General features: G+C 37.9%; 1 protein-coding gene across 2 annotated transcripts; it reads left to right on the forward strand.

The window, feature by feature from the left end:
• Positions 1–21,760: 21,760 nt before the first annotated feature.
• On the forward strand, positions 21,761–60,524 carry LOC108717407 (nesprin-1-like). Of its 2 annotated transcripts, XM_041564429.1 has the most exons (17): positions 21,761–21,861; positions 24,187–24,345; positions 24,432–24,598; positions 30,507–30,669; positions 32,053–32,240; positions 33,531–33,681; positions 36,060–36,242; positions 36,426–36,563; positions 37,815–38,006; positions 39,163–39,493; positions 40,901–41,040; positions 41,534–41,660; positions 42,817–43,028; positions 46,497–46,709; positions 47,868–47,960; positions 50,226–50,284; positions 60,163–60,524. In XM_041564429.1, the coding sequence occupies exons 2-17, from the start codon at positions 24,280–24,282 to the stop codon at positions 60,413–60,415; spliced, it is 2,676 nt and encodes an 891-aa protein (XP_041420363.1). In that variant the 5' UTR covers positions 21,761–21,861; positions 24,187–24,279; the 3' UTR covers positions 60,416–60,524. The 2 variants fall into 2 exon arrangements, with proteins under 2 accessions (XP_041420363.1, XP_041420364.1); XM_041564430.1 differs by lacking the exons at positions 21,761–21,861; positions 24,187–24,345; positions 24,432–24,598; positions 30,507–30,669 and adding an exon at positions 30,676–30,844.
• Positions 60,525–72,089: the final 11,565 nt, after the last annotated feature.

Below are 72,089 nucleotides of genomic sequence, written 5' to 3' on the forward strand. Positions count from 1 at the left end.
GCCTTATCAAAGGATGAACTTTCACCCATAGCTAGAATCTCAGCCATAAAGCAGGACAGAACAGCTGCTTACAATGGTAATCTGTGCCACTGGGACATAATGCTCTGTTTAACAGATAACTAGAATCTCAGTCGTAAAGTAGGGCAGGACTTCTGCTTATAAACTACAACTCCCATCACTCCTAGAGTTAGAGCTAAGCAAGTAGTAAATTCAAAAACACGAACAAAAAAGAAAAGAAAAAACAATTGCTTATAGTTTCAGAATATGAATGTCTATTCAAGTTCATTTAAAGTGAGCCACCCCTTTAAGACTTATTGTGATACTTTAGGAGCAGGATTTGCCAACATGAAAATTCCAAAAATATTGCAGAACAAGTAAAGAGGAGTACAGATTAATGTGGTGAGTAGTCTTGGTGCAGCAGACACAGTTAGCAACTTTTCCACTTTCTAGTCACTAGTGCATACTCACAAAGTCACCCACACGGTAATGTGCACATTTTTATACACAGAAACAAACAGATAAAAGGTAAGAACACATGGGACACGACCAAAAATACGTTCACATTGATGATGATGGGAATGTATATATCCAAACCAGCTAAATCACTTAACCATGCAAAAATGTTTCCTTCTGTACTGCCAGCATGGAACCTAGGATCTGTTAGGGCACATGCCATGGGTGAAATATTGCAAAGGACAATTGTTTAAAATGTCTTCCCTTTCAGGGAATACTCACAGAATATTAAAATTAAAGCAATGTGGAGTAGCAAGATGCTCAGACTGGCATCTTAATTCCATATGCAGTTTTAACACCCCAAATGCTGGTACTTAAATGCAGAAAAGAGATAGCATTTCATTTATAGGTTCTTAATGGCACACATACATTACCTGTGAGAAGAATAACCACATGGCAACACTAGTCATTAACATACCTCCCAACATTTTGGAAATAATGAGACTTGATAGTGCACACCGTTAACCATGCTAACACCCGGGTGCCCGCAAGAAAAATGTATAGAATATGCAGGAACATTGAGCCAAATAAATATTTTTTGTTTCAACTCTCTCTCTCTCTCTCTCTCTCTCTCTCTATAAATATATATTTATATATAAGGGAAAGTTGTGCTCACTATTTTTTAAAACCATTAGGCGGGGTTGCAATGAGGCTGTGACCACAAAATACATATATATAAATACAAGAGTTCCTCTGCACTCAACCCATTATCAATATATTTAAGACAGATTTTGTGCATACTGCTACTGAAAAATGCCTTACCCTTTAAACAAAACAGGGATTGTTTGTCCATATATTGCAATAAATCTAAGCTGGCCAACTACGTCAAAGTCATCCCATATCTGGCCAGTCCTACACTCAATTTTCATCTGATTCATTAAGAATTCTATTGCTTCATTATACATTATACAAAGGGACTACGTTTTACCTGCAACTTACTAGCTGCTTTCAAAGTAAAACTCCAAAACAGGGGCTGCCCTTTATTAGACACCAATGGGATCACCTGACTATAGCTGGGTGGGCTCATGCTCAGTGGGCTCTGAGCAGCTGTTGAGAAGCTAAGCTTATGGGTTGTTACTAATTATTAAGCAGAATATGAGGTTGGAGACTGTTGTGTTGGGCTCAGAGAAATCTTCCAGCTAAGGGGGGCCCAGTAATGTCACAAAAGTTATGCAATTTGTGTAACTTCTGCAATAACTGCTGACTTGCCTAGAAAAAACTTACATACGGAATATACATTAAGCGAAGTGTGACAGGCAAATTCCCCTGACCACCAATGAATTAAAAAGCTTAAGGTAAGAACTACTTATTATAGACTTTATATCGATTTATATTGGGATCTATTTATGAAATTATACGATTGTCTACAACATGAACTTTTTCGCAGGGGCACGACTTATTAGGCCCCACAGCAACATCATCGTGCCCCTACAAGTATACAATTAACTTATGCAAAAACATACATTACTTTCAAAGAAACTCAAGCAATAACAGTCAGAGCAGTGGCAGAAGCAGGGTGATTCCACTGAACTGATTGACTAATTAATGATCAGAACTGCAGCTCCTCTTTACTTTCTCATCTTCCCTATACACTGGCCGACATCGGGCATCAGCAAATGAAATTTTCATACCTGCAACCTGACTCCAGAACTGACCAATTTCATAGTACATGGATATGCATGCTGAAATGCATTCATTACGTCTCACTACTTTGCCTGTGGAAAAATGAGACAGGAAGTACCATATAAACAGCAGATAAGTATTTAAGCCAAGTAGACATATACCGTATATACCTGAGTATAAGCCGAATTTTTCAGCATCCAAAATGAGCTGAAAAAGTCTACCTCGGCTTATCCTCGGCTTATACTCGGGTCAGCGGTACCCGAGTAGCTGAGATTGCAGTCACTTTTAATCATTCCTATACCAACAGTTCACTTGGGGAGAGATTGCAATATCCCACAATGCCCTCTGTTGGTTATATGAAAGAATAACAGTGCGCCCTCTGTTGGTTATATGAAAGAATAACAGTGACTGCAATATCACACAGCGCCATCTGTTGGTTATATGAAAGAATAACAGTGACTGCAATATCACACAGCGCCATCTGTTGGTTGTATGAAAGAATAACAGTGCGCCCTCTGTTGGTTATATGAAAGATTAACAGTGACTGCAATATCACACAGCGCCATCTGTTGGTTGTATGAAAGAATAACAGTGCGCCCTCTGTTGGTTATATTAAAGAATAACAGTGACTGCAATATCACACAGCACCCTCTGTTGGTTATATGAAAGAATAACAGTGACTGCAATATCACACAGCGCCATCTGTTGGTTATATGGAAGAATAACAGTGACTGCAATATCACACAGTGCCCTCTGTTGGTTATATGAAAGATTAACAGTGACTGCAATATCACACAGCACCCTCTGTTGGTTATATGAAAGAATAACAGTGCCTGCAATATCACACAGCGCCCTCTGTTGGTTATACGAAAGATTAACAGTGATGGCAATATCACACAGCACCCTCTGCACATGGTAGTGGGACAGTGGGACAATGCACACAGTAATCCGTTTGGCAATTCTCTGTCACCATCAACTTTGCAAAGAAGTCCAGTTGATCGCTGGGGGGTTGCTTTGGCAGAATGTGCGCTGCTGGGAGACAGGGCTGTAGTTGTGTCTAGGCTTATACTAGAGTCAATAAGTTTTCCCAGTTTTCGTAGGTAAAATTAGGTACCTCGGCTTATACTCGGGTCGGGTTATACTCGAGTATATACGGTACCTCAGATTTCAACAAATTTTGGATCGGGTCTGGCTAGGCAAGGCGAAAAGAAAAGTGAAAGGATGCAAATGTGCAATGCATTCATAATGTAAAGTAGTGAGGTGCAACAGGCAGCCCCCTCTATGCTCAGGTTTTAAAGTATCCATTTTAATTGCTCCATTTAGCTACAGGTTTTAATGTATTTAAATAAAAAATGTAATTTTATTGTGTGCCCACTAGATGGCACCAAAACCTTTTCTGTATAAATAACCCAGCTGTGGCTATTGATCTTTTAACCTATGACTAAGGGATAACTCCCGAAACGCGTAAGGTTTTTTCCAGCAGGACCTCCAATAAAACCCACCTTACAGAAGTGCCGTCTGTTCTTTGGATTTTTGGTGTATATACAGTGGGGACACTGTCTGACAGAGCACCTGTGTTGTGAGGGGAGAGCGGTGAGTTGTTTGCGGTCCTCTTTTTTTCCTCTTCTTTATGCTCAGCTGTAGCCCAAATACTAAAGGACCCAGGGCTGGGTGCCCCAGGTAACCCGTTCATACGTGAGCGTAAGCACGCAGATGAGCAAATGCATGTGTGCAATGAGCGCAAACAGGCACACATCTGCACGCTTTGACATTAGAAAGCGGAACTCGCTCAGCTAGACTAGAGGTAAGCAACAGGACAGGTACATGCCTTGTGCCCCCCAAGCTTTGCACCCTAGGTACGTGCCTCTTCTGTCTACCCCTAGTTCTGGCCCTGAAAGGACCCACCAAGAGGACTTTGCTTTTCTAGTGTTGAACATTTCTGCCATAAAAAAAGCAGCAGCGGGTTCATATATTGTAATTTATTTGAGGAGACATCATATCTTGGCATATGGCTGCAAAATCTCAACTTCTTCAAATCCACTCTATGGGGCTGCTGCTAGGAATGCAATTGTTTCTGGAAAACACCTGGTATCTATCTCCTGTATTTATAACATTAACATAATGTCAGGTTTTTACCAGCCAGGTGGCAGCCATAGTTCCAACATAGCCAGAGAACAGAACACATGTAGGATACTGGGAGAAATCACAATGGGTCCCACCACCCCTCCAGGCCCATCAGATTAGGTGGAAGGATGGCATTGGCAGGTGGGAGACAGCAGGAAGAGCCCTTGGGGCTCATTTATTAACGCAGCGCAGCGCTAAAAAGAGCGCAGTGGCCTGACATTTGCCCAGCGCATGCGAGTATTTAATAATGTAGCGCACGATACCTTAACAGTGCGATTTGTGCGCTAATGTAGACACAGACAGGTGCGACGTGTGAAACTGCGTATCAGCTGTCGCAGTGCTTATAATAAATTGTGCGCACAGGAAGATACCGCAAAGGTAAGGATTAGTTGTGCTCATGTATGAATGCGCTGCTTTAATTAGTTGCGTCACATATTGCGCATATTGCGTTCACTTAGACGCATCTGCATTTGTTTCTGTGCTAATATTTGTTTGGTTGCAAAGGTGTTTAGCCTACCTGATACCCTTAAAGGAACCTTGGTCAATATAAACATGTTGGGTGGAAGGCATGGTTAATATGCACTTTACAGGGGTTGTTCATCTTTGAGTTAACTTTGAGTTAACAAACATCCCCACCAACAGCAGCACCATTGTATTTGCCAGAACCCAGTTTAATATACTAGCGCAGCTGGGCAGGAATGCGCATTTTGAAGAGCGTTACTATTACGCCACGAAGAGGCAGTCGTAAAAATTGTGGTGCTGTTGCCCGGGTGCAGTTTTGCACATATACAGACGCAAATCTGCGACGGCCGCAGTGCAAGCGCATTGTAGCCACGCCCACAGCCACGCCCCTAACAACCACAGCATCGTTTGCGACATAAATGCCCAATCTTTTGCGCAATGCGCATAAACAAAACCATCGCAAAAGCTCTGTGTTATGCGCAATATCACGCAAATATATTAGCGATCATGCTTGTGATGGCGCAGACAACCTTTTGCGTCCACTTATGCGCTGCGCTGCTTTAATAAATGAGCCCCCTTGAGGTTAATGTAAGTTAGCTCAAACTACCATAAACCAATACAGTGTGTAAAGTTTGGTGTTGCCAGAAAATGTGCAGAGTTTTAGACAAATCTGGTGATGTATCTGACTAGTCCTATTATGGGAAGGACTCTCAGGTCCTACTTATTGGTCCATGTCCTCCAACACTACTCTTCTTTTTTCATTATAATAGAGCCCTTAAAGTATTACTGCCACGGGAAAACATGTTTTCTTGGACGCCAGCATCCGTTTTTAATGAGATTGCGCCGGCGTCCAAAAAACGGACGCTGGCTTCCATTTTTTTTTGACGCTGGCAAATTTTCGCTGGCAAATGTTCTCACCGGTTTTGTGAATTTATTCGAATTGCGCAAATTCGCCCATCACTATTGATTGCGGATTTGTTTGAATTAAAACATTTGAAACCTTTAAATCCTGTTTTACTTTCTGTCTCTCAGGTGGAGAAAATGTTTATTTAAGAATTCTTCTTATAACTTCAGTACTGACGTTAAACCCATCAGCCAGCCTGGGCACAGTCCACTCTTCAGGGAACTCTTGCTTCAAATACCTAAAATAAACAGCAAAAACATGTACCACATACCCAGTGCTGAAATGTATATAACGGTCCTTGCTATAAGGACTCACCAACCTTTCAATTTTCTCTTTACTAGACGAAATAACAAAAACCATTTATGCTTCTAAAATTAAAATAGGCAAATGTTTAGAAAAAGCCCTTTTCATTGAGCACATTTTACAGAAAGGGGTGTATTCTGCCCCTTATGCATTGAAAAATACTGATGCCCAAAAGCTACTAGAAGTGCAACCCAAAGGGTTCCATGCAATTTTGTAAAATGCGATTTAGAAGCATGTTAAATATGCCTTGTGTACCAGTAATCTAAGTTTTATTCCATGAGTTGCATTTTAAGCTTCTGATAGGTACAAAAAGTATAATCACATAGCATGTTTATTAAAGAACACATTTCCAAAAAAACAATAAATGTTCATTCAAAAGGGTGATGTCAGGCCAGGTATTTTGTCACCAATACAACATTGCCTTTGGTGTGGATGACAAAGCACTGTAAAATATCTCTGCATTATAGAATATGGGGATCACTATGTTCACAACAGTCATGTAATCACACACAAATTCTGATTTGCGGGCAACAAAATCCCCTCTCTAACATTGCCAAAGAGCATGACCCTTTATAAAAAGATGCATTATACCTGATCTGTTTTATAGCATTCCATGAGAGTCTTCTCTCTGGTGGACCATGAGGTTCCATTTGCCTTTTCATTCGCTGGAAAAGAATTGTTTTCTGCTGATTTTTAAGTTTGCTGAGGAAGTAGGGAAAAAACAACATTCATTAGTCGGCAAGTACAGTAATTCCAAAGGCCCAATACTCAGCTAAAACTACTGGGCAACTTAGTGCAAAATTTATAAATCAAATGCAAACCCTAGATTTCTTGCAAGGCATAATCATTTCATATAATCTGGTCTATGAACATGTATATTCTTCAAGGAAAACACTTTTCCTAGTCACTCTCACTCTACCACAATATATATATATATATATATATATACTGTATATATATATATATATATATATATATATATATATATATATATATATATATAAAACTTTCACAAAAGAGCCGCACTCTCAGGGCTTAAAAGATTATAGATAGCTTTAATGCAGGTTACAGACTAACGTTTCGGCCCAACGAGGCCTTTCTCAAAGTGCTGACATAATATTAAAACGAGCCTTATATCTATGTACTGGCGGGAAAAACAGCAGTCACAAATATGACATGAGAACTAAGCGACTGCCTATTGAACACATCACATTAAGTACATAAATATTAAAAACCATGACATTAAAATGTATACATAAATCAATCTGTGGTGTTATCACTTCACACACTTCAGCTTACTCAGATACTTGATTATCAAAAAAAGAGTTAAAAACAAATCATTAAGTAACAATATGTAGTTGATTGTTAACCTAAATGAACATAATATGTTTCAAATGTTACTAATGTGACTTCCTTTGAATATGATATTATAGGCCTCCCTGTCCATGTCCTAGCTCCTATTCAATTCGTTATATACACCCCAATAAAACTATTGATGCTAATATCACCAGCTATTAGGCTCCAACACTGCATTCTAAAGTTATATGCCTTATGGTATCACATTATCCACGTACCTTGATGTTGCTGAACTACACATACAATGCTGTTATAAAATTACATATTTAATATATAAGCTACTGTTAGTATTTAAACTTACTGTGAGGCTGCAGTGTCATATTATACTCCTGTATGCGAATGTGTTAAGATCCTGTGTGTTAACGATACATCAGGTGAATGTTAACCCTTTAAAACCCGAACTTGTTTTCACAATATCCCTACATTAAATATATTCTGCAAAATAAATAACATCCCCAGTATTAATAGGTGCAAAATCATCCCCAAATAATGCTGTGTGTATATCCCCACACATAGTGTCCACTCTCCGTAGAATACTAAATGTCCCATAAAGTGTAAACCCTCCACTGTAGTTACCACTTATCCCCACATGTGTTACTACCACATTATGATAATCCATACATTATTGAGATAAAATAAAATAGACAAGCATTAAACATTGTGTTCGACTACATCTTCAAAGGTGGTGTAGTATCCTGACTCTCCCTTCTAGTAAACCAAATAGTGCTATCATTACACCCACACCGATGCCAATACCAATGTCACTCTGCAGTGTCCCTGAGGTAACATCACGATCATCACTCGACAGGAGTCAATGTTGATCTCACCTTGTCCAACAAGGGATGCAGCCACAGAGAGTGCGGCTCTTTTGTGAAAGCTTTGGATGAATTATGGATTCTGCACCCAGGCAAAGTAACTTTATTTTTCGAGAGTGCCGGCACTTTGGTGGACTATATATATATATATATATATATATATATATATATATATATATTTATATATTGGCAAACGCTAGCACTCTAATCCAATCTTGAATTCGCTGTGAGTGCTGGGTCAAAGCTTTAGCATATAGGAATTAAACAGGGACCCGCACTCCAATGTTACGTGAAGAAAATTTAGTTTTTATTCAAACTTGTGCATCCAACGTTTCGGTCCATGCCTGGGCCTTTATGAAGGATAAATTACAAGTGTTGGTGGTGCATATTTATACACATAGCCCATCCCAAAAAAGGCGCTTAGTTATGACGTCATACATGTGAATCACATCTCATTAGAATAATTAGCTTAGTGAGCATATTAAAAAAATTGTGACACGTAATTAGCATTCTCACCACAAGATGCCACTACCGAGTGGAGTAAGTGAAAATTCATAAAACAGTCCATTTGCTGAGTTTTCTTCCATGTATACCCTGCAAATGCATACAAAGTATTTGTTGTAGTGTTAACAGAAGCGACAGATACACAATAAAGGCATTTTACCATAAACAATGTGTCATTTTCTCACTAACGACATTTCAATACATATGTAACTTTGTTGCCTTTTCTGTCTACTTATATTTTCAACTTATATTTTTAACTTACATTTGCACATCATGAAAACAAGTTGGTTTTATTTTTAATTCAAAAAGCAGCTCAACACCAGTTGGCCATTTAAAGGAACAGTAACACCAAAAAATTTAAGTGTTTTAAAGTAATGAAAATATCATGTACTGTTGCCCTGCACTGGTAAAACTGATCTTTTTGCTTCAGAAACACTACTATAGTTCATATAAACAAGCTGCTGTGGAGCAATGGCGGAATTTGAAAAACGGCTAAATGGCACAGGTTAACTACTGGATAACAGATAACACCATTAAACAGACAGAGCTTATCTGCTATCTGCTGTGTAACTTGAGCCTTTTCTCCTTTGAATGGCTGCCCCCATTGCTATACAGCAGCTCATTAATATAAACAATAGTAGTGTTTCTTAAGCAAACACAGCAGTTTTACTAGTGCAGGGCAACACTGCATTATATTTTCATTGCTTTAAAACATTTTTATTTTTTGACGTTACTGTTCCTTTAACCCTTTCGGTGCCACACAGTCCAACTCATAGGTCCAATAGGCTTCCCTCTGGAGTAAGGCCTTATCAAAATCACCTCCCCGTATTCTCTCTGGAACATGCTCAATTGGCATGCATCTGAACGCTGCAGGGCTATGTTTAGCCTCTGCCCAATGCCTTGCCACCAATTGCTGTGCTATATCTTGTTTCCTGCCCTTTTCTTTATTCTTATCAACCCTGTCGGGGTCTAATGCAGCCCTTATACTGGCTCTATGCATCCGGATTCTCTCTTTGAGTTGACGTATCGTCTTCCCGCAATATAGAAGACCGCAAGGGCATATTATGATATAGACTACCATCGTGGTGGTACATGTCATGCGATGCTTTATCGCATATTTTTTACCAGTGTGGGGGTGAGTGAAACTTCCTCCCAAAATCAGACTGCTGCACATTATGCAACCAGTGCATTTAAACACGCCTGGACGCGGCGTTAAAAAATGCTGTCGCTGGAGCTCAGTGTATTTAGTTACCGGGTCAGCAGAGCTCAAATTCTCTTTCAGACTCCAGCCTCTTTTGTAACTAAATTTGGGTCTTCTGGGGAGCTTTTTAGTCAGCACCCCATCACTTTGTACCAAAGGCCAGTGTTTCTATGCACACTTACGCCTATAGTTAGCCGCTACATCATACTGACTGACATAATACATATCGTCAGTATGTTTCTTATCAATCACCTCATCTGTTCGCTCCAGCAGCATTTCCTCCCTATCAAGATCTAGGGCCCATTGCATTGTGTCTTGTATCAATTTAGGTGGATATCCCCTCACTAGGAATTTCTTAGACATCACCATTAAATCATCTTTTCTTTTTTGCCAATTGCTGTCTATACGAACCACCCTGAGCATCTGAGACTTCGGTAAGGAGTCCAATAGGTGTCTAGGGTGATTACTATGGTAGTGTAGGATGGTGTTTCTATCTGTGGGCTTGACAAAAATACATGAATTCAACTTGCTACCTTCTTTGTATATTTTAACATCAAGAAATTCAATACTGTCCCTATGATATTTTAAGGTAAATCTGACTGGACTGTTTTCACTGTTTAATCGTGCGATAAATTTTTCCAAGTCCTCTGTCGTACCTAACCACAAAAAGAAGACATCATCGATATAACGCCGATAAAAAGCGCCAAATTGTCTAAACACAGGGTCACTCAATATCTTTTCTTGTTCATATACATACATGTAAGCATTTGCATACATAGGGGCCACTTTTGAACCCATCGCTGTCCTTGTATGTTGTAAATAAAATTGCTTTTCAAATTTGAAGTAATTTTTTTTTTTATCAATTCTTTATTTTTGGAATTATCAGAAGAAAAGTAGAGGAAGGAGGAGTTACAGAAGGAAGAGGGAGGGGGGGAGGGTAACAAAATTCCACAACAAACTCACATCTTGTACAAGAATTACAAGAAACAACAAGTTTTTACGCAAAACAGGTCATATGATCACATGTACATACTTATCAACACTTCACAATAGATTCTAAAAAGAGAGAAAGTAATTTGCAGTCGCTCAAAATTGGCAGTGGCATATTAGCATACTCTCAGGGGAGTAGTTCCTAAGGAAGGCAAAATGTCCGACAGTATTACTCAAATAAGTTGTAATAAAGGACTTCAAGAACTCTACCCAGGGGTTCCATATTTTCCAATATTTGGGAGTCTGATTATGTATTAAATATGTAATTTCTTCCATTTGTCTCACTTCTTCAACCTTAGATAGCCATTCCCGCCACGAGGGAGCTTCTATGGACTTCCATTTTAAGGGGATTAATGCCTTAGCAGCTTGGAGAAGATGTAAAGTGAGAGGGTCTTTTATTATATTCCCAGTGTCAGAGTGCCTGTTTAATATGATCGTTTCAGGTTTATCAATGCGTACTTTCTGACCTGTCACCTTACCCATAATCTCAAGTACCACTTCCCAATATGTCTGTATAACAGGGCATAGTATCCACACATGAGTATGATTTCCTTCATATGTATTACACCTCCAACAAACCCCTGTACTATTGGGGTACATGTTTTTTAACTTCATTGGCGTATAATGCCATCGTGTAAGTAGTTTGTACATAGCCTCCCTCGTTCTGGCAGCTTTAGATGTTTTGTAGACAGATTGAATGGATTCTTTCCACATAACATCTGTTATATCGATACCCAGTTCTTTAGCCCAATCTCGGCGTTGCGATTCTGGACTTGTAGCCAAAGCTTCTACTAGGAGTTTATACAACTTAGAAAGTGGTTTATTGATATCTAACGGAGAAGATAATAGAGATTCCCAATGTGTTTCCGGTCTATGCCAATCTTGAGACCCCTTCGATTGGAGATATATGTGTAGTTGATTAAAGCCCCAAACATCTCTAGGGTGCATTCCCCATCTCCTTTGTATTTCGGCTAAGGGAATGGTCTTTCCATTTTTTATTAGGTCACTTAGCGTGGTCTCTCTAGAGCCCAATAATCCCCATCTGGTAAATGACCCTTTCTCCAAGCTTGGAGCAAATTCAGGATTAGCGGTTGTAGGATATAGGGAATTTTTGTAAGTCCAAATCTAAATTTGTTCCTATGCCACACTTTCAATGTAGCCCCCACCAGAGGGTGCTGCCACATTGCCTTAGGAATGCGTTCTTTAGAAATCCATAAGTAGTTAGCCAACGGGAAGCCTATCATTATGTGTTCCAGTTCACACCAATCTTTTCGTTTAATTTTATTATTAGATGACCAATCTAGGATTCGGACAAGATGAGTGGCAATATAATACAAGTAAGGATCAGGTAAGCCTAAACCACCTTTCTCTTTTGTGGCTATTAGTATGGTGTGCCTCAATCTTGGATTTTTCTTACCCCAAACAAATTTAGAAATTATGGACTTAACAGATCGGAAAAATGAGTTAGGAACCATTATTGGTAAAGTTTGAATAAGATATAGAAGTTTGGGCATGAGTATCTTAACGGCCTGTATCTTACCAAACCATGACAGTTTAAGTATTTCCCAATTTGCTACTAACTTTTGGAGGGATGTTAGGAGCGGAAGATAGTTGTCTTGGTATAGTTTCCCTGTATCCGCCCTAATTATGACTCCCAAATATTTAATACTTGGCTCAGCCCATGTAAAGGGGAAACTAGCCTTCAGACCATGCAATTTGGATTCAGGAATATTAATATTCAGGATCTCAGACTTACTGTAATTCACTTTAAAATTAGAGAATTCACCAAAGGTTTTCATGAGAGCAATTACTTTCAGTAGAGAAACAATTTGAAGTAATTTTTAAACAGGATGAATCTCAATAGGGACAGCGTGAATTCAATCGGCGGGCCTGTATAGAGCAAATTAATTGCCTCACAGCCTCTATACCTGCTTCATGAGGAATGCAGATATAGAGACTTTGGACATCCATAGTTACTAAAACCATATCAGACACTGGTAATTCTATACTCCGCAAAAGTCTTAGAAAATCGTTTGTATCTTTTAAGGCAACTCCCAATTTCCTGCACACATGGCTGCAGTAGTGAGTCTACGAATTCAGCAATGCCCTCATTCAGGGACCCATTGGAGGAAATTATAGGTCTCCCTGGTGGCTTAGACAGGCTTTTGTGTATTTTGGGCAGAGTATACATAACCGGTCTGACTTTGTGTTTAGGCACAAAATAATCAAACATTTCTTTCGTCACCCAATCATTGGCGACTGCTGTGCCCAATATGCCCTTCAGTTCATCCTTGAATTTGTCCGTGGGATCGAAAGTCAATTTGCCATAATTGGTTACATCCTCCAATTGTGTAAGTATCTCATGTCTATAGTAGCTGTAATCAAGGATGACAACTGCCCCTCCCTTGTCAGCTTTCCTAATAATTATTGAATTATTGTTTTTGAGGGACCGTATGGCTTCTCTCTCCACTGCTGACAAATTGCCCTGCCATTTGCTTTTTTTCTTGTACCAGGTGGCCATATCCGCGTCAAGCATGCGGTTAAAGGTCTTAATCGAGGGGTTAATGCTAATGGGGTCGTAGCTGCTTTTTAATTTAAATTTGCTGTGGACTACATCAATATTGTCACAGGCCCCCACTAAAACCCATGATAGGCCCCCTATTAGATCCAAAGCGCTCTTTTAAGCGCAACTGTCTGGAAAATTTAAAGTTATCGACAATCTGGTGAAATTGGATGTCACTCACCGAGGGCACGAATCCTAAACCCTTCTGTAGCAGCGTCGCCTCTGCAGGATTCAGCTTGTAGGCCGAGAGGTTGAAGATCATGTTCTCTTCTTCGGCTTGGCCTACTGTCCCTGCGACTGCGTCTTTACCGATCCGCCCCCTCCTGCTCCGGCGGGTGGCCTTCCTGGCCGCACGTCAGCAGAGACCCAGGAAGGCCACCCGCCGGAGCAGGAACTATAGGCGTAAGTGTGCATAGAAACACTGGCCTTTGGTACAAAGTGATGGGGTGCTGACTAAAAAGCTCCCCAGAAGACCTAAATTTAGTTACAAAAGAGGCCGGAGTCTGAAAGAGAATTTGAGCTCTGCTGACACGGTAACTAAATACACCGAGCTCCAGCGACAGCATTTTTTAACGCCGCGTCCAGGCGTGTTTAAATGCACTGGTTGCATAATGTGCAGCAGTCTGCTTTTGGGTAGAAGTTTCACTCACCTCCACACTGGTAAAAAATACGCGATAAAGCATCGTATGACATGTACCACCACGATGGTAGTCTATATCATAAAATGCCCTTGCGGTCTTCTATATTGCGGGAAGACGATACGTCAACTCAAAGAGAGAATCCGGATGCATAGAGCCAGTATAAGGGCTGCATTAGACCCCGACAGGGTTGATAAGAATAAAGAAAAGGGCAGGAAACAAGATATAGCACAGCAATTGGTGGCAAGGCATTGGGCAGAGGCTAAACATAGCCCTGCAGCGTTCAGATGCATGCCAATTGAGCATGTTCCAGAGAGAATACGGGGAGGTGATTTTGATAAGGCCTTACTCCAGAGGGAAGCCTATTGGACCTATGAGTTGGACTGTGTGGCACCGAAAGGGTTAAATGGCCAACTGGTGTTGAGCTGCTTTTTGAATTAAAAATAAAACCAACTTGTTTTCATGATGTGCAAATGTAAGTTAAAAATATAAGTTGAAAATATAAGTAGACAGAAAAGGCAACAAAGTTACATATGTATTGAAATGTCGTTAGTGAGAAAATGACACATTGTTTATGGTAAAATGCCTTTATTGTGTATCTGTCGCTTCTGTTAACACTACAACAAATACTTTGTATGCATTTGCAGGGTATACATGGAAGGAATCTCAGCAAATGGACTGTTTTATAAATTTTCACTTACTCCACTCGGTAGTGGCATCTTGTGGTGAGAATGCTAATTACGTGTCACAATTGATTTAATATGTTCACTAAGCTAATTATTCTAATGAGATGTGATTCACATGTATGACGTCATAACTAAGTGCCTTTTTTGGGATGGGCTATGTGTATAAATATGCACCACCAACACTTGTAATTTATCCTTGATAAAGGCCCAGGCATAGGCCGAAACGTTGGATGCACAAGTTTGAATAAAAAACTAAATTTTCTTCATGTAACATTGGAGTACGGGTCCCTGTTTAATTCTTATATCTATATATATATATATATATATATATATTCAGTGAAAAAAGACCGCACTCACAGGACTTTGTATGAAAAAAAAGCCACAAGGGCTGTGATTTTATTCCTCAACGTTTCGGCAATCAAACTCTAGCCATCCTCAGGACGAAGAAGCTGGAAGAGGATAAGTCTGTGGTACTCGCTGGAAGAACCCCGGGCTGATGCAGTTTTCTGCTGATGGGAGCACAGGCCCGTGGTTTCAGGTAAGAATATACAATCACTTGGGGTGCCTAACATTTGGCACCCCCAAGTGGAAGAAGACTTTCCTTCTCCTTTAAAATGCTGCTACAAACACAAAGCCATTCATAATTATCTGAAGATTTGAAAAACAGTTTGCAGGACAAAAATAAAAAATAAAATATTCAAAGTTATGTAATGAGCATGAACTGTTGTATATTATAGGCTGGTGTTTTATATTATGAAACATTTATAAAAAGCCTGGAAGACCTTGAGGCCTGGATTATCGAAGTTGGAGAGGTATTAAATGGGCAGGATCCGAATCGTTCATCAGACCTCTCTATAATTCAGGAGAGAATGGAAGAACTCAAAGTACTGTTAATTATATGAGTAATGTCAACATATCTTAGTGCAACATTTAGAAGTCTTTATGAGTGTGTCACTGGAATATGTATGACTCTCTTAAATAAGTTCATATTTTTTTCATTTCTGCCTTACATCTCTAGTTAAGCCTTAGTTCTCCTTTAAATACATTGTGATACAATTTAGGCCTTATTGCCTTCACTCTGTCATGACCAATTACACATGACCTTTAATTTCATTTTAACTGTAATATTTGTATTACATACATTTAAGCAAATGACACAGATCATTTTTATTTTCGATTTATTCAACAACAAAAAAAATCAGCATTGGACTTGGGAATGGATTTGTAGGGTCAATCCTATTACACATATTTGTTTCCATTTCCATTAATGAGCTTTATTCCAACTGCCTAGCAAATTTGTTGATATTGTTTTGCCATTGATGTGTTTTTCATAATTTCCAGAAACAGATGTTAAGATTCAGTAGTGTGGCTCCAGACATAGATCGTCTCAATGAACTAGGCTATAGACTGCCCTTGAATGACAAGGAAGTCAAACGAATGCAGAACCTTAATAGAGAATTGACTGTTACTTCATCGCAGATCACAGAACGCTTCAGGCAAGAAATGCTTTCCTATTATTTACATTGATTTTGGATATTGGCTTCCATATATTATTTTATTACCATTATCCCAAGCAGTCATATTTATTTAATGTTTTCACTATGCAGCCTTGTATTATTCAGTTGTGGCCAGTTTGATTTAGATTTATCCTATTTATTATTTATTTATGTTTCTTAGAATGTCTTTGGATATTTGTGGTTTGTAAATCAATGTTGTTTTTGTCTTATTAGCAAGTTGCAGTCTTTCTTACTACAACATCAAGTAGTAATGTGTACTCCAGATCTAGTCCCTCAGAACCCTATTTTTTTAAAAAATAGGTTGGTGAAAATTATGTTTAACTTTGCTTACTTTATATAAATAAATGCAATATACTGGTGATAATTACATATAGTTTAAATATCAGTGAAAACAATTATCTATCTATGGATGACCTTCTATACATTGTGTCTGTATTTTTGCTCACTTCAAAATAAACGACCCAATTAGTTAGAGAACTGAGAGAAAGCAAGCACAGAGGCAGAACTTGCTGCTAGGTGCTCTTTATTGCACACAACATGTTTCGGGCCAAGAGCCCTTTATCAAGTGTACAAATCATTAAGTGAACAGGCATTTTAAGGTGTAAAACAGGAAGTGAGGTCATAAACATCTTATGTCAATCAACCGTGGTACGGTGCTGATGTCATCTTAGTGAGTGCTCATAAAATCAGTAATAAAATGTATAAAAAGTACAAAAAGTCTTTTTGCTTCATTCCGAAATTCAAATAGGAATGACAACTGTCCCGAAATTTACAAAGATATTGCAAAAAGGAAATACATACAAAAAGTTTTGCTAAGATGCAAATGTGCTTATAAACAAAAGAGGAACTGCCCATTTCTAGGCCTACCACTAAAACAACATGATCACATATCAATTTTACATAGAAGGATTGCCCAGTATTCTTACCACTAGTTGTACACATCAAAAATCTTATCAGTCATCGTTTACACATAGTAAAGATAAGGGATGCAACAATGTAGCTAGTTATAGGAAACATTTAACACTTTAACTATCATTCATGCCTTTTGGATAAAGTGTATCTAGTTTTTCCCTCTATTTTCCTCTATTCCTTCACTCGAGCTTAGTGAATGGGCCCCTGAGTATTGGTATTCCAGTTGAAAGATAAAGTGCTCCACAGACAGCAAGGGATATTATATATAATATATGTTATATTCTGACTGTAAAAGCAGGGAAGCAGCTCCTTCTTTGTGCTGATAGTGTGGTGGTGTAGTGTCTTGCAGACAGAGCTCATGGATATCCAGAAGAGATGGAAGGCCACTTCAGTCAGACTGGAGGAGCAGAAGAAACCGTTTGCATTTCTACTGAAGGTACATGTTACCTTTTTCCTCCTCAGCTTATTGGCAGATAAGCTCAACACTCGGTGGAAAACCCCATAGATCTTTCATTAATGTGACATAATGAGAATAATGTAAACAGTATTTATTTTTTTTAAATAATTGTATGGTGCAGTTGTGCCTGATGCATCAAAATGAACACAACTGCACATGCTTATGGTAGCAAATTGGATGTAAGTTGTTTCTAAGAGTCAGAATTATGTAATTTATGATTGTCTGCGTAAAAATAGCCTTTGAGAAAATTCGCAATTGTTTTCATTTTTTAATATTTGTGTTTTTTTTAGTTATTTAGCTTTTTGTTCAGCAGCTCTCCAGTTTTCAATTTCAGCAATCTGGTTGCTAGGGTCCAAATTACCCTAGCAGCCATACATTGAATAAAATAAGAGGCTGGAGTATGAATAGGAGAGGGTCCGAATAGAAAGCTGAGTAATAAAAAGTAGCAATAACAATAAGGGGCAGATTCATTAAGGGTCGAATTTCGAAGTTAAAAATACTTCGAAATTCGACCCTCGAATTGAAATCCTTCGACTTCGAATATCGAAGTCGAAGGATTTAGCGCTAATCCTTCGATCGATCGATCGAAGGATTTTTCGTTCGATCGAACGATTAAATCCTTCGAATCGAACGATTCGAAGGATTTTAATCCAACGATCGAAGGAAAATCCTTCGATCAAAAAAAGGTTAGCAAACCCATGGGGACCTTCCCCATAGGCTAACATTGACTTCGGTAGGTTTTACCTGCCGAAGTAGGGGGTCGAAGTTTTTTTTAAAGGGAAAGTACTTCGACTATCGAATGGTCGAATAGTCGAACGATTTTTACTTCGATTCGTTCGATTTCGTTCGAATTCGAACGAATTTAACCAATTCGATGGTCGAAGTACCAAAAAAATACTTCGAAATTCGAAGTATTTTTCATTCGAATCCTTCACTCGAGCTTAGTGAATCTGCCCCTAAATGTGTAGTCTTACAAGCCTTAGAAGAAAAAGAAGGCAAATTATGCTAAAACCAACAAAAATGAAAAAATGAAGACTAATTGAAAAGTTGCTCAGAATCAGCTATTAACTTAAAGGTCAACCACTTGGGAGTTCATGCATAACCCCCTTAGGGCTCAGTCTCTGGTCTAAAGTTCAGATCCAGAGACATTAAGCCAGGAATCTAATATATTTATCTCCCTGCAGTGCCAGGTCCTTGATATAGCATGGGTTTGCATCCTTCATATTTTCCACAACAAATCCTTGCATGGTGGTGTGTAAGTAACTAACACACAGAGCGTCCATTTTCCATTTCAGGATTGGGAAAAGTGTAACAGCAGAATCTCTGGAAAATCTTTACCTAAAAAAACTGGGAAAACGTATTGACTCGAGTATAAGCCTAGGGTGAGAAATGCAGCAGCTACTGGTAAGTTTCAATAATCAAAAATTGAGGCATAAGTGGGTTAAATGTAATGTTGAATATGGTATTTACAGTATTATCCCACTGTTACTTTAAACACCATCTCTCCCTACTATACCTGCTATCCCACAGTCACACTCCCTTCCCAGAGACTATTATCCCACTGTTACTATAGGCACCATCTCTCCCTACTATACCTGCTATTCCATAGTGAGGGGAGCTGTGGACCTTTTTTGGTGGAAAGAAGGATTTGAGTCGGGATTGGTGGGCAGAGCGTAAAGGCCATAATGCAGGCTCTCATATACACAGAGCAGTCGCTCATACACACAAAGGCCTCTTCTCCAGCACCTAAAGTTACCCCCTCCCTCTTGTATTCACTTTGCCTGGGCTTCGTCAAGGCTTTGGTCAGTGATAGTCATGATCTGTTGCAATATGTCACCGATATCCTGCTTCCTGTGCTCCCCATTGTCTGTTGGGGGTTCGTGCTTAGGATGGGGAGTGAGAGTTTGGGGTCCCCCATGGATGGGGAGTCCTGGAATCCCCACCCCCTGGCCTGCATCAGCCTGCCTTGTTCATCCATCTGAGCAGCAGCAGCAGCGAGGGATCGCTCTCCTGTTTTAATGTGTGTTTCTCACTTGTCCCTCAGCTCTGTCTCATTGTACAACTTCCCCTGTCCTTCATAGAACTCTCCTCCTCCTGCCCCGAGTCCCGTCCTGCTCTATTGATTGCTCTTTGCTTCCACCATGCGATTTGCTCGCAAGGAATTCGCCTTGTCCCCCAGCAGCGCCAATGATCTCCCGATTGTGGCCAGTGAGTGTGGAGGGCGCCTGCGGTGACATCACACGCAGCGCACACACAGTCCAGACTCCAACAGCCAGTCCAGCGTAGCTGCGGGTGGCATGTCCCGCGGCACCGTGACATTGCTCGTGACGTTCAACAAGGCAGCAGATCATTTCATGCTGGGCCGTGGGTTGGACACCCCTGCTATATCCGCTTTGATCAACTAGGTACAAAGGATAATTTTTGTGCAAGCAGCCCTGACTCTGAGTATAAGCCGAGGTATACTTTTTCAGCATATTTTGGGCACTGAATAACTTGGCTTATACTCGAGTATATACGGTAATTAGAAGTACTGATGGTTACTCTTTTAGCTTATGTGCTCTTTTCTTAGTATCACTTGCTACGTTTTGCAAATATTTAACAGACACTTTAAATGTATATGTATATATAAAACATTAGCATTTATTTTGCTGTTGTTCCTGCAGGAACTTGAAAATGCAGTTGAAGGATAGGTGGAGGACCTCACATTTTTGACAAACCTGAAGGAAAGAAGACACAGCACATCACTGCAGATGACATTGCAATTCTTACTGAGGGCATTGAGCTCCTGCAGCGACAGTGGGAGTAGCTTTGCCATCAGGTAATTTGGCGAAAAATACTTTTATAGCTTTCATACTCTTTGGCTTTACCGTCCCCAGTGACATTTGTTACCTTTACAGCTTACTGGTCATGAACCTGAGTGCCCATTAAGAACCCTTCTGTAAAGCATTTCATGACTTCTCTTGTTTGCTAGAAAGAAAGCAGAAATGATCAGGATTATTAAAGGGATTCTGTCAGGATTTTTATGGTGTAGTTTTTATTTCTAATTTACACTGTTTACACTGCAAATAATTCATGCTACCGTGTAAAATTTCATTTCTAACACAACAAATATATTTTGTTTTAGTTGTAATATTGGTATTTCGGCAGCCATCTCAGGCCATTTTGCCTGGTCATGTGCTTTCAGAAAGAGCCAGCACTTTAGGATGGAACTGCTTTAAGGCAGGCTATTGTTTCTCCAACTCAATGTAACTGAAGGTGTCGCAGTGGGACATGGATTTTTACTATTGAGTGCTATGCTTATATCTATCGGGGAGCTGTTATCTTGTTTATTGATAAAATACTATAACAAAGTAACAAATCAATACAAAATAAACATTATACAGAACACAGAATAATAAACTTAAAAAGAACAACAAATCAAATAATCAATCTGTAACCTTCAATATTATCATTAAAGTTTAACTTTCTATTCCTCAATTCATTTACTTTTAGGGTTTCAGAGATTTAGCTGCTGTTGTTGCCTGTTCTCCTGATCTTTCCTCTTGAACCCCACTCATTCCTGGGGATCCCTCATCCTCTTATAGGAAGATACTTTGCCCTTCACTTGAAACCTCCAACTTTCCCTTCCTTTTCTTCCCAGAATCCTCTTCTAGCCTCTTTGACCCTCCTGAGACCTGTTATTTTTTATTAGGGTGCTGTTATCTGGTTACCTTCCCATTGTTCTGCTGATGGGCTGCTGGGGGGTAGAATGGAGGGGAGGTGATATCACTCCAATTTGCAGTACAGCAGTAAAAAGTGACTGAAGTTTATCAGAGCACAAGTCACATAACTGGGGCACCTGGGAAACTGGCAATATGTCTAGCCCCATGTCAGATTTCAAAAAAGCACTTTTAACTTGATGCGTTTTGAAAAAAGCATATTTTCCCATGACAGTATCCCTTTAAGCAATTAATGCAGAAGTATGGGGGGGGGTATACACTAACACAAAAATGTTTTTTTTTATAATTTAAAAGCAGAAGCTCATAAAAATGTAGGAGGCCTTATTATTACACAGAGGCTAATAGATATGCTGCATAGGTGTTTTTTGACATTGACAGTAGCTTTAATACCAATCTCTTGCATCCCGGATGTGAAGGAGACTAGTTATTTCCTCAGCTATTTCTCTGAGGTGAGAACCACAACAGGAAATGTACCATCACTACAGTTTTCTGTTTAAAATAAAACAGTAGAAAAACTGAATTCTAGTTATTATACTGAGAGACACCATATCTATCTTCATCTTATGCTGTAAAGGTAAATAGTGCTCTGTGAATAATATGACTGAGGCTGTGCTTGACAAAGGGGTATCTTTATACACTGCTTTGTTTTGTGTCTGATCATTTATATGCACATTTTAATGAGATGTCTTTCTATACCAAAACATTGCTTGACAATTTGCTGATTAAGATTACTTTTATTCTTTGTTTAAGTCTTTTTATAGAAATGATGCATTTTATGCTGGCAAACATTTTTTTTAATTATTTGGATAGGTCCAATGTAATGTTCTGTTTGATGATGAATCAGACACTTCTGATTTACTGATAGGGAATTAATACCCTTTATGTAGAAGATGACTTACTACATGCTTTATTTTTATAATATATCAACCTCCATCTGAATCTCTGAATCTGAATATCTAACACTACATCTCGCCAAGCTTAACACCATAGTAGGAAACAGCAATGCAAACAGATAGAGAATTCTTTCATAGCCTGTACATTGTAGTAAAAAAGGGGAAAACTCACATGCCCGTGTCCTGGCTGCTTCTCCACTATGTCCACTCCCAATGTTGTGCTGGCTCCCTCATGCTGGTCTCCACTCCAGCAGACATCACATGTGGGGGATATGGTAGTTTGAGGAAACCAATCCACACATATGGCGTAAAATCAAAATTCCAGCTTTATTGGATCATAAAACAACAAACAGGCATCTATTACAGATTTACTCCTACCCTATGACATGTTAGGTCACCTGATGCGTTTCATGCCTCTTTCTGGCACTTCATCAGAGGTAAAGCTGGAATTTTGATTTTACGCCATATGTGTGGATTGGTTTCCTCAAACTACCTTATCCCCCACATGTACATTGTAGTGTCTGGATGTTCACAAGGGGCTGTACATTGTATCATCTCAATGGTCACATTAAACATATCTACCTGAGAGGATTATGTAATAGAAGTTGCAAAGGTTAGTAACCCAATCAGGTGTTCTGCTTTCAAACAGGTGCCACTAAAGAAATTGCTTTATGTGTCTGGGTATATAAATCTAATCAGGGTTATGTAATATAAGGCATTAAGTATGCATCAAAAGTAGTAACCCCAAAGCAGACAATTACATTTTTGTTTTGGGCCAGCAGACCAGTTAAAAGTTCATTTTGAGGTCCCTCCTGTGATCAGGGCCCTTCCTTAGTTCATACCAATGTTACGATATACATTGTACAAAGATATTAGTGTAGGTAATTCACTTATAGCTCTAAAAATATCTAAGGCAGGAGATATGTATTCTCCCCAAATATAATTTTGACTTCTAGTTGGGCTTTCTGGTGCATCTGGGCAAGCAATGGTTACCCTAACAGGCATTCAGGCTGAGAATCTGTCAGTTTGCCAAGCCACCCCAGTGGGACCAGTCCCATATTTGGGAAACTACTGGTATAGAATGAAGTGAAGCAGAAATGTTAGCTACATTAAATGCCTGTTACCTTGATACCAGTGTAAGAAATTTAACCATTAGAGAAAGTTTGAACATATTTTCCTACATTTTACATACAATTTTTGGCATGGTGAAAGACTTTTTTTTACTATTCTTATTTATTTTGCTGTGGTGATCACACTAACAACCTTTCACAATAGGACCAAGTATATATTGTATATTATTTCTTTAAAAATTATACTTGCTTTCATTTCATGACTTAACCTTCACTGAAACACAGACTTGGGTCCTAGGTAATTGTGTTGTTATTTCCCTAGTTGTTTGGAAAGGCAAACACAAGTTATATTTGTTTTCTTCTACCATAAGTGTACAGTTCTGAAGAAGTACAAGTGGTTTGCAATATGTCACATGCCCCACCCCTGGGTGGCCCTAGTGATGGGCGAATTTATTTGCCAGGCGGGAAAAATGGACGCCGGCGTCAAAAATGAGACGCCTGTGCCGTTTCACGAATTTTTTGCTGTTTTGTGAATTTCGCAGCAAATTCGCAAATTTTTCAGCACATCACATTTATGTCAGCTTTGCACCAACTTAGCACCAACTTCACACCAACACTTTAAATATCTGTAGAAACCCGCCATGCATGATTTCTCCAATATACGTCAATGTGTACGGGTTAGCCAATCATGTGTGGAGAGCTTTAACGTTCTTGGACTGTGAATTTGTATTAAATGATTCTTAATGCAGCCCACAGGGCCTGATAGTAGTGTGTTTTTTGGAACTTGCCTATCAAAGAGAAGAAATAATTATTGTTAGTCATTGCTCACCCCACGGATGTAAAAAAATAATCTTATTACTGTAAATGTGCTATATAATGCCTTTTGTGTCATTAGAGAAGCCAAAGTTTAAAAAATGCATATATCTCATTTGCCAGGTGTCTCTGCGATGGCAACAAGTTAGCGAGAGGCTGAATGAGCTGGCCATTTTTAATGAGAAGAACAAGGAGCTCTTTGAGTGGCTGACACAAATGGAAAGCAATGTCTCCCAAAATGGTGACATTAGCATTGAGGAAATGATTAAGAAACTCAAAAAGGTACACTTTTCTATTGACTTACTAAAGCCAATTTGCTCTAATTGATAATCTAGATAATCTGATTTTTTTTTAAATTTTGTAATTAGGATTATCAGGAGGAAATTGCTGTAGCTCATGAAAATAAAATGCAGCTTCAGCAAATGGGAGAACATCTTGCCAAGGCCAGCCATGAAAGCAAAGCTTCAGAGATTGAGTACAAGCTCAGCAAGGTGAATGACAGATGGCAGCATCTATTGGATCTCATTGGAGAAAGGTAAGTAATTATATGCCTACATTCTAGGCTCGTATAAGTGCAGAAATGACTGCAAAGCAAAAGTAGAAAAATGTAAAATATGGATGTAATTTCCCATATTTACCCATGGTGCAACATATTTTCCCAGAACTTCAGTGTGGCATGCTAAAACCCAGGGATCCCATGAACCCAAGGTGATGAGTACTGTTCCTTTAACAAAGTTATTTGGTGCAAATGAATAAGCTGGATACAGCAATATTAAAGCCAGATGCTGCAGTAGCAAGGCCTAAGCATTTTGTAAATAAGCCTCATTATTCTTTCATTCGGTCTGTGGTGAGTTCCTTGAGTGAAATACCTAATTAAGATACAGACTATAGGAAATTTACAAAGGCCATGGATGCAAACGCGAAAGCATGCAAAAGTGCCCCTTACCATGGCTTCCTCTAACCCTGTCCCTTATGAATACAACTCTGCCAACAGCTGGTAGTGCTGTGTTCATGAGAGCGCAGTCCTCAGCACAAAGACCTGAAGCAGAATATGCAGAGCAAAAATGTGCCAAAACATGCTTTACACCACTTTTCAGAATCTGGTCCTTGTATAACCCCTGCATGTAGATAATAGATTTTTGTTTTAGATAAATGTCCTTTGATGCTGTTATGCTTATATTTGTCTTTCCTTTTTCATCTTCAGTTTATCCCTGATCATCATTGCCTCTGGTTTTGTTGTTAAGCTCAGTGTGTGCACCATTTTGGTCATATCCATGCTCTACAGTGGTTTAGTCTTCTGCATTGCTGCCTTTGAGATTATCTCTGGGGTTCTTGGGTTTAGTTCTGTTTGTGCAGGGTTTGGATGTCTTCCCTGTGTGCATTAATTCCATTTCGGTTGCACCTATGTTTCTACTCCTTTCATTGTATTTACATTGTATCATTGTCCTAATATTCTAAGTGGACCATTTCCTCAGTAGTAAGGAAGATATTTTTGATGGTGTGAATGTGTCAGCATGTTTCACATCTACTATATGGCAAGGGCTCATTTGCAAATGGATCTGGCAGGCCAGGTTTAGCTGGACGAGGGTACTAGAAAGTTGGAAAATGAAGTTCAGTTAAGGTCGATTCACTAAAGGTCGATATTCCTGAACGCACTGTTTTGTGTGTTATTTAAGATGCATTATTTAAGGAACGGTTCATCAAAGTATTTTCGCATGTGCTAGTAGACAAATCGCAAGTGTTGATTCTACATTTCTGTACAGTGGTTTCTAATTGCATTGTAATACATCTGTTAAGCAATAAAAGCATAAAATAGTCTAATAATTACTGTGAAATTTAACACCTCTTAGGAGTAGGGGTTACTAAACAACATCAGATGGATTAATAGATGAAGATGTAGTCAGGAGCTGTAGGGCAGCAGTTAAAGACCTTTATGGGGAACTTACCAACAGCCACTAATACATTTTCATGATACCTTGGTCCAGAATGTCCTACGTATCTGTGACAGCTCACAGATACAAACCATTCTGGATAAACATTGGCCCATACTATTGGAAGATGACACCCTTGGAACGATACTACAGAAAAGAGCATCAATATGCTATAAGAGGAGTCCGAACTTGAGGGACCTAATCACTAGGAGTCACTTTCAGATCTCACGTAATAGCAAGCACAAAAATTGTGGGTGCTTTCCCTGCGGCGACTGCAATATGTGCATTAAGATGCGAAAAATCACTAACTTTGAGGATCGATTTGGCAATAATCATAAAGTGAACAATTATATAAATTGTCGAACTCAAGGTGTAATATACTGTATTGAATGTCCCTGTTATAAGAGGTATATAGGGATGACTACACAAATGCTAAAAATAAGAATGCATCAGCGTTGCAGTACGATTAGAACAGCAGGAAATGAGAGTAAGAATGATAAAACAATTTCCACGGTAGCTCAACATTTTAAAAAATCACATAATAAAGATCCCTCTACAATGAAATTCTGGGCATTGGAAAAAGTGGAATTAGGAATACGCAGAGGAAATCTGGAACAAGCCCTGTTGAAACGAGAGAGTTATTGGATCTTCAGAATGAACACAGTGTCCCCTAAGGGAATAAATGAGAACAATTTATTCACATCCTTTATTTAAAATCATATTAGTTTATTCACCTTAGTACCGAAATTTAGAAAAGAAACTTGATCTATTCATTTAGCCAATTTTAAAGAAACATGATTAATGTATAAATAAATAAAAATATAAAAAAAAATTTAATAAATATGTTTTTTAAATAAATTAATATATATGCACAGTAAAAATCTGTTAATGGTTAAATTAATTGATCTACTTCATGTAGAAAGTCCCCCAACTGTTTAAAGAATCATGACCGTATCAATAAGATGTATGGAGAAGTGTCAGAGGGCAGTTGCACCTTCACAGATTCCCCGTGTCGGATTATAGCGTAAAGCTATCTGGTTACCAGGACGACGCGCACAAGCTAAGACGTACGTTGAATATGTGGGCGGGAAGTCTCGCGATAACTCCTCAAAGTGACGCACCATACGGAAGTGTTTTAAACCCGACGGCAGGGGAGCTTTCTCATTACGCCTTGACAAAGCCAGTATTGCGAAACGCGCGTCGGCGTTCTGAGTCCTTTTTAACCTTAACCTTTTATACTTAAGTCAATTGGGTTTTCAAAGTAGTGGAGGGGGTGGGGAGGTCTCAAACCTCAACCAGTGCTCGGTTCTTCGCTAATCTATCTGATACTAAAGCTCACAAGAGCCCGTGGATTTGTGGTTTTTTAGGCCTATATAGTTTTCTTCCAGTCTAGGACTAGAGTAAAATTTGAGACCACAGTCCCGGGTACTCTGCCTTCTTTGACTTTGTGGTGTCCCAGGGATAGAAAAAATTAGGTAGTAGATTTGGGACAACTCCACCTCCTCTTCTTTTCCATTTCTGACCTTTTTCTGAACCTGAGCATTGCGTGTTTTTTAATATTTATCCTATTTATTGCGGTCTCTATTTAATCAATTTTCTCAACTTTAATTTATTGTTAAGCACTATCGAGCACATTCAATGTTATGAATTTTTGGTCAGTCTGGATGAAATTACTATTCTTCATTAATTGTTAAGCAATTGCACTTTAAAGTTTTTTAACTTTAAGTGATTGGAGGGGGTTACTATTAACTCTTAGACTATAATATATCCTGTTGCAAAAGGATATACACTATCGTGAAATAGAATTTGCTATAGCTAAGGGTATATGTGTACCAATTTTTCTTAACCCCTGTATATATAATAGAATGAATTGTATCACAATTATTTAATTAATTCGTAATCATTGGATTTTAATTGGTTTAATCATAGCACAAGCACTTTTTTGGGATTTATATTAAAGTTATCAGCAATTTTGCACGCAATTGAGGTAGGTTTAAACTACTAGAGACTGCTGAGCGAGTTTTGAAGCTAGTGGGGTACTTTTTTCTCTTTTAAATCATGTCCTACGTTCTGTGTCATGGAATTATATTAAGTTTCCCATGGAAAAGAATGACTAGAATACTGTAAAAAGAGACTTCTACTCTGCCATTGGTATCTGAATGTCTTCGGTGCTATACATTGCACTAATAACGTGCGACTTTGTCAAATGCCCTAAAATATCGCACAAAATAACAAAGTGATAACATTTTTTATGCCATGCTATAAATAACACTCACTTTATCGACGTTTAGTGAATCGGCCCCATAGTCTTCTACACTGTAAAGCTACTGCATAAGTAATCACAACAGGAACCATATTGTAACTGAAACTGTTGTGATGCTGAGAAATTAACTCATGATAAGTCAAGCACAACGTATTGTGTATGAGCCATTTCCTGACATTTATTAACATAACCTCACAACAGCTGCATTGTCACTTCCTGCCCCTTCCACCTGTATTTATTAAAATGAATACATTGTATGCCATTATGGACTTTGTTCCCTTTTTAATTGCTGCTACCATCAAGTATTACTATCAGACTTCAGGCATAGAGCACCAACTACACATCCCAGCTATTCCCACTTAGCAAACACACACCACAAGCATCATTTCTGCTTTATAAGCTTTGTATTAAACAATTTTATTATTCTATTTTCCACATACAGTATATCAAATTTGTTTCTTACTTAATTTTGGAGACCTGCCCTATAGCTAAAGTGTTGCAGGACAAGAAGGAAGACTTGCAGAACATTTGTCACTGCTATAGTCACATGTAGTGTTTGTGTTTAGCCAGTGCAGGGCACACGCGTTAACAGGCAGGCTGGCAGCATTCCATGAGACTGAGCATACACATGAGTGAAAGGCTTTTTTTTTTAGAAGCATGACCATGTGTTCAAGCATTTGGTCTCACATTGCACTTCCCTATAGCTACATTTTCAAGTGCTTATGTGCAGAACACATTGCAGAGTTCACTGCAGCAGTGAAGCAAAACTTCCTTCTGCAGATGAGCATTCATTGCTCATGGTCTTGTTTTTAGTAGTACTGAGTACTTTCATGGTGCTAGCGGCAGCAATAACTAATCTGGGCGCACACAGAATGGCAGAGGATGACATTGAGGATTCTGAACTCCCCAACTGTGACTGTGATGTCTCAAGGCAGGAAAATGTGTTGTTTTGTTTTGTATATTATGCATGCCAAGTGTTTCTTCTTGCACACCCCAGCGTTGCCGCTGTTACAGACTTGGGTGCATGAAGTTTTAACTTGTTTAACATACAAGCTCATAGTGGTTGCAGCCATAGCATTGACATACAATCCATTTATAGGGTACACTATAAACTGAGGCCACTATATTGATTGTTAGTAAGAGCAATTACTTTCTTGTATAAGAACAAAGGCTTTCTCTGGTCTGAGAGATGTTTTGTTAAAGAGTCATTGCTTTCTACTGGAGGATGTGCTTTTGTTACAGAGCGTGTTTATTTATGTTGCCATGTTGTTGGTAAGCAATAAAAAACTTGACTCATATACATTCATGTATTTGAACAAAATCATAATTATTATATAGATTGCTAATGTTCTTGGATGTAATATATTTATTTATGGCAAATGAGAAGTAAGTGAATTTTGTTTGCTTACATTATACACTTCTAGGAATAAGTTTCTTCTTGCTTTTTTATACAGTAAAAGAAAAGGCACATAGAGTTGCTAGTGTATATAGGCTCATGCCTGGCTATATTAAACATTGTCTTTGCATTTTGTATCACACCCATGCTGATAATGTGCATGTGCTTCCTCTCCCTTTGTGTCTGTTGTTTTGTAATGGGAGCACTGGGCTGAGTGTTGAGTGAGTGGTGTCTGATGGCTCTAAATTTACTCAGGCATGCCAAGTATTTGGATTAGCTATTCAGCCAGCATTAAGGCTAAAATCACTGACTAGTGGTCAGAATGAGCCTTTATCCCAGCAATTCTATAAGAACATTTTAAGTTAACGAATTTTCAGACTGTACTTGATATCTATCCCTCTAGGATCCATCGCTGTTTTTACTAAATCATGTCTAAAAGCATCTTGTATTTTCCCCTAGATTGCTTGGAATTTGGATTTGTTTGCTCACAACATCAAGTCTACCTTATCCTGTTGTTGTATGCTACTACCTATGTATTCAGACAGTGGTGCTGGGTTTTACCCTCTCTTTCTCTGACATTGGTCTTCTTTGATCGTTGTTGTCCCTATGTGTGCATATCTCCTTGTACCTTTTATATGTTATTCCCTCTATGTATACTGCTTCAAGCCCCTCTCATCAACATCCTGGGAAAACAGTACAGGATATTGTAGACAGTTTTCTTTCACCTATTCATGTTGCTTAGAACTATTCATATAGATGCAATCAACACACTTTGTGTACACACACACATATATATATAAATATATATATATATATATATATATATATATATATATATATTTCTTCTTTTCAGAGTGAAGAAACTAAAGGAGACCTTGGTTGCTGTGCAACAGCTGGATAAGAACATGAGCAGCCTGAGATCATGGTTGGGGCATATTGAGTCTGAATTGTCCAAGCCCATCGTCTATGAAACCAGTGATTCTGAAGAAATACAAAGGAAACTTAATGAACAGCAGGTAAACCCCAAATATGTAAGGTACAAGGCTCCTGCCTGTAACAGGAGTAAAACCCTGAAAAGATAAATAGCATTGGCTCCACTTCATGAGATACCAGAGTGCAGGAACGCACTTGGCTGCTAAGGCACCTGCGTTGGATCTGTCACAAAGAACACAAAGGCGCCTCTTGAAACAGGTATGGCACCAAAGAACTGGCGTTCCAAATGAGTGAAAGATAGTAGTGGGAGAATGTACGTATTTGCTTAATCACAAACAAGATATGAGTTTTTAATGTTTTCAGCTGTGAATTCCTACTATAAAGTGAGCACAAATATAATAAAATACCTGTGTTAATTTAAACCTAACCCAATACACATGGTTACCGCACGAGACTACAAAACAAAAACATTTCTGAATTAAAAAAAGAAAATCTTTCAGTAATCACAAACCCATATTAGTCTCCATACGTACACAAATTATAATTTAAAAAGCAAGTTGAAAGCATACAGGACAAGATGCAATCGCTAAAATATGATTTTGTATGCATGTTAGAAATAGATGAATGTTGATTTATACATTTCCCCCATGTGTATTATACAATTGGAAAACCTGCATGGGATAGAAATGAGGAATAGTGATGGGCGAATTTATTCCTTCACTTTGTTGCCATGACTTTCACACTAAGGGGCAAATTCACTAAAGCCCGAATTCGCCAGCGTGACGTCATTTCGTTACTTCACTGATTTATTAACGTGCGCTGGCGTAAATTCACTAACGAAGTGGACCTACTCTAGCGCTACTTCGCACCCTTACGCCAGTCGAAGTTGCACTATGGCGAAGGGACGTAACTACGCTAATTCACTAACTTGCGCATTTTACTGAACGTTACCTCTTGCGCCAGACAGGCGAAGTGCAATAGAGTAGATAGGGATTGGTTCAAAAAAAGTTAAATTTTTTTCTAAGTCCCAAAAAACGCTGGCGTCTTTCCATTTTTTAAGGGTGATAGGCTGAAAAAGATTGTAAATTTTTTGGGGCAACCCTCCTTCCCCCCTACATTTCCTAACATATGGCACCTAAACTATACAGTGGGCACATGTGTAGGGCAATATAACACCTCTATTTTATCTTATGAAGCTTTCCCAGGCTTGTGTAGTGTAATGTATTGCTGCTACATATACGTCCATTGTACTTTAACTTGGCGCCGTATGCAAATTAGGCATCGCTAGCATAACTTCGATTTGCTTGACGAATTAACGCTAGCGCAACTTCGCAACCATTCGTCTCTCGGAGCGCAACTTCGGATTTTAGTGAATTAGCGGCGCCCTGGCGAAAAATCTGGGGTATCATCCAAAATGCTGATACAATCAGTATGCAGAAAAGTTACCTTTTATTCTCCCTTTCCAGGAACTGCAGAGAGACATAGAAAAGCATAATAGTGGAGTTGCATCTGTCCTCAACCTGTGTGAAGTTCTCCTACATGACTGCGATGTATGTGCCACCGACACCGAATGTGACTCTATTCAGCAGGCTATAAGGATCCTGGACAGTCGATGGCGGAATATTTGTACAATGTCTATGGAAAGGAGATTAAAGTAAATTCATGTGACGTTTATATATGATTAGATGAATGACACACTGTGGAAGCTTTTCTCTTTTATACTGTTTAAGAAAAAAAGCCTTTGGATTATTTCCTAAATTTAAATAGATTTCAAATATCAAGCACAATCAAAAAGACCCCAATACAGGTTGAGGAACAAAAAAACCTTTTGTTTTAGTAGTAGGTCAAGCTTGTAAACTACCTATGCATATGATAAAAAGATATACTGGATTCTTACTGCCCCTTTCTAGTGTCTTTTTTTGGCTGATATTCTGTCATAGCTGAATCCTTGGTATTTGGAAACAAGAATGGCTTGTTTCACCTGCATGGAGAGCTCCTTTGACCGCATGTTGTCTGTTCACAGCAAAATCTTCCACATACAAGCACCCCCCCCCCCCCTCACATCAACTCCAGGGCTTTTATCTGCTTCATTGTAAATGAAGTGATTATGATAAAAAAAGGCTTTAGTTCCTCACATTTTTATACAATCTTTTTGTTCAACCCACTAAATTAAAGCTGAAAGTCTGCAGTTCAACTGCATCTGAGTTGTTTCATTTAAAATTCATTGTGGTGATGTACAGAACCAAAATGAGAAAAAAAGTTATCTGTCCAAAGATTTATGGGCCTAACTGTATGTTGGTCACAGTGTTTTTTTTTTACAGCTAAATGTATTGATTTTTCTCCATGTTCATTTTATTTACATACAATAGTTAAATGTTTTAATGACAATAGTGGGAGGGCACAACAAATACAATAATAGTTGCAGAAGTACAGTAGTAACAACAACTCAAAAATCCTTTTTTATTGCTATACTGCATGGAATTAATCTGTGTTTCACTATTTTTTCCTTTTTAAAATTTGATATACTGTATGTTTTGCTTTAATCAAATGAAGAATAAATATGAATAGACAACCAGGTTATAATAGCCACAGACAAGTAATTTTAGAGTGCAACTAAGTGTCAAATGTAGAGGGTAGCAGTGAAGAAGAAGCTCATTAATCTTTAAGTTCATTACATTTCTGGCTTGTTTATAATGTTTCTTTGTTCAGTTCTGAGTGAGCTTCTTCAGCACTCCAGCAACTGGTTTAATCCAGCAGGAGCAGTTGGACATTTGTCACATATTTATGTCATGACCTGCCACTTTTTTCCCTCTGCCACAGCTGTTGCTTGTAAATCAGAGGGTAACAGAAGCCGACTGTAGATCTTTACCAGGTAGAATAGTATTAGTGATACAAACTGAACATCTTACAAAACGTACCTTTGTTTTGTCATATTTTTCTGCAGAATTGAAGAAACATGGAGGCTCTGGCAGAAGTTTCTGGACGACTTCTCACGGTTTGAAGACTGGCTTAGGATTTCCGAAAGGACAGCTGCCTTCCCCAGTTCTTCTGGTGTTCTCTACACAGTGGCAAAGGAGGAGTTAAAAAAATTTGAGGTGATTCTGAAGTATATCTCATGTATTATATATTTTATGATGCTTTAAACACATTTGAGGTTTTTTGAAAAATATATAAAATTTTGTATATTTGCAAAGCCTACCAAAGAAAGAGGTAAAATCATTCTAGTTTTGCATGTTTCAAGTACAGGTATGGGATCCGTTATCCAGAAACTTGTTATCCAGAAAGTTCCGAATTATGGAATGAACATCTCCCATCTCCCATAGACTCCATTATAATCAAATAATCCAAATTTTTAAAAATGATTTCCTTTTTCGCTGTAATAATAAAACAGTAGCTTGTACTTGATCCAAACCAAGATGTAATGAATTCTTATTGGAAGCAAAACCAGCCTATTGAGTTTATTTAATGTTTACATGATTTTCTAGTAGACTTAGGGTATGAAGATCCAAATTACGGAAAGATCCATTATCCGGAAAACCCCAGGTCCCGAGCATTCTGGATAACAGGTCTCATACCTGTATTTAATAATATACAAGTATACCCCAAACACACAGATGAATACATGCCTTTAGAATAACAGTGATTGGTGGCATCTATTACTTCAAGGAAAGTAGATGTTCTGACTTCTATACCCATAATACTCAGGGGCGCTGCTGCCATGAGGCAAGTTGAGAAATTCGCCTCAGGCAGCCGCATGTTACCAGGGAGGACAAAATGCTGCTCCTGGTAACTTAAAGAGCTGAAAATATGATTTTTAAATTGTAATTTAGGCTCTTCTAGAGCAGTGAGCACTAATGGGCATCCAATAAGCCACCCAGAATTGCCCCTGAGCATGTTGGTTAAAGGGGGTAACATTCTTTATATGAAATTATTTGCATTATAGAAGTTTTTTATATCTAACCAATTGCATAAAGAGATTATGTTCATAGAGCATGACTTGTTAATTCAGATGTTAGCATTTGAGTGGTTAGTTGAGATCACAGGCAGTTGTTAGCTCCAACTGGCTCATGTCAACTTTAATTCCCTCTGAATTATTGAGTCATGATTCATGTAATAGTACTCAGGTCTTCATGACCAAGTTGTATTTAACCCAACAGTCAGTAAACATAATGGTGTGTAATTGACTCATAGGTATATTGCACACAATGCATTTTTTTTCCATGTAAGCCAGTATTAAAAAAGCAGATATGGACTAATATCAGCTTGAACGAATGTGCATTAAGAGTAGGAGTTGATTTTGGCAAGAAAATCCACTCTTGAGAATTTTTTGTCCAGAGTCCTCCCTGTGTGCGCAGTTACAGTCTGATTCCCCTCTGTTTTGGGTCATATCTGCCTTTCTAACAGTTTTTTAGCCTAAGGAGAAAACATGTTTTTTTGACTGAGATAATACTAAGCTGACTTTGCACCTGTTAGTATCATATCTATGTTATACAGGCATGGGACCTGTTATCCAGAATGCTCGGGACCTGGGGTCTTTCGTAATTTGGATCTCCATAGCTTACTAAAAAAATAATTTAAACATTAATTAAACCCAATAGCATTGTTTTTCCTCCAGTAAGGATATCTTATATGGAATCATTTAAAAGGTACTGTTTTATTATTAAAGAGCCTAGGGGTGACTGTCTTCCCCTAATTCAAAGATTTCGGGATAATGGATTCCATAGCTGTACTGTGTACCCAAATGGTCTAAGGAATTTTTTTCTCCTCACCTATTTGTTTTGAGTAAGAGCAGAAGCAGATTTCTTTGAACACTGATATTGGGCAGCAATGATGACTATGAAAACAAGGGCACATGTGTGTGTGTGTTAGTGCATTCCAAACCCTCTGACACTTGTAACTATATAATGTCCGTCATTTCCATAGCCACATCACAGCTGCCTGGAGCCTCCTCAGCTGCCTTTTCACAAAGCAACACTTTTACTCTGTACTGAGGCCAAGCACGAACAGTTGCTGTTATCATGTTTAAACAAATCTATATTTTGTAGAAACCCTTCCATTTTCTAATATTGGGGCATACGTGTAAGCAACATTTCCCAATGGTAGAAAAGAGCCAAAGAACATACCATTAAAGGGGTCTCGACAAATTAACGTCAAAGTTTAATTCAGATACAGGGGAATGTAATAAAAGCCACAAAGAGAAAAATAATTTGCCCCAAAAAGAATTAAAATTAACATCTCACAATGTAATATTTTTCCTTAAACTATTTTTGCTTTGCAACTTTTAAGTGTGCACTTTGAAGAAGTGCTTGAAGGTGTCGTAATCGTTCAGAGCAAACATAACAAACTTTTTTTTTTCTTATAAGAGCGTATTATTATTTTGACAAATCAACCAAAATACACTCACACTGATCACTTTTTATACTGATTAGAATTTTTTCTACATAAAGATTATTAAGTTGCTTTATTCTGGCAGGCCTTTCAAAGACAGGTGCATGAAAGCCTGACTCAGTTGGAGCTTATTAATAAACAGTACCGGAGACTTGCACGGGAGAATCGCACTGACTCTGCCTGTAAGCTCAAGCAGATGGTCAATGAAGGGAACCAGCGCTGGGATAACTTACAAAGAAGAGTCACATCTATTCTTCGAAGGCTCAAGGTGCGTATCAGGCAACTTGATAATTTAAATGTTTGCAAAAGAAAAGACAATCTCAGAAAATTCGATTTTCCTAAAAAGAAAACAAACACTTTTGATTTTTTTTTTTAAATCTGTGTGTGCCACAATATATGGTGCTTATATATTTAAACTATACAAACTATGCATCTATTTGTATTTTTCCAGCATTTTATTGGCCAGCGTGAAGAATTTGAGACTGCTCGAGATAGTTTCCTGGTATGGCTTACAGAGATGGATCTTCAGTTAACAAACATTGAACATTTTTCAGAATGTGATGTAGAAGAAAAAATAAAACAGCTTAAGGTAGGTAGTATGGCACCTCTCAAGTCTGACCAATGCCACTTTTGTTTACTTGAATGGAAAGTACTTTGAACAAGGCAAAATTTGACTTCTGTGTAAAAATGTTGCAAAAGTTGACTTCTGTGTTTAAAGGTTTAGAAGGGAGTTTAGCAATATGTAGGAATATAATAATGTATGGTTCATATTCAGCCTCAGACTGGCGATCTGTTCATTCTGAAAAATACCAGAAGGACTGCCATATAGTCACTATTGATTGGGCTTGTTGGGGTCTTTTCCTGTATAATTACTACAGAAAATGGATAACCAGCATATTAAGCACAAAATGTCAGTATAATCACTGTAGAAGAGGCCGATGAGCATTCCTTTAGCACCAGACATGCCAATAAGAGGAATGCAAAAAAGGACAGAATGAAAGTATTACCTCACCTACACTGCACAAGCAGAATGCCAACACCAATGTTCTTCTTCCCTAAGACCAACAATACTTGGCTGTGTCTCTGCCTCTCTCTACTTCCTGCATCTGAAAAAAAATCCTAGATGGTTGTGCGTATTCAAATGCAGTAAGCAGAGAGCTGTCTGGAAAGCACTGAAGAGGAGCCAAGCAACGCAGAACATTTACATTACAATCTGGGACAACGGGCATACCTCCCAACTGTGTGAAAAACGGTATAGTTGGGAGGTATGCCTACGTGCCATTGCACATGCCAGAAAGAGCACCCCTTGGCCAAAGAGCATTCGGAGTTAAGTGTTCAATGAGATTGAGTGTTCTGTACTTTGCATCTTTCCATGGATACAGTAACCATGGTTCAACTGATATAAGGAAATAGATCACAATATTACACAAGGGGTAGGTACAAGTGCATGATTTATGGCAAGGTGTGTGACACACTAATGGAGGCAATTTGTTTCTCTCCTTTGGGTGAATTTAAGTTTATTTTGATGCATCCATCTAGGATAGGTCATATTCTTTTAATTATTTTAGCTAAGATGTTACCAAAGGTTTTTAAATTAAGTGTATAGGGAGTACAGCCTGCATTTTGAATGAACAAAAATGACCATGTTCCAATCCAAGAGCTGTATTAAAGGTCACATTCTGTCAGTGCAGTGTGGATAGCTGGTATTATTGCTACCAGGACAAGACATTTCCTGTTCAGAAACAAATTACTGTCAGGGTCACCTTAGTGAGACAAAAATGTTTTGAGGAAAAAGCTTCTTTTCTACATATACTTGAAAGCTTTTTTTTGCTTTTGACAGGCATTTCAGCAGGAGATCTCCTTAAACAATAGCAAGATTGATCAAATTATAGCCCATGGTGAGCATCTTATTGAGAAGAGTGAGCCACTGGATGCAGCAGTCATTGAAGAAGAACTGGATGAGCTCAGGAGATATTGTTTGGAGGTCTTTGGTTGTGTTGAGCGTTATCACAAAAAGCTCATCCGCCTTCTGGTATGACATATAGCTCTTCATAATCTTTTCAAGTCAAATAAGTTTTAGTTAATCAAACTGTTCTTGGAAAGCCAGAAAAAAATAGCTTTAGCTCCATTTCCAAGGTATTCAAAATATTGAATATAAATAGCACTATCTATACTTATTGGCAAAATATCTTATGGGCTGTTTCTCACAGTGCAATTTTGTAGTCCTGTCTGGATGATTTTATTGTTAAGTGTCAGGTGAAAAATGCCTGGGTATTATAGCTATAAGAAATGTCATCTTTGTTTCACATTTTTTCTATAAATTCTTTCATAATTATTTCCATTATTTTCATTGTAGAGCTGGTAAGGGATTTCATATAGTTTTCATACTGTGTCATTGAGCCTTTCAGATAAAGGATTGCTAATTCTGCACTTTGAGGCACCTGTTCTGATTCTCAGTGTACATACTGTATATAGGGGCCTATTTATGATATTGGGTATATTGATTTAGGTGACAAAATGGTGTAAGAAGTGGTATCAAATTATTTTACTTATAATGCTGGCTGTTTCTGTAATCTGTTGTGATACCTGCAATTTTTCATTAAAAAGAACAATCTGTCCTGACCAATAGCCACAATTGTGGGCATGATTTTACACTGCCTCGGAGCTTGCATGAGCCATTACATCAATGGGAAACATTCACGTGGCAAGTACAATTGCAGAGAATATTGCTTTTAAAAAAAATACATGTAAAAGAGAACGTCACTTTTTACACAGCACCTTTTAACTCTGGAACTTTACTCAGAAAGTTACATGACTGCCTAAAATCAATGCACAACTTGTTAATTTCACTGGATTTTAAGTGAAATGGCTGCTTCAGACAACAGAGAACTGCTGCATTTTTTTTCAGAAAGGAGATATAATTTGTTAGATTACTAAAATACATTTCAGGCCCTTCTGGAAGCACAGTAAGTGACTATACATGTCTAGAAATAAATTGAATAATTTTCCCCAATGCTGTGTGCTTCTTCATTTTATCTATGACAGACTTTATCTATAACATATCTATAACATCTCTTTGATTCTATCACTTTTGAATCCTGTTTTTTTTTCTTTCTGTCATCTATTTTAAATAAAACATTTCTCCATGAGAGATGGCATTGGCCATTAACTATATTTGCTCCTTCCAGCTTACTGATGATGAGCATGACTTTTCTGATCGAGAGATGGATATGGATGACATAGCTGATCTGACCGATATCCCCTGGCACATAAAGACTTCGGGTGGCACACTTTCGCCACTGCCCTCCTCTAGCCCTTCATTGTCACTGGTTGTGCCCATGAGAAGTGAAAGATCAGGGCGTGACACACCTGCAAGTGTGGACTCAATCCCACTGGAATGGGACCATGACTACGATCTAAGTCGTGACCTGGAGACTGCTGTTTCTCAGGCACTTTGCACAGATGAAGAGGAACAGCAAGATAATAATTACTTCCATCAAGGAGCAGCTGGTATCACTGGTAATGCCCCCCTGTTTATTTATCTGGAACACTGCAGAATAATTTTCTGTTTAAAGTGAAGAGACATTTAGATTATTGGGTTCTGCATCAGTCATTTATTTGCTACTGTCCCAAGCTTATTCAGGTGATGCAAATTAATTAATACATGGTAGATACATTCTAATGGCCTGTACCGCACAACTACATGATCATAATCACTGGATGTGCTGGATTATTGATTAGTCCAATATATAGCCAATAAAACTATTTAAAAATCTTACATAAACTATCTGGAGTATTGCAACATTTTTATCCCTAATAATTTAATGTGGCTTATTGTAGGTGTTGCAGAAGGCCATGTCTGATAATAATAGTATACAATCCACTCCTACTAAGTTGATAACCTGTATATATTAATTGGGGTAGCACTTACAAAGAAGCTAACAAGGAGTATAGTGTGAGTGGATTGTGTCTGAACTATAAGTACTGCCTGCACAGAGCAGATTAAGTAGCGATTTTTAAAGATGACCTTCTTTTGGGGAAATGCATCCTGAAATGTATTATATATTTAACACTGTGCCATGCATAAAAAGCTACATAAAACTTGGTGATGCTATATACCCATTATTGGTTTTGCTGTAACTAAGAATGGTGATATGTCATGAAAAAGCAGCTAGTCAAATGCCTTTGTAAAGTTTTCTAAAACTTAATGACAATATATTTATCAAAAACTAATGCAGAACATAAGTCCTGTGAGTGCTTAGAAAGTACACTGTAGCAGTGAGGTAAAAAAAAAATTGTCGCAGAGCAACAAAACCCTGGTAAGATAACCTAGTTTACAAATACATATGAAAATTCTGCCAATGGGTCCCTGACATTTCTGGGTCTCCCAACAGTTGCAAAACTGTAATATCAATAGAACAAAAATACAGTGTTTGGTTATTCATTAAAACATAACAGGCTTTTCTGTGTTTGATTTAGTTACAAATATGCTATAAGCCAGGGGTCCCCAACCTTTTTTACACATGAGCCACATTCAGATATAAAAAGAGTTGAGGAGCAACGCAAGCATAAAAATGTTCCTGGGTGGTCCCAGATAAGGGCTGTGATTGGCTCTATGTGGTCTGGCCGCCAACAGGAGGCTCTGTTTGGCAGTACACCTGATTTTTATGCAGCAACCAAAACATGCCTCCAAGCCTGGAATTAAAAAATAAGCACCTGCTTTGAGGCCACTGGGAGCAACATCAAAGGGGTTGGCGAGCAACATGTTGCTCACAAGACACTGGTTGGGGATCACTGCTGCAAGCTATCAAACAGACATGATAGGGGGCTTTTACAGTATAATACTGTCATTGTTGCAGTAGTGGTTCAATCACTTTGTAAAACTACAAATGGAAATAATATTCCCTGTGCATGTTTTTGTTTCAGGGGAGTTAGGTTTAGAAACACAGATTCGCCAGCTAGACAAAGCACTGGAACTCAGTCGCTTCTATTTGCAACAAACAGAGAATGTTATTCGCAGCAGGACTCCCACTGGCCCTGAGCTAGAGTTAAGATATATGGGTTATGTAAGTATTGCTCTGACTGCAAATGTCAGGTGTTTTTTATTCCACTGTTTTGCAGAGAATGGAAACTAGGGAATTTCTTTATATGTTGTTTATTAACTACTCTATGCTACATGAATAAAATAAAATATTAATGTAGTAAATGGAATCCTTAATTCACCCTAGGGTAATTGCCACCCAGTACACAATATGAGAGTGGGCCCCATCTATATTAAGAACAATGACATTCAGCATTAGGAAATCATAGGGGCACATTTATTTCTCTTGAGTTATCAGGATAATTTGATTACAGAAAACACAAATGCTTTAACTAGTTCTCTCTCGGTTTCTGCAGTCTATTGCATTCTTTTTTTTTGTGCTATGGCTGTTCCTGACAAAGAATCATTCTTTGGAGAAGAACACACAACCATACACTGTATATATATTTATATACACACAGAGATGGAGGGAATAGGATTTCAGTGCAGGACCAATAATATTTTCCTTATATTCCTAGATGAAACTTCTTGGAGAATGTCAGGAAAATATAGACACTGTGAGGAGAGTAAGCGAGAAGCTGAAAGAAGAGGAAGAGAAGCTTTCTGGATTTATTAACTTGAACAGTACAGAGACACAATCATCGGGTAAGTTAAAATGAATGAATGTTTAAGGATATGAGGGTTCATGTCCAGATGCAAATGGAGGTTTTAAAACACTAACATTGACTCAAGATTTAGCTCCATATGATGAAATTCACAGAGTTGTTATCATTTAGTTGGAGTCATTTGATTTTTCCCTGGGCAGAAGTGCAAGAGCAATAAGGGCAAAACAGCTTGCCTGGTTGTGGCCTGTGTCCTCTCCTGCTCTCTAATTTAGTGGATAGTGGAAGGGGTGGTCACCCCCCAGCCCTCATGAATACAGAGTTGTTTAATGCAGACAGAGCTGTATACGTTGAGGCAACAATTCAGGAACAGATGACGGTAGTGTGCCAGTAGTGTCAAGTTTTTTGCACATTGCCTATCTCTCCGTAAGGGGGTTATTTATATAAGGTCACATTTGAATTTATGTTAAATTTTTTTATTCTAATACTGTAAATCCAAATTGATGGGAAGTTATTTATGAAAAAAACGTGAACATCTAATATTCATTGAATAGTCCCGACCCGAAAATTAAAATCGAATTCGAATTGAGTTTTCCTCCGAAAAAAAACTTGAATGTCAGAAAGGCAATTAACATATTCAAATGGTTCATTGGAGCTCTACCATTGACTTCACAGGTTTTAGGTGGCGAATATTCAAATTAGAACTGTTTCCAGGGTCGAGGTGTGATAAAGCTCACATTCAAATTTACATTCGAGTTGGTGCTTTTAAATTCAGATTTGTGAGTATTGACAAAAAAAATTTGAATTTGAATTTACCATTGGAACCTTAATAAATTTGCCCCTAAATGACCACAGCTACTTTGCTCTTATACACGCTTCTTTAAACATGTGTATACCCATTCAGCCTGCTCTTATGCATGGAATGCCAGTGAAGTAAAGAGCATAATGAATGCAAAGGTACCCTAAGCAGGTTGCTACACATCTAATGCTAATTGATGGTAATTGCATTCACTCACAAATGGAGTAAAGAAACATGTGGTGAAACTTATTTGCAAAGACTATTTTGCAGCTGCATTGGTGAATAAATAGCAAAGCATCCAATCACGATTCATGTTCTAAAATTGTTCTAAAGAAGGCTTTGTGCAGGAGTTTTCATTTACATAATGATTAATAGTTAGGTTTCTCGTCTGTTCTTTCAGGTGTTATTGAACGCTGGGAGTTAATTCAAACCCAGGCTCTAAACAAAGAGCTCAGAATGAAACAGAAACTCCAGCAGTGGCAACAGTTTATCTCTGACCTCAATAATGTATGGGATTGCCTGGCAGATACTGAGGAGGAATTGGAACAACTTAATCAGTTACATGTCAGCACTGACATCCAGGCCATAGAACAGAGAATCAAAAAGCTGAAGGTGAGTATCAGAATGATATGTTCTTCTTACAACTAATCATATGGTAAGTAGATATAATTAGGTGTTTTTGGATTGTGTGACATTTATAAAGATAAATAAACATCAGATTATTCCAGATAATGGCAGACAAGTAAAGAGTTAAGCTGCCCCTCTCACCATTCATCCATTTTTCACTCACCGGCAGACTGCCAGGTCCGGGGTAGGTGGTGTGACACTCACACTTCTTCTCCTTGGTGAGTGCCGGGCAGGGAGAAGCTGATGGTGATGCTGCACAGGGAGTTAGGATGTGCAAGGGAACCCCACTCTCACTTTCTCTTTGGCTGAGGCAGTTGGGCCAGAGAAAGGGTCCATGCGATTGGCTGAGCAGAAGTGTGTCACTATGAGGCAAATGGGAGAAGCCAGCGCAGGGACCAGGGATGGGGAAGAAGATGATGCTGCTCTCTAAAGCAGTGGAGAATGAAGGTGAGGACGTGATAGCGAGCGTGTGTTCTCCGGAAGTTGCATCTGTATTTCTATATTCAGAGAGCATTATAGCTCCGGTATGCAAAATCTTTGCATCCCACCTGGCGGGATGGAATTTAGTCAGAAAAAGAAGTGACGGGATGGCATCCCGTCACATCCCGCCCCAATTCCAGCACTGGTTAGTCTAAAATGTAATATATAATGTAATGTATAAAGGCTGGAGTGACTGGATGTCTAACATAATAGCCTGAACACTATATCCTGCTTTTCAGCTCTTAGATTATTTTGCCTAGAAGATGTGTTAAAGCTCACTCTATAAAAATCACCTTAAATCCTGTCTCTCTACATGCAGAATTTGTGCAAAAGGCAGTTATTTTGTTAGATTTTGTTTGTGATAGAATCAGTTATTTGAGTGGGCTCTAATTCATCTGCTAGGAAAGGAAGCCCCCCACCTATAAGATCTATAGGACCATTCATCAGACACCCAACTGCTGCATGAAGAGAGAATGAAGAGAAACAGATGCTAAGAGAGGGATAGTGAATATAAGCTTGATTCTTTCAGAAACAGTACAGAACAGTTTTTTATTGTATTTAGAAAGTTTCTTATTTCAGTATGATGAAGCTTATATTCAATTTTCATTTTCACAATAGTTCCCCTTTAAGGGGAGGGGGCATGGGACTTAAATGTTCAGTGATTTTGCAATTCACCCTTAACATACAGCTCAGATTCAAAAGCAAACAGTTATGACCCATGTGACCCACCCTCAAGTCACTGATTGGTTACTGCCTGGAAACCAATCATTTGAAACCAAGAGAGTAGTAGTTCTGGCTATTATGTTACACATCAAGTCACTCCAGCCTTTATATATTAAAGGAGAAGGAAACCCGATTGGTTACCAAGCAGTAACCAATCAGTGACTTGAGGGTGGGTCACATGGGTCATAACTGTTTGCTTTTGAATCTGAGCTGTATGTTTAATCTTTTGGCTAACTAATTATATTAGAAACATTTTTTATTGTGCACAGCCTATCTATTTACCCAGTTTTTATTTTTAAAACTGAACAAAAATCTGTCCATCCTTAAAGGAGAAGGAAAGCTCCAAGACAGTTTATTGCCAACAGATTAGCCACAATAGTGCAAGCTATAACACTATATTTATTCCTCAGAATTCTTTACCATACTCGAGTAAACAGCTCTAGACACTGTCTCTGTTTGTTTAGGATAGAAGCTGCCATATAAGCTTGGTGTGGCATCCCTTCCTGCCTGAGTCTCTCCCTGCTCACTTACAGCTCTGAGCTCAGATTACAGCGGGGATGGGAGGAGGGAGGGGGAGAGGAGCAAACTGAGCATGCTCAAGCCCTGACCTGGAGGTTTATGCTGAAAACAGCAAATAGCACATGGACCTTGCACTCTGAACATGGATCAGATATTATTTGCACAGATAGCATTCATAATTGGCTTGCAGTCAGTATTCACGCTGACCCTCAGAGCTTCTGTACTGCATGTAAACTGGCATGGCTTTTGCTCCAAGCACCACAAAAATAGAAACTGCTTGGCTTAAAACTTTTAACATATCCATGGTAGTTGTGAAAATCACTATCAATGTACAACAGTCAGAAGCCGCACTGTAAGGTATGACAGGCTGACCAATCAGGCACTGTTTTGAATGCATGGGTCTGATTGAGGTCCTGTGCCCTTATATCTAGTATAATACACAAAAGCCATGAATATCCTGTAAATTATATCCTTATAAACGGTGAGTTCTGATGTCATCAGTTATAAACGGTGATTTCTGATGTCATTTCTGTCACATGACTTGCTGAAATGTGTGTATTATAATAAATAAAGTACCCCCAGTTGTAAAATATGAGGATATTAGAAATTACCTCGGAGTTTCATGACCTGTATAAAAACACTCGGCCTTCGGCCTCGTGTTTTTATATGGTCATGAAACACCTCGGTAACTTATAATATCCTTATATTTTACAAGAGGGGGTACTTTATTCACTATATAATATATAATACAAAGAAGTTTTCTGAGCTTCATCATTCCAGTCCTTATTTTGCTCTTATATTTGTGGAAATCATTTGGCCAAGAGTTTAAATCAATAGCAAACATTCTTGAACATTTTAGAATGTTTTAAATTTCACAGGGACTTACTTTTTGTGACCAGGGAACCTGAGACCTTTACAGCACCACTGAATCTTGTCCAGTCACCTCATGTTTCTCCACTTGCTAAAACCTTTATTATTCATTTTCATATGACCACATGTAACTATAAATGTGCCTGTCTCTGCAAATGGAGGTCCTTTATTTATTATACTATCATATTGTTTTAATCAGATGTCCTGAGTGTTCTCTAAATACTTTGGCAAAACTTTGATTTCACTATTAAATGTTGGATTTTAAAGAGAAATAATAGTATGTTATGTGGTCTTAATTAATTAAAAATACATATTTGAGCTTAATATTGATACTAATTGTTTCCTCTGAAGAATTTAAATGTTTGGATTTTTTATTGACTAACCACAGTCACATGCCAGCAACTGACTCAATGGCATTGCTATGCTCATTAAACCCATAAAAACATATTTGTGTGTGTTCTGTCAGTTCACAGAACTGCTAAATGCCTTTTCCATAAACAGCAACCCTCTGTGTCTACTTATCCCATGTAGATTTCTGTATCTGGTGCCAGTTATAAGCACACATTTGGGGAAAATGTGCTTTTCTGCACATATCCAGAGCAATCACAAGGATGGAAGACACAACAGGAAGTACCCAGTTGGGCAATACTTTGTCCATAGGATTTTGTAGATGGAAACTAAACCTGTGAACAGGGACATATACAGTAGGAAAGTTTTGGGGGTTTTGTGCTGCTCTTTGTGGCAGGATGCCCCCTTATATTTAAGTCCATTAAATATATTTCTACATTATATGTTTCATTGTGTTATATTGTATCTGATTTTTTTATTTTTAAAAATGCTGGTCTTTTCCTTGTGTAACAGCAAATGAAGCGTGAGTTGCTAGAGTCTCAGCTGAAGGTGGCATCACTGCAAGACATGTCCTGTCAGCTTCTGGTGAATGCAGAGGGTAAGGATTGCCTTGAAGCCAAAGAGAAGGTGCATGTCATTGGTAACCACCTCAAGGTCCTCTTAAAAGAAGTAACTCGTCACATCAAAGATATAAAGAAAATATCAGCTGTCTCAAGCAATCAGTTGGTAAGTCATGCCTATACAATATAGGTCATGCGTTGTATACATTATAGTTACAGTACAGGTATGGGACCTGTTATCCAGAATGCTCAGGACCTGGGGTTTTCTAGATAATGGATATTTCCGTAATTTGGGTCTTCATGCCTTAAGTTTACTAGAAATTCATTTAAACCCAATAGGCTGGTTTTGCTTCCAATAAGGATGAATTATATCTTAGTTGGGATCAAGTACAAGCTACTGTTTTATTATTACAGAGAAAAAGGAAATCATTTTTAAAAATTTGGATTATTTGGATAAAATGGAGTTTATGGGAGACGGCCATTCCGTAATTCGGAGCTTTCTGGATATCGGGTTTCTGGATAAGGGATCCTATACCTGTATTTACTACTCCCTAAAAAAGTCACTTTGCCTTTTTAGCAGTCTAAAAAGCTTCATATCAAATTTTAAATCTTAAAATACAGGTAAGTAGATTTCTTTTTTTTAAAAAAAAAAGTAAGCATTTGGGACTTGGATTGACTTAATTTAATCCTACCTTAGTATGCTAAACCAAATGGCTCCAGGTTAGAGTCTACATAAAAGTAAAAACAAAAAGTAACACCAAACACAAAGATAAAATCTAACCATGGGGATCCTCTAGAGCGCTCTACACCAGGAACCAGAGAATATGCAATGGGCCTTTCTTACCTTCCAGCAACTTTGTATGGAAGAAGCACATCTACAAACCAGTAAATGCCTTTAATCCATTTATTTTTAGCATAAAATGTAGCACAATACCATGCAAAGTTGTTGTATACTATTTGACTTGGAAATGGGAAGGAAAGTGACTGCACCCTAAAGAGTCAAGTAAGTGGTGTGCAGAAGAGTTTTGTTCCTTTCTGACTTTCCCTTATCCTATCACCAATGTAGTGGGTATAATTTAACAGTTGAAAGGGGCCAACATGGACTCCCTTACTACATTCAGAGTAATCCTTTCAAAAAGAATTTGGCTAGAAATCCTGCAACATTTTTAGTTAAATGCCTATTTAGAAAAAAAAATGTTAAATAAATTAGTGGGGAGTAGACCTGATTGTACTAACTGAGGTAAACTCACATAAAAGCATAATTTCTGTTGTGCCCAGATTTTAAGAATGTGAGAGAAACTAAAACATGTCATTTAATACCTAGGAATTGACCTCATGGTCTTCAGCAGATGAATTGGACACTTCTGGATCCCTTAGTCCAGTCTCTGGAAGAAGCACTTCTAGCAGAGAGCGAACGGTAATATGGGCCTGGTATCATGGCAATCAGTTAAATGAGCAATTTAGAAAATTAGGTATAGGAAAACCTTCACGTGGTCCGGCTCAGGAAAGGCAGTTCACAAGTCCCAATGTCCTAAAAACACATTGCAGCATTCAATTTCTCCAGCTCCCCCAACATTTTCATCCTTGCATGTGTAAAGCAAAACAAAACAAATTACACCTCTTCCTTTTTTGATTAAGCCAAGATTATTTTCATCTTCTGCTCAATAGTTTTAATCGTTTTTTATGTGGTTGTGGAACTGAATTTCATTTGCACCTTAGACGAATAACATCTGTAATTTCTGACACCTATGAACTGTGTGACTCTCTTCATTCACTGTAGGTCCTAGTGGCAAAATGTCAGGGAAAACTGGCTTTTCAGAGGGCGCTTCTAGTTTTTGGATCAGTCTCTATAGTCACATGTTGGTCAATTTTATAATTATTCATATCTCGAAAAAACCTATATGGGATATTATTATTATTGAAAAACAGTAACATGTATAAACATTATAGTTTTCCTGTGCAGTTTCATACTTTGAAAGACCATAAATACCCATGTGCACATACATGTTCAGAAAAAGCTCTGAGAATAGCTTATGCACAGTGCACCACCTTGGAATACAGATGATGAGGAAGGAAACTGCCAGTTAGGTTCGGGTTGCATCAGGGCTTAAAGGGAATCTAAATCTAAAATCAGTGTTGAGCTTCTCTGAGCACTTTTGATATACTTATTTACCGTATATTCATTTTCTCTGCCCTGGGGCAAACTTCCTCCTTACCACTCTCTTAAAGTTACCCGGAGGAACTTTTTGCAGTCCCGCTGTCTGAGGCAAGATTGTCGCTTTGCCTCATGGTACCAGCTCCCCTGCCTATTTTTGGTGGTTTCTGAGATATTTGCATTTCTAGACTGTGAATGCCAGGCTTTTGGCTTACAGCTGACCTGTCACCCAGATATAAAAAGCTATATAATAAAAGTCCTTTTCAAATTAAACATGAAATCCAAATTCTTTTTTTTCATTAAAGCATTGATAGCTGTTGTAAACTCTTTTAAAAATCTCAGCTGTCAATCAAATATTGCCTGCCCCTCCAAGCAAGCAATTACTTTCACTTTCCATTCAGTACTTACTAGATGTCACTGCTCTCCCCATATTCCCCCTCTAGCTTAACCACTTGATTGTGTAACCAGTGCATAAGGATGAACATCAGGTCCCCCATTCTGGTGCACAAACAAGATTCTGAGATGATGCAAGGCTTGTCTTAATAACAGTGTCCACAAAATGGCTCCTGCCTGCTTGCTATAATTATGAATTCCCAGACTGAGGGAAACAAGATTCAAATAATTTATATAGTGTAATTAAAGTTTATTTTGCTTGACAAATGTGAAAAAAATAGGATTTGGAATATTTTTGGGTGACAGGTCCCCTTTAACTGTAAGTCAGCTACCCCAGGGTTTACTCAATCCATGAAGTCCATAGACAATACATAGATGGTTAGTGTTGCTGACACTCTGGGCCTGCTGGGAATACTTAATTATCAACATGCATTTATCAGTATAATTGGGAGCTGTCATACAGTTTTTTTGGGGAAGCTAAATTAACATATAGACTCCTAATAAACTTTGATCGCAGTGTTCCAATCATTATCATTCATAAAGGCATTTCTTCTTATGTTTTTTAAAATCCATTACCAGTCATCTTTATCATTCTTGTGACTAATACTTCGCAATATACAGGCCTGGATTATTAACCGTTGGGTAGATGAAGACGTTCCAATATATGTTTCATATATAATATGTTGATAGCATTACAGGAACAGAAAAGTACCTATTGCAGCTTGGGTGCTTAATTTATCTCTTGGTATCCAAACAACAGTGATCAAAAGAAAACAGATTTCAGGGGACATAAATCTCCATTCTTGACAAAGGGAAGTTTATATGTCTTGGAATAAATGGAATAAAAAGCATGGTGATTAAAATGAGTGTTGTATGGTTTTAATAACAAAATCACTATAATTGTTGTAAAGGTGATCACACTCATTACAAAACATAGCATGTGACACCTCTTCATTGCTAAGCCTGAACATTGAAAAGCCAGTTTTCCTATCTCCTGGGTATTGATCACCTCATATGATTTTTATTTTCCTTTGCTGCACTTTTTTGTCATTTTTTTTTCTTTCATCAGTAGCTTGTCTTTATTTGCTTGGACTGAATATTCTTCATTCTTTACCCCCTGTTCATTGCAAACAGCGACGGGGCAAATATAGTGTCTCACATCCTGGACCCTCTGTCAACAACCCACCTAGCAGGTACCTTATTCTGCATTCTATTCTAGAATACAAAGGGGATGATAGAAATAACCCTTTTTGTGTGACTTTGGATAGATCCAAAATCAGCACAATGCACAGTTATGTTTTAAAAATACAATAACGCTACACTCTACCTCTACCACATACATTTACAGTTACTGATGCCTGATATTTATTTTGTGCAAACTTTAAAGATTGACATTTTTATCTCCTTTATTTCTAGACTGCAGTTAAATTTAGGACCTACTCTATTCATTGGAGTAGACACATGGGGGCAAATTCACTAGCCTGCAGAGTTTTGCTAGCGCCGCACTTCGACGCTAAAATCCGAAGTTGCGCTCAGGGAAGCGAAAGGTAGTGAAGTTACGCTAGCGTTAATTCGTCAAGCAAAGCGAAGTTACGTTATCAATGCCTAATTTGCATACGGCGCCAAGTTAAAGTTGAATGGACGTATATGTGGCAGCAAATACATTACACTACACAAGCCCAGGAAAACTTCATAAAATTAAATAGAGTTGTTATTTTGCCCTATACATGTGCCCACTGTATTGTTTAGGTGCCATATGTTAGGAAATGTAGGGGGGAAGGAGGGTACCCCCAAAAACATTTACGATCTTTTTCAGCCTATCACCCTTAAAAAAAGAAGACGCCAGCATTTTTTGGGACTTAGAAAAAATTTCAATCCCTATCTACTTCACCTGGTCTGAGGTGGCGAAGGCAAGTCTGGCGCAAGAGGTAACGTTCAGTAAAATGTGCAAGTTAGTTAATTAGCGTAGTTACATCCCCTCGCCATAGCGCAACTTCACCTGGCGTAAGGGTGCGAAGTAGCGCTAGAGTAGGTCCACTTCGCTAGCGATTTTACGCCACCGCCCCTTAGTAAATCGGCGAAGTAACAAAATGACGTCACGCTGACAAATTTCCGCTAGCGTTAGGCGCTTCGTGCTTTAGTGAATTTGCCCCATGGTCTCTGAGTAGACTACCAGCCTCTTCACTTTGTTCCTTCTATTCAGTGTCAGAAATAATCAGGGTTATTCTCGGGTTTGGTGATCAGGTGGTGATCTCTTCTTGCTAACCTCACTAATCTTTACTAACATGACTGCTTCCATTTCCTGCACACATCTCTCTGACCACTAGAGTGCAGACTTGCAGCTTTAGCTTTTTGCATTTCTTTTCTTTATGTTATGGGAAATTTGGAATCGCTTCTGTTTTTACATTTTTGTGTTCTTTAATCGCATTTTCTGTTAGCCTATTCCCCAACTCTACACCTTTGTTAGGTGATAGATACACTATTGACATATTAGGGTGCCCTGTGCCCCATTGTATTTCAGCTTGTTCTCTAAGTTGTTTACAATATACCAATTCGGTCATACTGCCTGTACTGGTCACATGTAATATTTTGATATAAACAACTTGTGATCCCAAACCCTTGAGCACAAATCCAGACTACATTTATTATAATACTTTTAAGGCTGCTGCAAAAATATAGAAAACAAATAGTCTTGCACGTGAGATTGTTAGGTGTTATACTCAGTAATTCCAGTTTTAGGGACAACTATATTGTCAATGAGAATTCTTAAGTTTAAGAGAATGTTTTCACAGCCTGAACACAGAGACTAGAGAAAACATGTGTTCTTTATTGTTGGTTCATGAAAAATAAATACAAATATTATAAATAATATAAATATAAATACTTTAGAATTATATTTTTTGCATAGTCTGTTTAGAAGCAAACTCTAAACCATACAGAAAGTTTGATATATCTGCTACAGAGTCAAAAACCTGGTTACTACTTTCACAATTTAAAAAATGTTCTGCCATAAGGCTACACTGCTCCAGTCCACTGCTTCAATCTCTAACATACTTGGATTTGATCTAAACTAAGACATAAGATAAAATATTCTGGCTAAGAAAATGGCATAGCTGTGGCCCATCCAGGCATGTCTAGCTTTTTGCTGCCTTACTAATATGATGTTCATTAAAGTCCAGATAGGGGAATTGGGTAGAGGCTCTGGCCTAGCCACTCGCCAGTGAAATAGTCAAAAATCAATGGAAAGCCAATACCTTGTCTGCTACAAACGGGTGAATCCCAAACTTTATTCCATGGTGCTCACAACACTTCAATGTTCAAACGTTTCGGGACCGCATGGCCCTTCCTCAGTGACAATTAGCATAAGAGATTGTACAACTTTTATAGGCAAAACTAGTGTGACCCCTAGTGGTGGTCATCTCAAATGTGCATATAAAAACATTAACCATTTAATAAACATATTGTTAATAACATACATGTGTACATCATATTATATAATGCAAAATATGTGCTATTATTTTATCTTTGCCAATAAAGAATTCAAGTAAATAACTATCTTGATCTGACAACGCATATAAAGTGCTTCATATATTTGTAAAGTGCTTCATGTTCCACCTGTAATAAATACAATAAAATCCAATCAATACAAAATAGTTAAAAATAGTTACTCAATGACTGAAAAAAAGAATCAGGAGGGTATGAGGGATGTTTCTACCTTATTTGAAAAACGCGGAGTTCTACTTTGATGCTGCATATGATAACATGTTTTGCAGCATCAAAGTAGAACTCCGCACTTTTCAAATAAGGTAGAAACATCCCTCATACCCTCCTGATTCTTTTTTTCACTCTATATGCGTTGTGAGATCAAGAAAGTTATTTACTTGAATTCTTTATTGGCAAAGATAAAATAATAGCACATATTTTGCATTATATAATATGATGTACACATGTATGTTCTTAACAATATGTTTATTAAATGGTTAATGTTTTTATATGTACATTTGAGATGACCACCACTAGGGGTCACACTAGTTTTGCCTATAAAAGTTGTACAATCTCTTATGCTAATTGTCACTGAGGAAGGGCCATGCGGTCCCGAAATGTTTGAACATTGAAGTGTTGTGAGCACCGTGGAATAAAGTTTGGGATTCACCCGTTTGTAGCAGACAAGGTATTGGCTTTCCATTTATTTTTTACTAATATTATGGACAGTTTAATGGGCCAGTACTTTTACATTATATGTCTTCAGATCATATCCCATAAAGGCAGGTACTCTAGAGGTTGGCTTAGTAACACTGAAAGAATTCAAATGGGTGGAACACTGAAGTATGCCAAAACATTAGGTTTGGTTATGTTTTTCAACTTATTTGGCATCATCTTAATACCTATAGTAGACTACATTAAGATTTTAAGACAGAAAGGAAAAATGGTTGATTCTGGTTTTAGCGCCGGGGGGGGGGGATATTTAGAATTTTATTTCTGCAACAGGTTGCCCCTCAATCAATTCTTTTCAGCATATTAAAGTTAATTTGGTAACCAGCAGGTTTAGTGACATGTATTTGAGCATGTTTGATTGAGACCAACATGGAAATAAAAGCATTGAGCTATCACCGCCTTTTCAGCTCATCTTTCGCACTGCTAAACATCCAGTCTTAACAGCTTTGCAGCTTTCAGCAAGGTCCACTCTCTAATAACATTGCAGCAGCATCCTTTCTTTCCACCAGCACTGTTGATTAACACATCATTTCGCAGTACTGCACAATATTTAATTTGTCATTCAGACAAGCATGGAATACAAACGAACTTCAATTGAATAGAGAACTTAATCAAAAGCACAAGCCAGACAGGTTGCGTTTGATGTCAGCTGCGGCAGTAACTGATAAAACAGTACAGGCTGTCACTGTGTTCCTTATTATTGGAAATGCTTCTGATCATAGTATGCTGTGTTTGATCTTGCACTGGATCAGTAGCCTCTAAAAAACTAAAGATTTAAGAACAGACAAATATAAATAAGGAGGGTTTCCTGGCTATTTTTAATACTTAAGTACATTTATTGCGTGGTTTGTTGGTTGTGTGATTTCTACTTCAGAATGTAAGTAGGAAAACATTAACTTTTTGGGCATAATTTAGGAAAAGTTTTATAGTTTTTTTTTTTAATTGAGTTGATTTCCCCAGTTGTGTTGATGCTCATATCTATATGTTGTGATTAGTTGTATGGTATTCTATGGTTATTCAGTTTGTTTTTATTCTTGTGGTTCTTGAATCATTTACAATTTTGTTCTGCAGTTCTCCTGTTTGGAATTTAAACTTTTCTGGTTACTGGGGTCCCATTTACCCACTTATCCTTGGAAGGTAAATAGGAGAGGCCCTAAAAAGACAGATACTTTTTTGATACTGTATATCTATATTAAAATTAGGTTGCTGTACATGAAAAGATCTACATGTTTGGTGAGGTTACCAAATAAGTGGATTTTTGCCCAATTTTGCCACCAAGATGGTGGGTAAAATCTGACCAATTTAATCATTTTGTCCCCTGGTCAATGAGCAGATGACAGTAGTGCAGACTCATCAGTAGAGGACCAATGGTATTTTTAAACCCTACTCTATAAATATCTATCTCATCTGAAACAAGATTTTTATACTCATACATGAACCAAGAAACTACTGCCTTAGTCTGGAGTAGATGAGTTGTCAGTTGTTGTCAAAGTTGGCCTGTGTATAGCTAGCTTTAAGACTATAAATCGTTTCCCAGAAAGACATATGGCTATTAGAAGACATTTTGATTACAATCATGTTGTCTGCCCTGATTTTTTTCATAGTATCTTCCAGATAAATCCAATGTATTTCATGGAAAGTAACAAGACACACTCACCAATATATCTTATAATACAGGTTGTGGGAACTGTTATCCAGAATGCTCAGGACCTGTGTCTTTTTGCATAAGGCAGCTTTCCATAATTTGGATCTTCATGCCTTAAGTCTGCTAAAATTAAACCCAATAGGATTGTTTTGACTCCAGTCCATAGACGACTTTTAAAAAAATATATTTTTTTTTTTTTGAAAAAGGAGTCCGTGGAAGATGGCCTTTCCATAATTCAGAGCTTTCTGGATAATGGGTTTCTGGATAATGGATACCATACCTGCATAGTATAGAGCAGTGGTCCCCAACCTTTTTTTACCTGTGAGCCACATTCAAATGTAAAAAGAGTTGGGGAGCAACACAAGCATGAAAAAGTCCCTTAGGGTGCCAAATAAGGGCTGTGATTGGCTATTTGGTAGCCCCTATGTGGACTGGCAGCCTACAAGAGGCTTTACTTGGCACATTACTTTGTTTTTATGCAATTAAAACTTGCTTTCAAGCTCTGAATTCAAAAATAAGCACCTCCTTTGAGGACCCTGAGAGCAACATCCAAGGGGTTGGAGAGCAACATGTTGCTCGCGAGCTACTGGTTGGGGATCACTGGTATAGAGTATGACTAGTATAAACTAGTACAACAGCCATTATAAAGTGTGGCTAGTTGTGTATTGTTAAAATATACAACCCCATACTAATTTTATTATTCATTTTGGCATTTTCCCCATTGGTCATTTGGTGGAGGTGCCTTCATTTCAGAAATAGTCTGCATGATGTAAAAGTGTTCTTTATTGCTGTGCAGCTTATCAGTATAAAGCATTGCAAAACAACCTTTATGAGATGCTCTTTTCAGTAAATTGCTAAACTTCATAACTTCACTTACCAGCAGGTTATAATCTAATCTTGAAACACAATCTTTAAGAAACAAAGCAGATTGCTTTAAGCACCTCACCCAAATTTACAAAGCATAAATATTACCCATTTGATAAAGTGCTTCGTCGTTTTAGTACTTACTGAAATGGTAAGCCTTAGTAGCCTTAGTAGAAGCGCTCCAGCCTGGATAACCAATCAGCACAGACTAGCCTTGTCTGCCTTCTGTAATTTACAGTGTTAAATCATAGTCACCAACTGTGCTTTAGCATTTTTACGGTTATAGATGACCTTTATTTATTACAGGGTATTCAACTTAAAAATGATAATCACACTTTTTATTTTGAAATAAAGTGGTCAGGCAGACTGGCCAAAGGAGTGTTTACTTGTGTCTTTAAATGAACTTTGAAAATTTTCATATAAAAAAAAAGAAGAAAATAAATACATGAACTGTTGAACTGTTATAGAGGATTTTTGATAGAATATCTTTAAGAACTAAACCTATAGCTTTAGTAGGTGTTTGCCGGCAACATTACACTCTTATGTAACTGACAGTTTGGTGTATACATACCCAGACTTTTAATATTGGCCAGATACTTAACCAGCAGTGGTGTATTAATAAATAAACTGGAAATAGATAATTAAACTGTAGTAAAAGTTGTTAATAGAATTTATGTTGGCATTATTGCCCAAATTTAATACAGGTATGTAAAAGGCTGTACCTTGAACATCATCCCAACTAACATAATGAACCATTTTTGGAGGCAAACAGTGCTTTTGGGCATTTTGATATTTAAATGATTTTTAGAAGATTTAAGGCATGAAGATTCAAATTATGGAAAGATCCCTTATCCAGCAAACCACAGGTTCCAAGCATTCTGGATAACAGTTCTCATAGCTGTATAGAGTACTATTAATTAGAACTGTAATTTAGAGCAGCCATAAAAGAACACATATGATGACCATGATGAATTCCTTTAAAAAATGTCATTGCTGGTTGCTATTGGTTAAAACTCCAGAGCAAAATATACCCTTAGTTTGGTGAAATCAACTATTTAAACTGCTCTAAAACTATCCAATAGCATTTTTGGATAGTTTGAGGAAACCTTCCACCAGCATAGTCCAAACTTGCCAAAAAAATATTATGCCAAGGTGCTACAAGAATAGACACAAAACCACACATTTTTCATGCACTTTGATCAGTGTCTGGCCATACATCAGTCAGAGCACTTATGGTACATTATAATATTGTATGGGTATAAAACATGTTATCCACAATGCTTGAGATCTTGGGTTTTCCAGATAAGGGTCTGTAATTTGTATCAGCATACCTTGAGTCTACTAAAATAGCATTTAAACATTAAATACACCCAACAGGGTTATTTTGTCTCCAATAAGGATTAATAATATCTTAGATAGGATCAGATACAATGTACTGTTTTATTACTAAAGAGAAAAAAGAAATCATGGATGTGGATTATTTAGTTAAATTGGAGTCTATGGGAAATGGTCATCTTCTAATGTGGAGCTTCTGGCTGTCATACCTGTAGTGACCAATGCTCTAGTAAGCATATCCACCAGCATGGAAAGCCGTGTCAGACTGGGACACCAGGGGCCCACCTAAAAACCTTTGACCAGGGGCCCACTGTATATTTGTAGATAACCCCTGTCCTCTCTGTATTGCTGTATTGCAGCCTGGACTTATCATGTATTGCAGACAGAGATGTGCTTGTCTGACAGGCTTAATAAGTGTCTAGGCACTGTGTGTTCCCTTTTGTTCTTATTTGATCCAGATGAACAGTTCTATGTAATGTCTGTGTAGAAGGTAGTTTCATTAAGAAACCCTCTCTGCTGTTACACATAACTTTACGAATTTGATACTAATTTCTATATAGATAGAAGGAAAATATTGCTCTGAATCACTGAATTATTAGTTAATGCCTAAATGTGCTTTTGTGGCTGCGACTCTAGAATGTTGTATCGTCCCTGTGTCTACTGTGGAGATAGGTCAGGTGTAGAGGCAAATAGTGTATAGAAACGGTTGTCTTTTTGTGTGTGTGTGTGTGAAGAGTTTGCTGTTTGCATAAGGTAAGAATAGATTTTAAGGAGCAGATTTATCAAGAGTCAAAATAAAAATTCCAAGTAAAAAAATTCATATTTTGAGCTATTTTTGTGTACTTCAACTAGGGATTAGTCCAAATTCGATTCGAAATTTGAAAAAAGTTCTAAAATTCGAATACCGAAATTTATCTTGTACTGTCTCTTTAAACTTCGACTTTGACTATTCACCATCTAAAACCTGCCGAACTGCTGTTTTAGCCTCCTAGAACCAATATGGAGTCCATTGGTGGACTTTGAAAAATCAAATTTTTTATTTGAAAACACTTTGAAACAAATTTGATCTTACTTCGATTTGAACGATCGAATACAGCCTATTCACCCGCAGAAAAAGGTTATTTTATTTTTTTTAATAAATTTTGGTTTGTCTTTTTTTATTAGAATTTTGAAGTTATGAGAGTTCAAAAAAACTCCCTTAATAAATCTGCCCCTAAATCAATATTCCCTTTATGAGCAAGACTTCAGCATATAACGTTTGTATGTGCATATACAGATTCTGTCAGATAATACACACTAAATACCGATTCAGTGCAACATCAACTCTGCTATGCACAATTTATTTTGAGAAATTCAGCATACTTATACTGCTTCATAAATTATAACTGAACCATTTAAAACTGGGCTCATTTATCACTGGGCAGTAAATTCTGGCAACAATCACCTTTTTTCTTTGCATGAATAAAGCTAATTGCTCGTTGCTATGGATTACTGACCAGTTGCAAATTTGCCCCCTGCAGACAAATGAGCCATACAATATCCTGTGATTTGCAGAATTCATATCATTTTCCTCCTAAAATAAAACTGTATATTGGTATTTTTCCTGAAATGTTCAAAATAACGTAGGGCACAGAGTGTTTAAAAGATTTTTATGACAAACTACGTAAAACCATTTTGTAAATCTAAAAGCACTCTTACTAGATTAGGGGGCAGATTTATCAAGGGTCGAATTTCAAGGTGATAAATACTTCGAAATTCGATCCTTGAATTTAAATACTTTTTCCACCGAATTTGGCCATCGTACGATTGAAGTAAAATCATTCGATCGACCGATTAAATTGTTCGAATCGAACGTTCCGACCGATTTTTTTGGCAACGATTTTCTTTGATGTGTAAAGACTAATGGTCTAGAAGGTCCCTATAGGCTAACATAGCACTTTGGCAGGCTTAATTTGGCGAAGTATTGAAGTCGAAGTTTTTTTAAAGAGACAGTACTTAGATTATCGAATGGTCGAATATTCGAGCGATTTTACTTCGAATCGAATTCGAAGTCAAAGTCGTAGTAGCCTATTCGATGGTTGAAGTATCCAAAAAATTACTTCGAAATTCGAACTTTTTTAATATCAAAAATTCACTTGAACCTTAGTAAATCTGCCCCTAAATCAAGGGATTTTATTGGGGCTGCAATGTGAGCTCTGCTGCTTTGGCGAGGAAGAACTAAACCATTCTGAGATCTCCATACATATGGAGGCCTGTTTAACAAAATTCAAATTTTCTGAATTTTAGATTTTTTTTCTTAAATCGAATAAACTTAAAACTCAACCAGATTCAAATGCTTGCTTATTTATTAAAAAATTTGAGCCTATACAACTCTATCAAATTAAATAAAAATCAGTTGTGTCTACAAAAGAAAATTAGAAAATCTTGAATGGGAAAAAAGGCTTACATTTTGTCTTGGATGACTTCTACATGAACTTACAGCTTGAAGATGGCTAATTTTTTAAATTTGAACTTTTTGTGCTTGATAAATCTCTAAAATTCGGGTTTTTAACATTCTGGTTTGAATTTGTGAGTTTTATCTCCAAAAAACTCCCCTACAATTTGAACTTCTAGAAGATGCCAATGGCAAATTCGAGTTTTGAAATTCTGATTCAGATTTGTGAGTCTTAGCTCAAATAAAGCTCAAATTGTGATAGACTTTGAAATCGGACATTGATAAATCAGTCGCATACTGTCCAAAATTCAGTGTTAGCTATGAAAATAAATCTTACATTGAAATGAATAAGTTGGCTGCTGGTAATATACTGATACTGACTAAACAGTGACAGCCATTAATATGTATGGCACATCATGAAAGTTCCTTCTAATTATCATACTGTAGGTTTGTATGCTGTATTTGCAAAATAAAATGTAACTTTACAATACAAGTGGCACAGACAAAAAAAAGATATAGAAATGATATTAACAATATATTGACAAATTATTTCCTTTCCTGACATTTATTTTCTCCAGTTTATCTATCAGATCCAAAGAAGATGGCTCAAGTTCCTACTATTCTGAGGCCAACGTGGCTCAACGACACCAGCCCTTTCTCCTACGGGTGTTTCGAGCTGCTCTGTTACTTCAGCTTCTCCTACTGTTGTTAATTGGGCTTGCCTGCCTGGTGCCAATGACAGTAGAAGATTACAGCTGCACTCTCTCAAACAATTTTGCACATTCTTTTCACCCAATGCTCCATTATACCAACGGACCACCTCCTATATGACATTTTTCCTTAATACGGACACTGAAAACACTCAGAAACAGTTAGGGGCAAATTTATCAAAGGTCGAGGTGAATTTTCTTATGAAAAAAAATAGAATTTCGAGCTATTTTTTTGTGTACTTCGACTAGGGAATAGTCCAAATTTTATTTGAATTTGAAAAAAATTTGAATATCGAAATTTATCATGTACTGTCTCTTTAAAAATTAAATTTCGACCATTCGCTGTTTAAGCCTATGGGGGACCTCCTAGAACCCATTTGGAGTCAGCTGGTGGACTTTGAAAAATCGAAGGCTTTTTTAGGAAAAACTTTGAATCAAATTAGATTGAATGCGCTATTCCTTCAATTCGTACAAATCAATTTCGGCCAAATACGGACCTATTCGATGAAAAAATGGACCTATTTGACCAAAAAAAACCTTTGACTTAATTTCGTTTGGTCTTTTTAAATTCGAATCTCAAAGTTTTTTCAATTCGAAATTCAACCCTTGATAAATATGCCCCTTACTATTGTTAGCTTCCTATTGCACTCAATCCCCCATATGTAATAAAAGGCACTGTTTGTCCAGGAGCAGTAACCTATAGCAACCAATAAGATGTTTGCTTTTAAACAGGTGACCAGTAAATTCTACCTGCTGATTGGTTCCTATGGGTTACTGCTCCTGGGCAAACTTAGTGCCTTTTATTACATAAACCCCTTGTGGCAGCTTTATATGTGTACTTACAATGGCTGAAAGGCCGCAATCCTAACAAAGTGACAAATGACACAATTGACACAATTATGAACTCTACTGGAAAAGAAAAAGTCGTTATTTTTCTATCGTCGCTGTTTGAGCTCTGAGTGAAACCTATGCCAAAGTATGATGTTTATTTCATGTTATCACTACAGACTCTAACGAGCTGTAAGCTAATCCTCGACAAGAGTGCTATCAGTATTTGAGAAGAGCCGTCAAGGCAATTATTATATTTTAGAAACTTGTAATATAAAATTTTAAAGAACTTTTATGGAAAATATTTTTTTACTTACTTTTTTTTTAATTTTTTGTCTGTTTTTCAGGCGTTAAAGAGCAGGAACTAATTCTAACGTCTGCTTTAAAATATATTTAAGGTGTAAAAATATAAAAGCACTTTTTTAAACGAAACTCAATGTCAGAAATTAAATTGTAATGTATTAGATAGGGATGTAGCGAACTGTTCGCCCGCGAACTAGTTCGCGCGAACTTCGACCGTTCGCGTCCGCCGAATGTTCGCGAACGTTTGGGAACGTTCGCATTTTGAGTTCGTGTTCGATCGTTCGACCATTCGACCATTCGAATTCCTTCGACCGCTAAAAATCTAACGATTTCCATTCGTTCGAACGATTGTAAGCATTCGATCGAATGAAAATCATTCGATCGAATGGCTTCGATCGTTCGATTCGAATGAAAATCCTTCGATCGAACGATTAAAATCCTTCGATCGTTCGAATCGAACGATTTTAGCGGGTGTTCGAAGTTCGCAAACGTTCGCATTTTTTGCCGGTGTTCGCGAACGGCGTTCGCGAACACCAAATCGGCAGTTCGCTACATCCCTAGTATTAGAGTTCTAAAAAAAGATTATCAAATGCTGAGTTGTGAGAGCATATTTATTTATGTACAGTTTTCTAAGCTCAGTTGTGTTTGTATTGATTTCTTGCAAATATTGATATTCTAAAATACATGTGTTTCAGATGTTTATTCTACTTGAAGGAGAACCGAGGGGTATATTTACTAACATTTAAATTTCTATATTATTTTTAGCAAAGAACCTAGCTTGGGTGAGACGGGCTTTTACACTTTATAAAACTTGAATTTTTGGCGGAATTAAAATTTGATTTGTAAAAATAATATAACATAATGTCTTCTGAAAACAGAAGGTATTAACTTTCCTCATGCTATATATATAGTACTGCCTTAATACCAAAAATGAGAGTTTAACTCTCACATACAGCAGAGTCCAAAGGAACTCAAAGGAGTGATTTGCATATCTCTGCCCATAATGTCTTATGTGAGAGTTAAACTCTCTTTTTTTGGTATTAATACAGTGCTATGTATATGGCACGAGGCAATTAAATACCTTCTGTTTTCAGAAGTCCTTATGTTATAATATTTTTACAAATCGAATTTTAATTCCTCCAAAAATTCAAGTTTTATAAAGTGTAAAAATCATTAAAATGGATAATTTCTTATCAAATATTATCTAATTGGTGTATATAGTACATATATGTAAATAATGTTCTTTCACCTTGAAATGTACTATGTGATCACCAGGTTCTAACTGTAACATGAAGAATTTTGGTAAAAAAAATCAGTTTAATCTATTGAGTGGCTGATGTAATCTTGCATGCTTGCATGCCCTTGGTTGTCTAGAGCAAGAACAATGGATTTAAGTACTAAAAATTGTAGTGTTTTAATATGAGAATATCTAATGACAGGATATTAGAAAATTAAATTTTGTCCTGGTATTCATTATGTGATATATTTGTATAGAGACCAGTGAGGTTCAGAGGCATAGTTTGCCTTTAAAGATGATCCTTCATGCCCAAATCCATTTGCTGTTGGATTAGGAGAGTAGTTATTATGAATAATGCAAATCGTTTTCATAAAATACCTTCCTTTCTCTATTGTTCCCTCTGCTCTGAGAGCTGCCATGGTAGGCCTAGCTGCAACTGGTGTCTGTTCTTTTGCCATTCCTCCTCGGTACAGCTTTGATAAAGCCACCCTTGAAAGCATGTAGCCTTTAAGAATGTTAGCCTCAGTTGCCATTAAAGGAGAATGAAAGCTTAACTACAGAAGTAGGGCAAACGTGTTGTACATTATGTTTTGGGCTTCTGTACCAGCCCAAGGAAACGACAGCCCTTTAGCAGTAAAGATCTGTATCTCTGAAGATGCCCCAGCCAGTGCCTGACTGGGACACCAGGGGCCCACCAAAAAACTTAGACCAGGGGACCACCAAAAGTTTTTTAGACCAGGGGCCCACTCTCTAGTACTATTTTCTTCCTCTCCTCTCTCAACCTCTATTCACCTAGTCTCTTTTCTTTACATACTATAATCTATTATTCCACGTATTTAGCCACTTTGTTCTCATAGAAATAGGGAATGGCCATGAAATTAGCCAAAAGTTTAGCAGCCTGAGGGCCCACTGACCCCTGGTCCCACCGGGAGTTTTCCTGGTATCCCGGTGGGCCAGTCCGACACTGGCCCCAGCACATGCTCTGTGCTGCTGTCACTTACTGATCTTAAGGACCGTCTCACAATATACAGTACACATAGAATATAAATATCACAATATAAAGCTGATTAGTAATTAATACAGATAATTACTACATGACAGAACAGAAACCAGTGCAACTAGCATTAGAATTTAATAATCCTGTAGGATCATCTTATATTAAAGGCCAACCATATTTTCTGCTTGATAATTTGAGACAATCCCTAACCTTAGCTTCTCAACAGCTGCTCAGAGCCCACTGATTATGTAAGTATCGCAGACACTTTCCAAGATGGTGATCCCCTGTGACTCGTTTGAAGTTCTGAATCATTGCTGTTTTTGAGAAGCTGAAACTTTAGGCTGGTGCAATAAGTACAGTATATAAAATATGGAATTTTTAGCCATATTCTTTTTTTATGGGTTAGTTCTCCTTTAATGTATATGTACACCCACACAGAATATGTATTTTTGGTTAAACAAAAACCCAATCACTGGTTAAACAGGCATGGGACCTGTTATCCAGAATGATCTGGAACTTAGGCTTTCTGGATAAGGGTATCTTTTCGAAATTTAGATCTCCATATATTGAATAAAAGCTCATATGTAAACCCTGCTTCCTGCAAATAAACCATTTTCATAATAATATAATTTTTTAACTAACACGTGCCATTGGGTAATCATACATAGAAAATTGCCATTTTAAAAAATAAGGGCCATCCCTTGGATCCCAGGATTCACAGTGCAAACAAACAAACTATACACGTTAGGTCACATGAGCCAATTAACAGACAGTTCTGTCTTTTGCTTCCACACTTCTTCCTATAATAGTTGTAGTATTTCTGCTCAGGTGATCTCTGAGGCAGCACACAGAAATGGGGATTCAAGGCAAGAGAGGTAAAAGGGTAATATTTACTTAAATATATATATACCAGTTTGGTAAGATTCTTTAATATGCCACTTAATTTGATATAAACTGTTGCTAAAGTATTCATTTTGAGGGTATAGTTTTTCTTTAAAGGAATTGTTCAATGTAAAAATAAAAACTGGGTAAATATTATTATTATTATTATTATTATTATTATTAATAACATGTATTTATATAGCGCCAACATATTTCGTAGCGCTGTAAAGTAATGTGTTTATACAACTAAATCTTGAATTACATACATAGAACATATGGAGTTACATACATCACAATCAATACAAGGATATGAGGAAGGCCCTGTGCAGAAAGAGCTTACAATCTAAAGGGAAGGGAATAATACACAAGGTGTGGGAGTGGGCAAGATCAGAATTAAGTGGGTGAGAGATGTGGTACTGTATGTGGTGTTGCATTTAGTAGTTAAGAGTGAGGGTAGGCTTCTCTAAATAAGTGCGTTTTAAGAGATTTCTTGAAAGCAGAAAGGTTGGGAGAAAGTCGGACAGACCGTGGGAGAGAATTCCAGAGGAGGGGTGTGGCCCTTGCAAAGTCTTGAATGCGAGCATGTGAGGAGGTAATGAGATAAGAGTTGAGTAGCAGGTCAGTAGAGGAGTGTAGTAAGCGGTTTGGTGAGTATATAGAGATGAGTTCAGAGATGTAGGGTGGGGCAGAGTTATGAAGGGTTTTGAATGTCAGGGTCATTAATTTGAATTTAATTCTGAAGAGTAATGGAAGCTAGTGCAGGGATTAGCAGAATGGCATGGAGGAGGAGCGGTTGCTGAGGTGTATGAGCCTCACGACAGTGTTAATTATGGACTGGAGAGGTGACAGTCTCTGGTGGGGAAGGCCAATTAAAAGTGAGTTACAGTACTCTAGACGTGATATGACGAGAGACTGAATAAGAATTTTAGCAGCATCTTGGGTGATAAATGATCGTATTTTGGATATGTTCCTTAGGTGGAAGTGACATGCTTTAATAAGTGAGGAGTGAATGACAGGATTTAGGATAACCCCAAGGCACCGGGCCTGGGGAGATGGGGTGATAGTGGAATTGTTAGCTATGATGGATACTTCCGGGATGTTACTGGTAGTTGGAGGAAAGAGAACCATTTCCGTTTTAGAGAGGTTTAATTTAAGGTAGCGTTGCGACATCCAAGTAGAGATAGCAGACAGGCAGGAGGAGACCCGAGTTAGCAATTCTGGGTTGAGATCAGGAGAGGAGAGATAGATCTGAGTATCGTCAGCATAGAGGTGGTAGTGGAAACCATACGAGCTGATTCATTTGCCGAGGGAGGAAGTATAGAGGCAGTATAATAACGGTCCCAGGACAGAGACTTGAGGAACCCCAACAGAAATAGGTAGAGGAGAAGATGCTACTGCGTTGTAGGAGACACTGAAGGAACAATTGGTGAGGTAAGAAAAGAACCAGGACAGGGCTGTGTCACGAAGGCCAAGCGAATGGAGGGACTGGAGAAGGAGAGGGTTATCTACAGTGTCAAATGCAGTTGAGAGATCAAGCAGTATTAGTAGTGAGAAATGATTGTTGGCTTTAGCTGTTAAAAGGTCATTAGTTAGCCGGGTCAGAGCAGTTTCAGTGGAGTGTTGTGGTTTAAAACCAGATTCTAGGGGGTCCAGCAGGTTATTTTCAAAGAGTGTTAGTCGGTTTGTTGACTAGGCGCTCAAGTAGTTTAGAGATGAAAGGTAGCAGAGAGATAGGTTGGAGGTTGTCAAGATTGGAGGGATCAAGAGAGGGTTTTTTTGGGGGTGACAAGAGCATGTTTTAGTTGAGAAGGAAACAGTCCAGTTGAGAGCGAGAGATTAAATAGATGAGTTAAGGCTTTAATTAGACATGGATTGGTATTGCGGAGAAGTTTTGAAGGAATAGGATCAAGCGGGCAGGTGGTAAAGTGAGAAGAGGCCAAAAGTTTTGAGACTTCCTCATCAGTCACAGGGGTGAAGGAGCACAGGATATACTGGGGAGTGTGGAGGGAGGGTGGTTGAAGCCTAGGGGGGTTGAGTAGTGTAATGTCCCTTCTGGTGTCAATTTTGTTTTTGAAGTGCTCAGCGATATCTTGAGCAGAGACTGATGTGCACGGAGGGGGTGGAGAAGGGGAAAGGAGAGTGTTAAAGGTGGAGAAAACTTGTGCAGGTTTTTTAGAAAGGGAGTTAATGAGTGAAGTAAAGTATGTTTGCCTTGGGAAAGGCTGGTGTTATACGACAATTGTCTGCCGCTCGGTTTTGGAATTCAGATAGTTTGCTTATAAACAATTGCGTTCTCGTGTGTGTTGCTTGGATTGCTAAAGAGTAGTTTAAGTTCACCGTGACTCTACAATGCTAAATGAAATTGCAAAAATATATTCATTAGGCATCATTGATATACAAAAATGTCGATCTCCTATTCAAATTCAGTGCAGTCTCAGCATTATTCCTCTATGTAAACATGATCAAGACGCATATATCAATAAATTACATTTGAAAAGAATTGCAAATGAACGAATAACATTTTTTGGAACAGCCATGAAATGCATAAAGGTAGAGATTTAATAAGTTACCTGCCTGCAATAATGAAAGCCTCATACCAACTAACAGAACCTTTGCATATCACTGCCACTGGCACTTTTATGAGTTTCTCCCACCATGAAACACTATTTTAAGGTCAGGTTATGCGACCTTAAACAATAATGTCATAGTATTTGTGTCACAGGATCATTTTCTCCACTTCAACATTATGAATTATTTTCTGTTGATCAGTGACAAAACCCTGAATTTAATCCATTATATATAATATACTGTATATATCTCAGAAGACCTAATGGGAGCATCAGATGCAGATGAGAACAGAGATCTTGCTGAAAGGAGGGTACATAGGTTGCACAGCCTTCTCCTGATGCCTTTCCACCTGGATTCCTAGGGACATTAAGGACTCAAGAAAGGTTGCTGGAAGAACATCGCTCTCTTTGGTAAGCCCAACTTGAATGAAACTGGCTATAAAAGCGAGATTATTCCACTGGGTATCACCTACGCAGTGTCTGAATTTAGTACAATATTCCTCCATAAACCTTCTACTCTGCTATAGATTGTGAATATCAGAATCGGTAGAAGCACAGTGATCAGGGACATCATAGAGTAAGCCCATGACCTTAAAAATGCTTCCAATGTGGTTCTTGCAGGGTCAGAGGCAGATAAAAATAGCCCAAATTTTGGGATCCACCAAAAGGAGTGAGATTGTAAATTTAATTTTGGTCTCTTATAATGCAAAAGCACATGGTAATAAATGTTTACAATGCCCTTGGAATGCCAAAAAGTCCCTTCGATCCTCAGAAAGTAATTTAGGAAAGGATACCTTTGGTTCTGGTAGGCGAATGGCAGGAAAATTAAAAGGTCCTGTAGGTGTGGTGGTAGGCACTGTTAGAGAAGCTGGTGGTGCCTGCTGCATGACATCCAACCCAGCACTGGATGGACTGGACTTTCTTGTTCTTACAAACACTGCAGATGATTAGAGAATAACATTTTTGCAGCAACCGGAGGTGCAGAGGCTCTTTCGGCATCCATGGCCTGGGAGTAAATGGTTTCTGGACTAGGCATGCACTTCTGCCTATAACAGCCATCACTGGCTTCAGCCTGGCCCTCAGCTGCCACCAGGTCTTACTGCATGATAATCCTGGTACTCCCAAAGAGGTAAGCAAGGAAGCCAAATATTAAAGGAGCCAGTAAGCACAAAATTAAACAAAGTCAGATAGGCTGGGTCAGAGTCAGAAAACGACTATACAATCATGAGGCAAACTGAGAAACAGAAACAACCCGAGATCAGAACCAGGAATATATATAAAGGGATAGGACCAGGGAAGTAGGAAGCAGAGACCAGGGAACAGCAGCAGGAATCAAGATTCAGAGCACCAAGGAACAAGCAAGGTTGATCAATTATGGGCACTAAGTGAGCTCAGAGTTGGGGATTTGATAGTTTTGGTTTGGTATTTTATAGGTAGATTAGCAACATCTGAATTATGATTATTGATTAACACAGCTTTGAAGGAGGGGTCTAACAGTCTGCTCAAATAGATTAGTGGAATCACACAGTGCATCGTAAGATACAGATTTTCATTTTGAAGCCAGGCAAAAGGTTACAATGTCAGGGATTGGAAAATCACAGATATGACCAGTGGCAGGCCAGGCTGGTTGGGCACCCTAGGCAAACTTGCAGTCGCGTTGCCTTCAACCCCTTGACACATGCAAACAGGCGCGCACAGGTGTGAACTGACATGCACAGTCTCACTAAAGGTCCAGGGAACTGCACAGCATGAGTGTGGAGACAGGGAACCAGACTAGGGGTAAGCAGTAGTTGTGCCTGTCGCCCACAAGCTTTGTGGCCTAGCCTCTTCTGACTACCCCTAGTTCCAGACCTTGGTATGACACAGGCCAATTAGCAAACCCTTCAGTGAATTTAATGTAAATGTGTCACTAATATAAGTGTAGGCTACCCATGGGGTAAATCCCCTACAGCTCAGAAAGTTACTGTCACTTAGGTTTTTTGGGAGGGAAGTATTTGTTATTGGCCATGGGGTGTTGTGACAAGACAATGGGCTGCTGGGGAGCAGAAGGCTCCAGTCGAGAACAAGGTTTTAGTTACTGATAGTTAAAGCTCCTGCATAGTACAATTCAAGGGTGTAAAGGTAGCCATACATGGCCAAGAAAAGCTGCAGAAGGACCAAAGTCGGCAGCTTAACATGCTTATATATGGGGCCATTCAACAGGCCTACCTGTCTGGCTGAATATCAGTCATATGTCGATGAGGCAGGTTTGAAAATTCCATTGGAACTAGAACCGAATTGACTTCTTGATGTGGTCCTCATCCCAATTGCTTGTATCCCACTCATTGTGATACAATAGTTTAGCCCTTGGCCACAACAAAGTGGGGCATATCTGGGAAAGTGCTGCTCCTATGGCAAAATCAAGGTCGATATATTGGGGATGGATTGCTCATTTGGCACCCTTTCAGTGTATGGCCACCTGAAAGAGGTTGTTCCCCTTTAGATTAACTTTTAGGAGCACATTTACTAAGGGTCGAATTTTGAAGTGCTAAAACTTCGATAGTCAAAGTTTTTTTGTTTTTTTTTAATCTAGCTGTTTTCGATTGAATTAAAGTCGTTCGATCGATCGAACGATCGAACGAATTTTAAAAAAAAAACTTTGACTTCTAAAAACTATGGGTTCTAGGAGGTCCCCATAGGCTAACATAGCAATTCGGCAGGTTTAAGGTGGCGAAGTGTCGAATTCAACGTTTTTTAAAGAGACAGTACTTAGATTTTCGAATGGTCGAATATTCAAAGTTTTTTCAATTCAAATCAAATTTTGGCCTATTCGATGGTCGAAGTACCAAAAAATTACTTAGAAATTCAAAGTTATTGAATTTGAAAATTCACTTCGAATTCACTTCGACCCTTAGTAAATGTGCCCCTTAATGTGACAATTTGCAATTGTTTTTTATTATTTATTATTTATGTGTTTTCATTTATTTACCTTTTTATGCAGCAGCAACTTTTTCATGCAGCAGCATATGCAGTCACCATATAGTGTGAATTCATGTTTATATGAGTATACACGCTATATGGTGACGTCACAAGGGAGATTTGGCGCCAGATTGAGCACTTAAAAGGGGTGGTTTGTTTGTATTTTTCACTTCCTGAAGGTGGCTTGAGTACGGAGCCGAAATGTTGAAATAAACATATATTATTTTCTACACTTTGATCAAGTCCTGTGAGTGTGGTTCTTTTTTGAATTTCTATATGACACATTTAACCAGCACCCAGGCAGTGACTACCGGAGGATTTTTGAGTGCACCGGTATTTAGTTGAAAAAAAAAAGAATAAAAAAAAAAAAATATATATATATATATATATATATATACCGTAATAATATATAAAGATATAAATACATATATATATATATATATATATATATATATATATATATATATATATATATATATATACCTGTATATATATATGAAGATACAAATGCAGGGTGGCAGCACTCCAAGGATTTTGCAACAAGATAAGGTGTCAATTAAAGCCGGTTTATTAATCCGACGTTTCAGTTCCGTACAGGAACTTTCTTCCTGTACGGAACTGAAACGTTGGATTAATAAACCTGCTTTAATTGACACTTTATCTTGTTGCAAAATCCTTGGAGTGCTGCCACCCTGCATTTGTATCCATTTTTATTTGGACTAGCACCCAGGTTGAGCCTTTGTTTTTCGGAGTGCGGAACATGTGCATTATTGTGTATATATATATATATATATATATATATATATATATATATATATATATATATATATATATATATATATATATATATATATATATATATATATATATATATATATATATATATATATACTCAAAAACTTGCTTGAAGCCGGCAGAGCACGTATAAAGGTTGTGTGCCTGGGTGCAAAAAGCAAACAATAAGATAGCTGTCCCAAATAAGGCATGCACTCACAGGTCTTATCCAAGGTGAAAAAATGGTGTTCATTCAGCAAAAAACTTCTAACGTTTCGGCTACCCTCTAGCCTTTCTCCCCCCTGTAGGAGAGGGGGTGATCGGGTTTTGGCATTAAAAAGGGCTGAAGTAAAGTGGATAGATGGATTGAATACCCTGTCTCCACAGGGTTCTGTTCTTAAAAAATAAGTTGGTTTATATGAAAAGGTCTGGCATGTATATATTTAGATAAATATTGGTTACTATGAGTAAGCGCTAGCAACTAGAGGGTGGGGAGGTGTGTCCGCTTGTGCGCTGGTCCGTCTCTGAAAAGAAGATGCATCATCACGTTGATCCGACGCTTCTCTTCCACTGCACAGGAGGATGAACTGAAAGATGGAGTCTTTGGTGTTTCTGGACATGCTACACGCTTCAGAAAGGGAAAAGACATTCCCGAAACGTCGCGTGAGTGTTGATATGTGACATTAACTGCGGACTCTGTACAGATAAGTTGCCATTTCTTCCATGGAACTTTTCACAATTTTTTATACATGTGAATAAATGATACGCTTTATCGAAGGAGTGTGACTGGGCTGGATTGTATATATTATGAAATTGCGGCGTTACTCACCGCATTCAGGTCTGCACAGTAATGAATATATTCTGACTTAATCCATATGATTGGTGCATCACATATTCTGGATTATTTATATATTTATATATATATATATATATATATATATATATATATATATATATATATATACATACATATATATTAAGAAATAAAGCTATATTAAGATATTAAAATATAAAAAGATGGGATATATATAAGATATTAATATATAAAAATATATATTAAGATATACAGTAATTAATCCTTATTGGAAACAATACCAGCTTATTGGGTTTATAAAAACCACGAAAACCTCTAAGGCAATACTTAGCCAGGTAAAAGATGTCAAAGTGCTATAGAAGTCAATGGGTGTTTCACTGAACCTATGGGACCATTTTTAAACCAGGATTTAAGTGGTTTTCGGATTTTTTCCGC

This window comes from Xenopus laevis, chromosome 5S (genome assembly GCF_017654675.1).
Source record: "Xenopus laevis strain J_2021 chromosome 5S, Xenopus_laevis_v10.1, whole genome shotgun sequence".
Classification (NCBI taxonomy): domain Eukaryota; kingdom Metazoa; phylum Chordata; class Amphibia; order Anura; family Pipidae; genus Xenopus; species Xenopus laevis.

Excerpts from the sequence above, each read along its gene's own strand:
- LOC108717407 (XM_041564429.1), top strand. The coding sequence starts at position 24,280 with ATGGAAAGCAATGTCTCCCAAAATGGTGACATTAGCATTGAGGAAATG. Across the intron at positions 39,494-40,900 it reads AGGAGCAGCTGGTATCACTG|GGGAGTTAGGTTTAGAAACA; the intron begins GTAATGCCCCCC and ends TTTTTGTTTCAG. Across the intron at positions 43,029-46,496 it reads AGAGAATCAAAAAGCTGAAG|CAAATGAAGCGTGAGTTGCT; the intron begins GTGAGTATCAGA and ends CTTGTGTAACAG.